Source organism: Sminthopsis crassicaudata, chromosome X (genome assembly GCF_048593235.1).
Source record: "Sminthopsis crassicaudata isolate SCR6 chromosome X, ASM4859323v1, whole genome shotgun sequence".
NCBI lineage: Eukaryota > Metazoa > Chordata > Mammalia > Dasyuromorphia > Dasyuridae > Sminthopsis > Sminthopsis crassicaudata.
This window is the reverse complement of record NC_133623.1, coordinates 41455385-41527473: the sequence shown is the minus strand read 5'-3', so window position 1 is coordinate 41527473 and position 72089 is coordinate 41455385.

Here is a 72089-nt window from a genome sequence, read left to right as displayed (position 1 = left end):
TATTTTTTAACTGGCTCTGTTTGCTTTGCATTAGTTCATGCAAATATTTCCACATTTGCCTGCATTTATTTTTTTTTACAGTACAGTAATATCTTGTAACATTAATGTATCACAATTTGTCAAGTCAGTCCCCAATAGATGAACACTCACAGCCAATTTTTTGCTACCACAAAAAGTGCTACTATAAATGTGGTCTGCTAAACGTTATAGTCCCCCTGAGAGTCATTAGATGAAGTGACATTTATCCTGAAATCCAAAGTATTGTGCTTCTAGATTGCAAATAGTTGAGGTGTGATTGATAGCTAGAATTCTAGCTCAGTACCTCTCATGTAGATAGTTGTTGGAAGAAGCAAACGCTCAGGGGAAGCTCTCCCCTGCTCCTTCATCCATCCCACAATAGTAGAAATTTAAGTCTCCCTTGGAAACTTGTCGGTCAGATAGCTATCCATACCACCCTCAAGCCAAATCATTTTTATATTGGATAGCACACCATATAGATTTTCCATTGATTTTTGGCAGCATCCTTTTAGGAAGCAGTACTGTGAGAGTATAGTACCTCATGTAGAGAGATGGATTGTAAGAAGAGAAGGACTGGAGAGGAAAGTGCAAGGAATTAGAAATGTCATCCTGAGCCTCCCTTCCTCATACCCCCGAGGGCAGCAGGGCTGGAGGGCCAAGGCAAAGCCCAGAGTTTCTGAGTTGGAAGGGATCTCGGAGGCCATCGAGCCCAACTCCTACCTGAACAGCAGGAGTGCTCTCTGGGCTGTCACCAGTCTTGTCAAGCTGCATGGAATTCATGGGGTGGTGATCACTTAGAAGGGTAAGAATAGTGCTGGTGATAACACTTGTATCAGGGGAAAGAAAAGCTATAAGGTTTGAAGTGAAATTATACATAATTGAAAATCAATGCCATCAACATCTGAAACTCTTGTAAGTGGCCAGAAGAGCCCTTTACAATCTCTGCATACTTTCTCTCTACCTCCTCATCTAATTAGACCTGAACTTCTTAAGTGGGAGCTTTCAAGGTAAATAATAAAATCTGCAGGATCATAGTCTGGGTGTCCAGGTTGGTGCTTCATGCTTGTAAGTCCTGCCTCTGAAGAGACTGAGGCTGGGGGCCTTTCTTGAATTTGGGGGCTCTGAGTCACGTAAGGCTAAAGTCTAACCGATATGCACTCCATCTGGTGGGCTCCAGATTGGGGGTGGGTTACCAGCATGCTTAAGTTAGGCAAACTGTCCCATGTTGTAAATGGATCAGGTTAGAACTCCTATGCTGACTAGCAGTGGGATTTGGACAGTGAATGGTCCATGCACGTCCAGTCTAAGCAGGATGGGGGGGGGGGCCCTGTCTCATCAATAAACACAAAATAATCATAGATCTAGGAGGTACGTCAGAGGATGACACGGTCCAATCCCTTCATTTTCTAGAGGAGGGAACTGAGACTTAGAGAAGGGAAAGGATATGACCAGGGTTCTAAATCACGTTCGCAACAGTGCTTGGTGCCCTAATTTGCGGTCTAGTGCTCTTTTCACTGTGCCATATCTGTTCCTAAATGTCCAAAATATTTGTGCAACACACAAGTGATCAATCAGCCTCCTGTTTCCCAAGAACAATTATCCAACAGCAGAAAGTAAAATTGAGATGAATGCATTTTATGAATTTTATGCACTGTTAAACAAGTGCTATTCACCAAGCAATTAATTTTGATTCTTTTCAAATAAGAACAGTCCAAAAAGATGGCATGTTAGGAGTGGAAAAAAAATCTTAAAGATCATCTGTTTGAATTAGTTTATTATTTCAAAAGGGGAAGGACCAAGAGAGGGGAAATATCTCATTTAATGTCATATGACTAGTCACTCTGGGGTCCCAGATCTCCAAAGCAGAAGTCTGCTATTCTGGGGGGAAGAGGGGGGATGACAAGAATAGGATCTGCTTCCACCAGGGAAAGTGGATGATCCAGGTCTGACTGGCTGGTTAGTGTTTTCTCAGTTCTACAATTCCAGTAAACATTTCTTCAATGCCAAATCCTGGGATTAGTAAATTTAAGAAGAAGCCATCCTCCTTGAGTTAAAGAGCTTACATGGGGAGGGGATTGGTGGAAAGAAATGAGTGTAATACAAGATAGAGGGGGAAGGGAGCAAAGGAGGAATCCAGGGAAAGTGTTCCAGGATGATTTGAATAGAATTAGAATGCTTGCAGCTCTTGAGGATCAGGATAGGCGGCTTTTGTGGAGGTGACACACCTGGCATGATTTTTGAGAAGTGGGATGCAGAGTGAGTCTCTAGTCCAGAACCTGCTCAAATGTATGTGGATGGCAGATTTGCTTGTCTGCTTCTGACACCAGCAACTGGTCCAGTTTGAGTCTAACAAAGTGCATGAAGAGTCCTAGAAATTATATTGAATGTGGACAGGTGAATTTAAGCTAGATTGTGCAAGGCCTTGAATTCATGGCTAAGAAGTTTCTGTTTTAGTTTACATCCAATTAGGGAGCTCATGAAAGTTTTTTGGAGCAGGAAAGTAGTATGATCAGACCTCTGTCTTTAAAAAGATTACTTTGGCAGCTGTGCAGAAGATAGATGGGAAAGGGGAGACAGATTAGTTAGAAGACTCAGTGGCCCAGATGAGAAGCGATGAGAGGCTGAGTTAGGATAGTTGATGTTATTTAATCATTTCAGTAATGTCAGATTCTCTTGTGACCCCATTTTGGAGTTTTTAGCTATGTGTGATTAGAGTAAAAGTCAGATAGGAAAGAGAGAGTGGACGTAGAATATATAGAGTAAGGCAACAGATTGGATTTGGGGGAGGATTAGATCAAGGGAAGAATCAAAACTGACTCTAAGCTTTCAAGTCTGGATCACTGGACACATGACGGTGTCATCAACAGAATAGGGAAGTGAGAAAGGTCATAGGGTCCATTTGAGACATGGTGAGTTTAAAAGGCTGTGGGGCCATCTTGTGTGTGTGTATGTGTGTGTATATATATATATATATATATATATATATATATATATATATATATATATATATATATATATATATATATATATATATATATATATATATATATATATATATATGTGTGTGTGTGTGTGTGTGTGTGTATGTGTGTGTATATATACACATATATGTATATATATACACACATATATAACTTATATATACACACACTTAATTGGAAATGAAGTTTCTAGGACGGATCTCAGAGAATGGACAGCTGGAAGGGGGGGGGGGGGAAGATGTGTCTGCCTATGTGGCATTCTACTATGCTTGAAGGAAACAGCTTAACACCTATCTGGGACCAGTTCTGCATTACCAAAAGTCACTTAGACTAAGACTGATGAACTGTGAATTGCCCAGTGTGTGAGGAGGCTGAGACACTTTGAGATCTAGCTCCTAGGAATACCTCTATCAAAGGGGAAAGAGCCTGAAAGTGAGTAGTAGAGGAAAAGGAAGTAATTAAGCTCCTTGAATGTAAGCCGATAAATCAATAGGGAAGACATTTAATAGCAGAAGAGAATATGATATCCAGATTAAGCAAAAGAGTTGAAGCATCTATGAATAAATATTGCAAGACAAAGGGAAACGAATCAATATCTGATAGGATGTGGATTCCTTAGAGAGCATGGATCCCACAGCAGGGGTGTTTTTGAATAGTTTAAAAGTTAAATAGAAATGGTAAAAGTAGAATTTAAGGCCTGCACAATAGAAATAATTGGTAGAATAGAAAAAGCTTTGAATCACCCAAAGAAACAAAAGGCATTGGGAATGTAAATGTGAAGGTCAGTCTGAGAAAAGAGAAGCCAAAAGCAATAACACTCAAAGAAGGTATGTCCATATAAGTAAAACAGAAATTTTCAAAGATCCCATACACAAAAAAACAACTTAAAGAAACCTAGAAAAACATACCTTGAATATTATAATCCAGAAATAATGCAAGAAAAGTGCCCAAGACGTTTGAATGCAGAAAGGAAAGCGCCAGTTCAAAGAATCTACAGATAGCATCCAGAAAATAATGAAGCAAGGCAAACAAAAACAACAAAAACCTGTGCCCCCAAACTCCAATATACACAATGGTTAAACTCAACAATTTTTACTGAAAACAAATCCTGCGAGTGACCAGGAGAAAGATTATCTAAAGGAAAGGAAATTGAATTAGTACAAGATAGTTTTGTACCCACCAGGAACTATAGGAGGGAGTGGAATTTTGTGTTTACAAAGAGCAAAGAATCTCAGGATGAGGTCCAAGATGACTTAGCAAATCTGAGTTTAACCATAAATAAAAAGGTGGATATAAAAAAGTCATCTGAAGGATCTTTAGAAAGAAAAGCAGACCTGAAAAAATGATTTGCTCCTTAGAGAGAACAGAAATAGGAGAGTAATCAAATATACAACCAAGTACAACAATTAAAAATGAGACTGCTAAGAACTTTCTTTTAAATTGTGCAGAATGAGCCAAAGGTGAAAGTTAAAAGTAAAATAGATTGTTGGTGAGAAGCCAGCCAGAAATATTAGAAAATAAACTTCAAAACACCCTACCTACAGGTGAATCAACATTTTTTTATGTTGCTAAATTGAAGAATTAGAGGCTGAAGAGAGGAAGAAGTTAGAGGGGAATATCTGAAGCCCTTATCAAGTGAAAGGCTAACAATGTAAGAAAAATAAATCTTATAATCTCCCAGGATGAAGAGAGACTATAGGAGAATGGAGGAGAGATTGTAGAAGATGGAGAGAAATTGTGAAATCCTGTTTTTAGTAATTCTGTGGGAGAAGAGAGAAATTCTATGGGGAAAATGGGCATATTATAATGGATTTAATTGCAGGAATTTGGTATTTAGAGAGACCACTTATTCTATTGCAGAAGAAGGGGAATCAGGTCTTAGAGGCAAGTGGCATCCAAAAGAGTGAGTGAACATGAACCCAGGGAGATGATTTTGAGATAAGCAGAAAAAGTGATCAAGAAGAAGTCAAAGGTCAATAAAGAGCTGCACAATTAGGGAAATAAAAAAGTTTCCACCTTGGGGCAATAGCCTCTCTATCACCTTTAGGAATTAGTGTTTCTAAGAAAGAAAATGGAATAAACCAAAAGAGGCTAGGGTGCAATATCAAGAAGACAATAGTATAGAAGCTATTTAGAAGATAGAATATAAAATAGACCCCTCCTCAGAAGCTTTAATTCCATAAGGAGTATGGAGACTAAAAAAGGACTAAAGTTTAAGGATCATGAATCCAAGAATAAAAATTTAGACTAGATGAGGGAAGGGATAGAAATCATTTTTAGAAAAAGATGCAGAAAATGATAATTGCAAAACTAAAGAGCAAAATGATTTGAAGGGGAGGAAAGTAAAGAGAATTCTATCTTGAGTACTTAACTTCGAGGGGAAAAAGGAAAAGAATAAAAAAAAACACTAGATAAAACAAGCAAGCAAAAGAACTGATAAAACTCCAACACTAGGAAAAGGGATGACAAATTGGAGAGGAGTTCTTGAGGGAGGAGGGAGGAATCTGGTGGGAATATATTAAAATATGTTAAATAACTGAAAAGGCATTTCACTGTGTTTGCAGAGGAAGAGGGAAAATTCTAATTTCAAAAACTCCCACATTTAAGAGACATGGAAGATAATATAAACCTAAGTCATAACTTTAAATGTATTAAACAATTCAATAAAATGAAAAAGGGAGTTGTAGCTTGCATAAGAAGGCAAACCCTCACATTTCGCTGGCTACAAGAATCACAATTATAAACACAGACATGCACAGAATGAAAATGAGAGGCTGGAATTTTTTTTACTATGCATCAAGTAGAACCATAAAACAAGGAGTTGGAATCATGTTATCAGACAAACTAAAAACACAATAAGAGATAAACAAGAAAACTATGTTTTGCTGAAATGAGACATAAACAACAAACCAATATCAATATTAAACTTATGTGCTCTAAATATCTTGGCATTTAAATCAATAAGAGAAACATTACTGAATGACAAAAAGACAGTGACACAGTAGTGACAGGAAATTTCAATATCTGTATCTTAGTTTTGGCTAAATCTAATGGAAGAAACAAGGAAAATGTGGAACTAAACAAATTTCTGGAAAAACTAGAGATAAAATAACATAGTATATTGTAAGTAGGATTGTATGAGTATATATATATATATATATATATGTATATATATTTTCAGCACTATGTGCAACTTTTTATTAAAAAAACTGGCCATATATTTGTGTATAGAGAGATTGCAAATAAATTGTAAAAAGACAAAAATTATAAACATATACTTTATGGAACAAAATGCAATAAAAGAGTAATCAGTTCAGGGATCACAGGCAAAAGACACAGAAGTAAAGGTTGTAAACTTAACATTAAAACATTAAAATCCTGTCAAGAACAATTCATACAAACAATAAATTATGTCTAAGAAAATAATAATGATGAAATCACATGATAAAGTTTTGGGCATGGAGCTAAACTGTTCCTCAGAGAGAAAAATCATGTCCCTACAAACACACATTAACAAAACAGAAAAAGAGAGGATTAATTAACTGAACAAGCATTAAAAAATTGCAAAGCCAAATAAACCTTAAATGAGCATAAAAGAGTATATATTAAAATTTGAGGAGAAATACATGTTAGAAGTTAAAATATTATAGAAATGGAAAACAAAACCAATTGAAAGATAGTTCTTTGAAAATGCTTACAAAATTGATTAATCTTTAGCCAATCTGATAAAAAAGTAAAAAAAGATCAAATAAACACAGTAACATGAACAAGGTGAAAATCACAACAAAACCAGAAGAAATTAAAAAAAATGTGTATTCTGTACAGTTTATATGCTAACAAAACTAAGAACACAAAAAGAAATAGAAGAATACCTTCAAAAAGAAATAGAGGAATACATTCAAAATACCTTCATAACAGAAGATCTTAACCCAATCCCAGAAAAAAGAAATAGAATTAGTTGTCAAGAAAGTACCAAGGTGGGTGGTGGTGGTGGTGGTGGTGGAAATCTGGTCCTGATGACTTGATGGGAGAATCCTATCAAACATTTCAATATCAAGTAGCTTATATGTTATACAACTTATTTTAAATATTCAGAAAGAAATCACCTTGCCAGATTCCTTTTATGAGACAAATATACTCCAAAATACATACCAATTTCTCTATCAAAGTAGAGAAGGATAAAACACAAAAGGGAACTGTAGAGTAATATTGTTAATGAATATCAACTAAAAATTTTAAAATAAAATGCTGTCAGACTGTAGTGATTTATCCAAGAAATCATCCATTATGCTCAAATTGGATTTATATGAGGGAAGCAGGAATGATTCAACTTGAGGAAAACAATCAACATAATTATATTAAAAACAAAAACAACTTGATTATCTCAATAGATATGGGAAAGCGTTTGATAATATACAATACTTATTTATTCTAAAAACCCTATGAAGTATATACATAGAAGAACATTTTTTAAACTAGAAAGTATTTATCTAAAACAAAAAGCTAGCCAAATGCAATTGTGATACACTAACTTCTTTTCCAATAAATATGGGAATAAATAAAGGATGACCACATTCCATATTATTTGATATAGCTTTGGAAATGCCATTTGTAGCAATAAAACAAAAAAAAATTAAAGGCACAGAGATAAGTGAGGAAGAGATACAATTGTCCTTATTTGCTAATGATATGGTAGTTTACTTGGAAAATTCTAGGAAATCAGCAAATAAACTCATTTATCCAATGATGTCAGCATACTTACAGCTTAGAAAATAAGCCCTCCATCAAGTGCATTTCTACATAATAATAACAAAATCCAAGAGGCATTATTAGAAAGGAAAATGCATAAATTATCTGAGGCTTAATCTATCAAAATATACAAAAGACTGTAGAAATTCAATTTCAGTTTTCTTTTTAATGAAATAAAGAACAACTGAGTAACTGGAGGAATATTCAGTGTCCACTACAGAATAAATCCTAATGCTGTTACAGTTAATTTACACCTTTAATGCTGTACCAATATGTTACCAAGGAAATACTTTATAGAAATTTATAAAATAATAACTGATTTGGAGAAAAAAAACAAAATATGTAGACTACCAGGGAAAATAATGAAAAGAGATAGAGATAAAGGGAAAACAGCATTTCTGGACCTCAAATTGTATTAAGCAATAGTCATCAAAACCGTATAGTACTGGTTAAAATATAAAGAAATGGATCAATGAAACAGACTAGGGTAAGGGATATTGACATACAATGAAACTTGATAAACCAGGAAGCATGAACTTTAAAAAAACAAAAACAAAAACCTCCCCATTCAATAAAAACTGATGGGAAAACTAGAAAGCCGTGTGGCAGAGATTAGATTTAGAGCAATGCATTATAGTCCTCAGTACATTCTAAATAGATGTGAACTTAATATTAAAGATCATACAACAAACATATTAGCAGAGAAGTTGATGATATATTGCTTTCAGCTATGGGATGTGTTCTTAACCAAACAAAGGAAAGAGGCAATTACAAAAGATAAATAGAAACCGAAAAGCTTCTACACAGACAAAATTAACACACATCGGATAAGAAGGGAAGTGGTCAAAAGGCAAGAAATTCTTTGTGTCAGACTCTCTGATAAAGGTTTGGCATCCAAGATATATAAATAATTAACAGCTGTCTATCTGTCTGTCTGTCTATCTATCCTACCTATTTATCATTCCTTAATAGATAAGTGGCCAAAGGATATAGACAAACAGTTCTCAAAAGATTTCAAACTATTAACCATATGAAAGCTCCAAATCATTAATAATAAGAAAAATGCAAATAAAAATAACCCTGAGATTTCACCTCACACTCTGCAAATTGACAAAAATGACAGTGTTGGAGGGATTGTGAAAAAATAAGTGTAGTAATTCATTGTTTATAGAGTTGCAACTGTTTTAGAGAAGAATTTAGCAAATCAAGTGACTAAAACCTTTATAGTCTTTGATTCAGAGATTTGATAACTAGACTTAATATACAAAGAAGGTTATTGACAAGAAAGTTCTCTTATAAACCCAAATATTTAGAGCAGCACTTTTTGTTACAGCAAAGCATTATAAACAAAGTTGATGCTTATGGATTGGGAAATGGCTAAATGAATTACAGTATATGAACATAATAGAATATTATTGTTTCATAAGAACTAACAAATGTGAAGACTACAAGGAAAAATGGAAAGGCTTCCATCATCTGAGGCAGAATGAAGAGCAAAGAAAACAACATACACAGTGATTACTATCATGAAAACAGAATAGACGCATGAACAATCAAACATGCATGTTACAAAAACATGAAGAAAAGACATTTCTCAAGAGAAAAGACACCCTCACCCCAACTCTTTGCAGATGTACAATATTTCTGGACCTCCTACATTGCACATATTTGCAGAGTTTTACAACGTATTGATCAGTTATATTGAGTTTTTTTCCTCTCTTTTTTCATTTACAAAATATATTTTTTGTCATGTAGAATGACTGTCTAGGAGGAGTGGGGAGAGGGACCATCGGGGAAACTATGGCGATCTCTTGAAGATGAAGATACCACTAAAAACTTTAAAAAGCACAACATCAATGTTGCAGGCCTTTGTTTAGTGTAACCCCAGGAGCTGAATCTGCCCACTCCCTCTGTAGTCACAGGGCAGCATTGCCAGCCTCACCCTGGTCTCTTAACATTATCAGTACTTCTCCGCATCCTCTGTTATGAAGTCCCAGGAGGGCAAGTTTATGAATCAGGACCACTCCATTGGTGATTAGCATCAGATCTTCTGATTGTTTTTTTAGAGCCTAGAGCCTAATTAAGAATACACAGCTACAATTCCTCTTCTTTGCAGACATGCAACTGTTCCCCCCTAAGTCAGTATTGTCCTCCCTTTCTTTCTTTCTTTCTTTCCTCTGATTCCCCCTTAAAAGCTAATGGTCTGAGGGAGGTTGGAAGTGAAGGTGAGCTAGGGAGGCAGAAACTGTCCAAGTGTTCTGATCTCTCCCCACCAATCTGGTCATTTTCATGATTCAAGTTTTAGGTGGCTATTTCTATGTTTTCTCCACGTTCATTGGAGGTCTTCTTAATTCTCATGACAAAACTATCTAATGACTGAATTTTGTCCATTCTCTACTTGAGTTTCCATTTTCTTCATGCTTTTCAGTCTGGAGCTTCTTTATTTCCTTCTCTTGCTTCAATTCTTTTTACTGTCGTTCTCAGCTACATGGCACTCCCTCTTGGCCATTACAGTCACTTGTTCCTCTTGAGGACTTTCCTTAACATGCCATCCTTCATCTTTATCTCACACATCTTAGCCCCAGGGGTCCAAATTCTTCATATCATGAGAGAGAAAGCTGAGGTACAGAGGGAAAATGACGTGCTCATGATTGTAAGGTTAGTGAATGGCCTTATCAAATTGTTTCTGGGTGCCTTGAAAAATTATAACCCTTTGGTCCTTCTTTTGGATGAGGGCTGCCCAAATGACCTAAGGTGTAGTTTCTCCAAGCCTCTTCTTGAAGCCAGCAGGTTAAGTTGCCCTGAAACTCATTTTGGGCATTGAACTTATTTGTGCTCTTCATTGACACTGGACTTAGACCTTCTTGTTCCAGGAGAATCATAAAGTTGCATTTGGCCAGCCCTACTTCTTTCTCCCCACTACTTCCAGCCTTTTCTGGGGAAGGTTCATTGTTTTGATCTTCCATTAGAGTAGGCTCTGAGTAACCAGCTCATGAGAAATTCTCTAGTCAGTGGCTCTAACAGTTAGTGGCTCAACTAGGACTCAGTTCTTCTGGCTCTCAATGTTTTTTTGGTCTAAAACATATTAAACTCTGAAGGAGAAGTATTTTCTCATTGATACAGATTTAGCATTATTTAAAAATACTTTATTGATAACTCTTATTTTTATTTCTTTTTACTGACTCTTTCCTCCCTCACAACTAGGAACCTTATTTATATTAAGCGTAGTAATAAAAAAGTCAATATATTTGCCATGTATAGGAATGTATTCCTCACTCCACATCTCTAATCTATCCCCTCTCTGCCTGGAGGTAGGAAGCATGCTTCTCCATCAGTTTTCCAGTCATTATATTGATAAAAGTTTCAAAGTCTCTCTCTGTCTCTCTCTGTCTCTGTCTCTCTCTGTCTCTCTCTCTCTCTCTGTCTCTCTCTCTCTCTCTCTCTCTCTGTCTCTCTCTCTCTCTCTCTCTCTCTCTCTCTCTCTCTCTCCTCCTCCTCCTCCTCTCTCCCTCTCCCCCCTTATTTCTTAATATTGTTTTTTGGTTATTAGTCTTTTAAGGGCATATAGGTTGCATAGTGGAAAGAGAGCTGTAAAGTAGAATCAGTATAAAGAACCTCAGAAGAACAGCCTCAATTGCTGTGTGATTCTAAGCAAGTCACTTAATCTCTACCTCAGTTTCCTCAGCTGTCAAAAGGAGATTATAATAGTACATACCTCTCAGGGTTGTTTTAAAGATAAAATAATATATCTGCAAAGCACTTAGGATAGTGCCTGATATATAGTAAGTACTTAATAGATGCTTCTTTCTTTCCTTCCTGGTTCTTCTGACTTTGCTATATATCAGTTCATGTAAATCTTCCCAAGTTTATCTGAATTTTTCTTATGCATCATTTCTTATGGCGTAAATGCTATTTCCCAAATGGTACAGTGCATATTCATATACAACAATTTGTTCCTGATCATTTCTCAATCCATGGGTTCTCATTTTGGTTCTAGGTTTGTTTGTTATTGGCTTCTGAAACCCACAAAGCATTAGTAGAAATGTCTTTATAAATATGAAACTTTGTGGTCTATCTTTGACCTCCTTAAAGCATATGTTTAGTTTTGATATTATTGGTCAGGGACTGTTTTTTTGTTTTTTGACAATTCCAAGTTGTTTCATTAATGGTTGGATCCGATTCATGGCTTCACTTGCAGCATATTAGTGTGCTTGTTCCCACAGTCCCTCCATAACTTACCATTGCTTTTGAAACCTTTGCTTGTTGGATAGCTATGAGGTTATACTTCAGGTTGTTTTCATTTTTATTTTTCTTATTATTACCTATTAGGAGCCTTCTTTCACATGGTATTGATGGCTCACATTTCTTTTTTTTTTTTTTTTTTTTGAAAACTCAATCTTAAGCCATTTAGACATTAACCCGGTATTTATCACATACTTGATTTATCCTGGATCAGGGAAGAAAGGCGTAAGAGAAACTTACATTGTAATGGAGGAGACAGTATATAAGTAACTACATACAAGAGGGGCGGGCAGAGGAGAGATTGAAGATAGCCCGAGAGGGGAAGACAATGGCAACTGACAGAAGTGGCATGAGGGAGGAGACTAGGAAGGGCGTCCCATAGAGGTAGGACTTGAGCTAGGTAACCTTTGAGGAAGCCAGGTAAGCCGAGAGAAAACACTCCAGGAGTGGGAGACAACAAGGGCAGAGTGACACAGAGATAGAGTGTCATCTTCAAGGGACTGCAAATCAGCCAATCTTGTTGAGTTACAGTGTATATGTGTAGGGGAATAGAGTGAACATTGTTAATTGGTTTTATGAAGGCACCATGTTGGTGCAACAGTCTTGCAGGGGATAATTTGTTCCACTGGAAAAGTGCTATGTATAGATTGAACTGTTCCTCCCTGTTCTGCCTCTGATAGGACCTTTCATGAGCTAAGACTAAGGATCTTATAGCGTTTTGAAGAAAGACTCCCTGACTGGAGAGCAAAGATAGCTGGCAAGCTGAAATTCTTTGTGTAGGGAGATATAAGAAACATCCCTCGGCAAACCTATGTAGGAAGCTAAGGACACAAGATTGTTCAGCTCAGGGGCCACAGGTGAAAAGCAGGGTGTAGATTAGAAATAAGGACTGTGGCATTTAACAAATGAATCTAAGCAGAATGAATAAGAGAATAGATTTAGAGCCTGGCTACTGGGGAGACAGCAACAGCTTTCCTTAGATATATTCCTGCTTTTATGCCTTCCCCTCCAGCTCCTCAAAATTTGTTGCAGCTGGACAGCTCCTGTTTCCACCCCCATTTCTCTCCATGGAAATGCTCACCTCTAAGTGCCTGTGGACCGAGATGTTCTGAACAGATGATTGTCTGAATGCTGTTACAGGGCCTTTGTGACATTCTGGTGAGCTTTAATTATAGAGCATTAATGATGCTATTGTGCGAAGACATTGCTTAGGCCACCTTATGTGGGGTGTGCCTGTATAATCATGTTAATTTGGGGTATTTACCAATCAATTTGTTCTTTCATGCCTCTCTTAAAGAGCAGCTGACATCATGGTGCTCATGGCCTCTTTGAAGTCTGGAGGGTCCTTCTGGTGACATAAATGCCCAGGATTTGTTCCTTCAGAGGGGGAGGACAAGTATCTCTGAGGCCCCATTTTTACCTCCTCTTGTACAAAGAGAGATTTCACACTCATATTTTTCAATATATTTTAAAATGGATTCTCCCACTGCAAGGCTTTTTGAAAGTCATTTTGCTATGGATGTCACATGGGGGTGGTAATCGCAAGGCCCAAGAGAATAGGAAGAGTCAATTCTGGTTGGATATCACCCACTATTTCTGCAGCCATCTGTCTGTCTCTGGAAGATACTGGAAGTCTCTGGTATATCATCCATGTAATTTAGATCCAAATATCAGTGACCTGGAGCGAGAGCTAATGAGCAGCTTGTGCGGCAAAGAGCTCACCACGAGAGCATTTCATGCAGCATTTCATCATGTATTTCACCAGGGGGAAACAATTAAAGAGGCCAAATGAAAATGTAATTAAAGTAAGGGGCGTCCTTCGAATTAGAACCGAATGGAAACACCCCAAAGACCTCTGCTCTTGGCTTTCTTGTAGTCTTTTCTCTACTGTACTGTACTGACCTCCCTCTCTCCAGACATGTGGTAGCTATAAGATACTTGTAGACTGTTGTTCATTCATCCTTGCTCTCTGACTCTCTGTCTGTCTCTATATGTCTCTGTCTGTCTCTCTCTGAAATGAAGATCTTAACCTTCTAAGGACAGGTCCTTCAGTTAGTGAGACAATGCCCAGGAGTGCTCATCATCACTAGGCAAGCTGTTGTTTCATCATATACTTGGGACCTTAGGTTTTTTAACCAGTTCGAGAGAATGGAAACTATTTTGTGATCATAACTCTCAGACTTTGTTCCCAGTGAACTTTGAAAGATGCAAGCTTCCTCTTTTCTTGAAGTATGTTCTCTTAGCTTTAGAGAGAAAAACTACCCAGCAGCACTCTGAATGCAGTGACAAGTACGAAACATTCCCTTCCTTCCCCCTGAGTGGCTCTTTGTACCTCTGAACAAGTGGCCCCCACTGTTTTCCTTTTGGATTGGATCTGGGATTTCACTGGAGCTGAGAATTTCTATTAGGGAGCTTCTTTCTACAGACTACTTGTTCTACCTTCTATAGTCTTAGTGAGCTGCCTGAGTTATTGAAAGTTAAGTAACTTGTCCACTGTCACATACTTATCGCTTGCCAGAGGAGGTATTTGAATCCAGGTCTTGCCGACTCTGACTCATTCCACTATGTCACATGGCCAACCACTTAGTCCTAAATGAGGTCAGCAGAATGTGGCCTTCCTCTCAGACAAATATAATGCTAATCCTAAAGGGGACGAGGACTTTGGCCTTGGTTCTAAGCCTGGCATCAGTTTGTAAGATCCCTTTAACTTTAAAAAGACTTTCTCCTAGGACGTGGAGTCAACTGAATATGCCTGAAGTTTTAAGGATAAAGGCCCTCATTTAGACTTCAGCCATGGATGAGACAACTTTTCAGTTCCATGGAGCTCTCCAGGGTACTGGCCTGCATCTGTCTGAACCTCTCTCAGATCTAATGGATTAGAACCTTCTTTCTTGGGCCACTTTTGAATATTATGCTATTGACTTTGATTATCCTTGATGCTCCTTACCTGTTCCCCAACCCAAGTCTGTCCTCCTCCTGACTAATCTCTGGGCCAGCCACACAATTGGACAAGTTCCAAACCCACTCCCCCTTATGCTTGCTACCTGCCCAAGTGAGCCTCTGATAATGAAGTGCGAGACGTTTCCATTTTTTAATCATGGCATCTATATGATTTACTATTATGATTATTATTCCAGAGGGCATACCTCTGGGTATTTCTGCAATGCACCTTGCCCTATTGATTGGAGAGCTGAGTTAGGATATTTTATTTTATAATCTACTAAGTAAATAATTCCAAATGAACACATTTTTAAGAACTTATTGGTAACTTCATGAAGGCTAAACAATTCTTGACGTCAAGGAAGAAATCGTGGAGTACACACACAGATTTTGCAAAGGAATATGTTTAAGAGTCAAGGACAGAGGGATAGGAAAGCTTAGAAGCAGGGGACCTATGATGTTTTAAGATTGTGCAATGAGGGTAATTTAATAGAAAGAGCAGAGGTGACCTGGGTTCAAAATCTAGCTCTGCCATTTATTATCTCTGAGACTTTGAGAAAGTGACTTGACTTGTCCGAACATCAGTTTCTTCATCCGTAAAATGGGGATAAACCATACCCTTACCTCTACTTCAACTTTTCAACTTTGGAAAAGAAATCTTTTCCCTTAGTTGAACATTAATTTTAATTCAGTCTTATGTCTGAGGTAGTTAGCGTTTTTATTATTTCATTTTTTATGATCTTTTGAAAGCCTCCTTTCCTGGAATTAGTCAAATTCAGTCATAATTGATTCTAGTAGAGAGTGGACAAAATCAGGGTAAAGGCAAACATAAAAGCTGGGGTGGATCACCCCAGGTCTACCAGGCATTTTTTATTTTAGCATCTTTGTAGTCAAGATACTGAGTATCTTTACTACTTTGGAATATAAGATAGGAGACAGAGATCTGGGTGGGCTAAATGTCTCTCCAAGTGCCTTAAAACTCTAGATTCTGACATGGCTGTGAACCCTGACTGCTGCTTGCTACCTGGTAGAACTTGGACAAGTCCCACCATCTTTATGAGCTTGAAGTCTGCCTGAAAAAAATGAAAGATTTGGACTTCACAAACCTCTAAGGGTCCCTTTGATCTCAAATTATATAAAAATCAAAATTTCCCGGTGACCCAGAGACATGAGGAGATAGTTCGGACAGTTAGGAAGCAACTCTTGTAAAATAAAACTCCTCTGGAAAAGGTACAGCATTTTACCATTTTTACAATAGACCAAAATTCTTGTCTCATTGTATGATTTAAAGCCTCAAGTGCCTGAAAAAAACTCACAACATTTTTTAGCAGCAGCAGCCAGAGCCTTTCAAGAGCCAGTTCTGTGACTAGATAGAAGCAAAAGTGTCAGAACCAGTCTGTACGTTGCTAAGCAGAGCCACACAGACCTCTTTGTGCATCCGAAGCAAGATTGTCACCAAGAAAGACAATGAGGTTCCTACCACTAGTGGAAATATGTAATTAACAAGATGCTGCATGCCAGTCTTAGGCGAGAGCCTCTGGCTTGGGCTCTTGCCCCCTATCGAGTGGCAGGCTTGTCACTGTCTCCTGGCATGCTGTGGGGGTGGCATGAGATGAGTGGAGAGGAGCCCATCCTCTTCTCTCTCAAGGAAACAGGAGATCATTGAGATGATGGGGAAGAAGTTGTTTCTCTCCTGGATTGCAGTTCTGGTGAATTCCACCAAGTAACTTTTTGCCACACTATTACCTGAAAGCAATAACCTTCCTTGGTTCCATGGGCTGTGGTTCCATTCTTGATTTGGTCCCTGGTGGGCTAGGGGTGTGGGCTTGCAGCGAAGTCGGTTGGTGACTGAGCATGGCGGGAGGAATCCCTCTTTCTATGGCTTAGAGGAGGAGTGGGGAAGAGCTGGCTCTCTCCTCTTGTTTAGAAACATTTCCAGGGCTTTATTTTCATTGGAATTCCAACAAGATGTTGGTCACAGAGAGGATTTCTTTTCCTTCCACACCCCTATCGCAAAAGGCAGCTTTGTGGGACCGGGCTGTGTCTCACGGAGCCTGGTATGTGCTCTGCCTCCTTGTTCTATGCACGTCCCCACTTCCCTGATTGCCTCCGCCAGAATACTTAGGTATTATTCCTCCTGTCCTGATATTGTAGGCTATGGTCTGTGACTTCTCTGCCTGTGGGTCCTTTGCCTATGGGTCCTCTGGGGATCCTCTGTCTATGGTTCCCTGATATTGTGCATCTAGCCGGTGCTTAGTAATTGTCTGAATTTAATTGGGGACTCATAGGATCCTGGACCTAAAGCTGGAAGGAACCTCAGAGGAGGAAACTGAGGTTCACAGTGAGGGAAGAATCTGCCCCATATATGTCACACAGCTAGTAAGCATCAGAGATGGGATTTGAGCTTAGATTCTCCTGGCCCAGTGCTCTTTCCACTATATCAGGCAGCCACTCCCTGAATTAATTGAGTTCATTCTGTGTGTTCTTTTATTTGCTCCTGAATAGAGGTAATAAGTATGAAAATGGATAAAAAGAGGCTCTAATGTGTTGCATTACTCCACTGGCACCTGCACATGCTGGGCCTTATTCCGCACTTTATGAATAGGAGGACACATGAGAATTGGGCCCTTTGGCCCCTGAGGGTTAGACTCTTTAAAAGCTTACTGTACTGTTGGGGTAGTGGCGAATTAGGAGGGAGCAGTGGTGGACTGCTGCCCCAGAGACCACCTGGGGGCCAGCCATCATGGAAATTTGCCCAGTCTGCTTTCTCTAAAGGTGTAGAACCAAATTTCCCTGGGTGAGAACAAGGGGTCATCGCCAGCCTGCTGCATTCCCTCCTGGGGCTCTCTATCCTTTTTCCTCTTTAGCCACATAGGGCTTTCTGTAACAGAGCAAATAAGCTCGGGTGGGCCGATCCCTGCACAGCCAGCTACTCGGAACAAGTTCGCAAGTCTCCTCCCACTCTGGTTCCTGTGGGGACCCACTTAACTATGGGCACAGATGGCAGAAATTAAAGAGCAGCTCTGCTAAGGGACCGAGGTGCAAAGCAACCCACTAAAGTATTCCAGAACACCACTGGGAGCAGTTAATTATCTGGGTGCTGTTTTTCAGGGCAGGATGGGGCCCAATGCTCCTCCATTCCTAGCCACAGGCTCCAGTTGGCAATTCTCTTAGACCACTTATCAGTACAGATGCCCCTGTGGAGCACCTACCCTTGTCATCTTATCATATAATGATTTTAAAATATACAATGGGTCATCAAAGCATAATTGGCTCTTTTCTTCACTTCCCAACGTAGGGTAGAGGGCCATTCCATTATGTGATACTTTTCTCGGCTTTTTAGACAATATCCTATGTACAGCAGGTACAGTCCTGCTGGGGAATCAGAAAGCATTATGTACCCACTTCAACACATTTCTCTTTCTTTAGAGAAGGCTTAGTCAAAAGAACAATGACTCTCCCTCTTCCCTTCGCTGGTTTCCCTTGGGCACCCTCCCAGCACAGGCAAAGTCCCACCCTGACGCCCACCAGTGCCCAAACCAGCGTATCTTTTGCTCTCTTCCTCCTCTGGACCCTTCCCCACACCCATCTATTAGGCAGTGAGCCCTCATGTCAAAGAAGAAGAAACCGAGAGATAGTGAAGTGACTTTGCCAATAACTCTCAGGAACATAAGAGGCAGGATTTGACCTGGATTTTCTGCCTCTCAAACCAGAGCTCTTTTTTCTAATGCACTTTTGGGGGCTGGCTCAGCTATTTACTTTTGTTGTTGTTGAGTCATTTTCAACTCTTGATGCCACCTTTAGATTTTCTTGGCAAAGGTACTGCCGTTGTTCCCCCTTCCCCTGTTACTTTCCATCTTTTCTCTGTCCCCTTCTCCCCTCCCCTCCCATCTCTCTGTCTTTCTATCTCTCCTTGTCCTCCCGCCTTCTGTCCTTTCCCTCTCCCCCCCTCCCTCCCTCCTTCCCCCCTCTCTCATTTCCATCTCATCTTACAGATGAGGAAACTGAGGCATACTGGGTTAAGTGACTTCCCCAAATTTGCACACAACTAGTAAGTGTCTGAGCTGTTGGGTTAGTTACTTTTCCTCTATGGGCCTGAGGTATTCCCCCTCTCTAAAATGACCAGGTGGTTTGAAATGAGTTCTGAGCTCCCTTCTGGATCTGAAAGCTCTGGGAAACTATGAGAGCACCCCCAGAAAAATAGCAATGCTGGCTTGTCTGCTCATTGGGGCTGAGGTTGAGTGGCCCTTGTTGTCCCTAGACTTGCAGTCCCAAGGTAACATGGCTTCCTTCTGCTCACTGCTTGGGACTGCCTGGCTCACGTCTAACCTTTCCTCTTGCTTTGCCACTGGAGCAGTGCTGGGACTGTCTGCCAAAAGTGCCACGATCTGTCCCGTGTAGCACGGTGAGATTGAGATGAGCCAACATGGCTTCTCTTGCTTGACTCAGATTTTATCTCCATAGGTCATCATAGCTGCATGTTCTTCCTGGTGTGCTGAGGCTCCAGAGAGGAAACTCTTCCTTTGAAAGGCATGGAGGCCTTGTGAGGGCTAGAATCAGAGGCCTGGAGAGCCATAAGATTCCCCTGCAATCATTTTGTTTTGTAGAGGAGGAAACTGAGGCTCAGAGAGGCTCTCCCAATTCACATGGCTGGTAAGTAGCAGAGCTGGACCTAGACATTGACACATAGGCTGGGACTTTCTTCAGGTGCTAGATAGATCATAGATTTAAAGCTGGTGATCGAATCCTCGTGGATGAGGAAACTGAGGCAGAGTTAAGTGACTTGCCCAGGATCACACTGCTAGTGACTATTTGAAGCAAGAATTGAACCTGTGTTCTCCTAGCTGTGACAACAGAGATCTTTCTCCTACAAATTGCTGCCTCCCGGAAAGCTCACATCCCCATCTCACAAATCAATACGAGATAAGAAGTGGCTTCGATGAAGGCAGGGTTGAGAAACTGATGGGAGTTGGGGGAGCGTGAGCAGGAGAATCAGGAAAGATTTCCTGTTTCAGATGATGCCTGAAGTGGACCTGGAAAGATGAAGATATCAATGGAAAGAGGTGGAGGAGAGAGAAGATGCATTCCTGGCATGAGGTGCAGGCTGCATAGGAAATAAGAGGATCTCTTAGGGGGATTTTTCTGCCTAGGATCCTAGTGAAAGGCTAGAAGGGACCCCAGAAATCACCAAGTCCAGTCATTTCAAAAGACCAGGATGGAAAAGAAGGCCCAGGAAGCTGGGGATTTGCCCAAGTGGTAAACAACAAAGGTAGGATGAAAGGGTGAAAAGGGAGTTCCATATTATGGAGGGCTTGAATGAAGGCATTAAAACTGCACTCAGGGGGCAAGTGGGAGCCACTGACAATTTTTGAGCAAAGGAGTGAAATGATCAGATATACATATGGATAAGGTTATTCTGATATTTGAAGAAGTTGCTATGTGAATTGGGGCCAGTCCTTTCCCCCTCTCTGCATCTCAGTTTCCCCTTCTGTAAAACAGTGGTCTTTCAAGAAACCTTCTGATGCATCCATTCCCTGTTGCGCTGCCGTTTGTTAGCCTGGGTGGAGATTTTTGTATGATCTGAATCTGGATGCCTGCCTCTCTGTCTCTCTGTCCATCCGTCTAGATCTCTGAATACATCCTTCCCTGTAGATCCAGACGTATGGACAAAGGACAAATAAATCTCCGCGTAGATACATATTGTATGTTTGCATTCATCCTTTGTTATGGCCAGGCACTCGGTTGGATGTCACTATCAAATATTTATCCCCTTGGCAAATCTAAAGCTCACATACCAGATGATATTGTAACAATTAATATTATATGAACATCACGAAAATCGGCAAGAGGGAGAAGGCTGCTTGTTAAGCTAGTAATGATTCCCATTCTCCGAGGGCTCGCACGGCCCTTCCTTTCTGCTGCCTGATTGCAGGGTTTTGTGTAATGTACAATATTCACAAACTGCTATGCAGAGCTCATCATGCCAATCAGGGATGCAAATGAGGGAGCTCTGACTGTGTGAGCTGAATTCTCTGCTTGGCTTGGAGGAAAGAAACATGGGGAGAACAAGAATCCATTGTGGTCTGCCTTAAAAAGGAATCTGCTTTGCCATCAGAATAAAGTTGGAAGAGGTAGCTTTCGATGTTTACTTTTCCTTTCTTTGGGCAAGGGAAGGGGAGGGCAGGGCGGAGCATCTTTGGAAGACTATCTGGCTCGTGTTCAAAATGGTCAAAGAGAGGGGGTGAAAATCACATCGTTCAAAGACCTACATGTGTGAGGCTATCCTGCTCCAAAGTGAGTGTGACCTTTGGCCTTACCGGCAATGCGTTCGACTGTGAATTTGGATTATTAGGTGGCCTCTGAGGTCCCATGCAGTTGTGTCTCTCTGATCCTGTCTCTTCACCTTGCTGGGTCTCTGTTTTCTTATCTATAAAATTCCAGGGTTGCACTAGCTGGCCCTTAAATTCCCTTCCGGCCTCAGATCTATCAGCCTAAGAAGTCTTTTTGCTTTTCCAATTCTCTCTCTTCTCCTCTGTAAAATGAGGGGATTGAACTGCTTTTGAGGTGGGTCCCTTTCAGTTGGACACCCGTGATCTGATGAACCTAGGATACAGTTGATCTGAAGATGGTCGCGAAATGAGTGCAATAGAAAAGGAGCTCAGGGCTGCCATGGGGGCACTTCCTTTACAATCTCAGGAAAGTCTCTTCTCTGGGATTTCAGTAGCCTTATCTGTGCCGTAGGAGTGTGGAGTTGGCTAAATGTACATCTCTCAAAGGATCCCTCTGGGATCTCTTCCAGTTCTGCAATTCTAGGACTCGGTAACCAATAAATACTTGTTAAGCATCAGATGTGGGCAGAGCCCTATGTTCTGTGCAGGGGAAACACAGTTTAGCTAAATCAGACTTTTGCTCTCAAAGAGCTGACAGTCTGATGGAAGAATCTTCTACCTGATTAGATCACTGTCATCCAGAGGAAGGGTTCCACGGAGATAGAAACCAAAGGATGATGCTAGATTTGTAACTGGAGGTCATTAGAAGTTATTGGTCTTTCTCAGTTTTCAGTGAGCCCCAGAAAAATTATGGGCTTATGAGTGGTATGTAGCAGGAATAGGATTTAAACACATGTCTTTGGAAGTCTCTCTCCTTTCCCCAGTACTCTACAGTGTCTCAGCCCTATTTTGTGGGAGGGAGATCAGAAAGTCTGGAGATGAATGGGAAGAGACAGATGAAACTGTGATTTGATGGGAATAGAAGGAAGGGTTAAAATGAGGCTTTTTCCAGTTAAAATTAACTAGCGTTTTTAGGAGTGGAGACCCTGAGAATGTTTGTAGGCAGTTGAGAGTGAGCTAGTGGGAGGGAGAGATTGCAGATGAATGAGAGAGAAGGAAAGACTGATGGGAGCAGAGGTCCATCCTAGGGAAGAGAGACAGAGATGGGATTAAGAGCACGGACTGTTCTAACAGCTATAATGAATTTCATTTTTGAATTGTCAACTTTTCAAAATTAGAATCCACTTAAATATGCTGAACTATGAACTGAGCCAGCCATAATGAGTGTTTTCTTTGAGGATTCAGAAGGCACTTCACAAACTTCAAGGACATCATAATGAATACCAATGATGATTAGAGGGGAGCTGAAGGAGATTGGACTGCGTTGATAATGGCCCTTTGACATGGACCTGGAGTTTTGAATAACTCACTGATGACATGTTTATGTATCATTAGTCCCTTTCTTATGAAAAGGTGCGTGTGGAATGTGCAACAGCACAGCCTCCTGCACAGTGTGGTAAGGCTGCTGGGACTGCTGCATTTAGTGAGCCTGCTGCTGATTCCCAAGGTTGTTTTATCCCTTTGACCAAAATCTCCTTCCCCATCTTTGTGTATTCTTTGTCTAACATTTAGAAACTTTTTAGAAAAAGAGATTTCATTCCACAAAAATCCTTCTCTCATACCTCATTGTGGCCTGAAAGTTCCAAAATGGGGATCTTAACCCAGAAGGTACCTTGGGAGTTGAGTCCAGTCCCTTGGATGAATGAGGAAACTTGTAACATGCTGTTGTCTCACAGCTCATTTTGCAGATGAGGAAACTGAGGCAAACAGGGTGAAGTGACTTGCCCAGGCCACACAGCTAGTAAGTGTCTGAGGCTGCATTTGAACTCAGGTCTTCCTGACTCCAGGCCCAGTGTTCTATCTGTTGTACCACTTAACTGCCCCATTTGAGAATTTACATAATGCTTTCATGGATCCAAAGTTGTTTGCTATCATGGATACCCATTTAAATTTCAGTACTATCTCATAATATCATCTGACCATGAACCATGGAACACTAAGGATTGCAGATGGCTAACTCAAAGGATAATGGAAAAATCCATGGTCATTGTAACCTAAACCTAATGTTAATAATGAGGATAATGATGATGATTATGCAAGCTAAGAATTATATACTACCTATTTTGTTCCAGTTATGTGATAAACAGTTTAGAGTTATATATTTCTTTGTAACAGTCCTGAGAGGTAGGTATTATCATCCCCATTTTGCAGATGAGGAAACTGAGGAAGCCAGAAATAAGTGATTTACCCAGTAAGTGTTCGAAGCTCAATTGACCTTAAGTCTTCCTGAGCATTCTATCCACCACACCACTTCACCACCCCCAAGATCATTTGAACCTGAAAAGTATCATGAAATGCATAGTCCTAAAAGTCAAAGAAGACCTGAGAGGTCAGAGATTAGCAGGGCAAGGTGTTTTAGGGGAATGGTTGGATTGCATGCTCTGTCATCAGTCAAGATAGCTAAACCCAGGGCTAGAATTCCAGGGACAGATGAGTTAATTCTTCCAAAGACTAGGAGCATATTTGGTGGGGATCTGGTCCAGAGGATGCTATTTGAGATGAGGCAATCCCTAGAGCAGCAGCAGGACAGATGACAAGATGGAGTAGGGGAGCGGCCCTAATGTTGTTCCAATAAGCAAGAAATGTTAAAAGATGTAGAGAGAAACCCCTGAAAAAATGAACATGTTCAGTGGAAAGAGTACTGGACTTGGAGTCATAGGAATGACTGGAATCCACAGGTTTTTCAACTTAGTCCTTTTGTGACCTTAGTTAAGACCACTTAACCTTCCTTGGTATCAATCAGTCCCTCATTCCTAAAATGAAGAGTTTGGACTAGTGGACTCTAAGTTCCCTTCCAACTCTGTTTGGGATTACATAATTTTGTGATCTCTAGGGAGGGATTATGAAAAGACAGAATCAACCAGGATGAAAAGACCAGGAGAGAAAGGCACAATTGATTCTGGTGGAGTCATTGGCCACTTTGATGAGGTCTTGCATTCATCCGGGTATCGGTGTCATTGAGCAGTCCTCAGTTATCTTGTTGGCTAGAATCTTGTTTTCCATTTTGCTTGATTTAGGTTCCTGGATATAGGTTTTGATGGAGTGTCTTTGATTAGAACCTAAGCTCCCCGAAGACAAGGCTTGATTTTTCTGTTTTTGTTTATTTGTTTTGTTATGTTTTCTTTTCGTCTTTGTATCTCCAGCACCTAAGACAGTAGCTGGTAACCTAAGTGTTTAAGGAATGCTTGTTAATCTGGCCTATCTCGAGAACTTTTGTTTATGTGTTTGGGGGAGTCTTCATTTTCAAGCCTTCATACCTATTTTTCTTCCTGCAGATCTGGATTCTTCAGTCAATATAATCTCAGGGCAGAATTTTCTCCAGCTTGCCTTAAAATTTAATTCTTAACAGGGTTCCAGACACAAACAAGTCAAACTTGGCACCTTTGATGCTGTGATCACTTGGAGCAGCTGAGACGATAGTTCTTTGCGATTGTTCTGGCAAAATGTTGTGTATAATAATATTTTACATCCTGAATAATGCCTTGGTCCACAGGTCAAATTGAAGCAGTAGTGTTGGCGGCCAGGAAGATGGTGACAATATTATCAGGTGCTAACCCTGCTTCCTTAAAGTGTGCTGCACCATTATCTAGCTGTATAATAGTTTTGTCTTTTTTTTCTAATCTGTTCACTCACTGCAAGTACAAAAACAGAATGAAACCATTAGGAAAAATCCTTCTCTCAAAACATAATTTACTTTTTACCCTGTAAGCAATAGAGTAAATGAGTGACACCTTCCAAAAGTTTCTGAGCTGTTGAAATTTCCAGTCTCCTAAGGACTTATTTGATGGATTCCTGCAGTATTAACATGGATAAGGACAATTCATCAGTTCCTTATCCAATATAACACCATTTAAAATGCCAGGCAAGTTCCATCCAAATGAACCCATTTCATCAGGTCTGTAATGTTCTACTCCATTGACATCTTCCTTCAAGGCTTTAGAACATGGTGGAATCATTGATTTAAAACCTAGAAGGGACTTTTTATAAGACATCTACTTAATTTCCATAATTTTTAAAATGTAGAAAGAGTAATTATAATCATAATAGCTAATATTTATTTAGTGTCTACTATGTGCCAGGCATCATGCTAAAGAACTTTATAATTATTATTTCATTTGATCCTTGCAAACACCCTGAGAGATAGGTTCTATTATTATCCCCAATTTAGAGATGGTGAAACTGAGGCAGAGAGATTAACTGACTTTCTGAAGGTCACACATAGGTATCATGTATCATGCCTTGCTTTGAACTCGGGTCCTCTGACTTCCACCTGCAGTGTTTTTTCTTCTATTCCCCACTTTCTCTCAAAGGCTCTTGAAGCACATCTAGTAAGTCCTTCCAAAATCATTCTGTCTTTCAGGATATGTATCTGGTGCTAGATTATATATTTGCTCTACAGGAACCATTTTTATTGAATTTGGAAAAGCTTATCACTAGGTTGGCCACAGGGTAATACTTTTTAATCACAGAAACTCTAAACAATTCCATCTATAAAGAGATAGAGGAATTGAAATTTGTCACTGGAAACCGTATACATACCATTGTAATCATTGGTCCTTAAAATATATTGGGATACTCTAAGTTTGTCCACCGGCAGTTTGGATTTCATTCACAGGCTAATTGTACACTATTAGTCCATTCTTTTTGTACAGCAAAACAACTGGCTAGATATGTATACATATATTGTATTTAATTTATACTGTAACATATTTAACATGTATTAGTCAACCTGCCATCTCGGGGTGGGGGGGAGGAGGAGGAGAAAAATTGGAACAAATGGTTTGGCAATTGTCAATGTTGTAAAATTACCCATACATACATATATATATATATACATATATATATATATATATATATATATATATATATACATATGGATAAATATAATATAATGGAATTATAGCACTATTCAATGGTGATTGCTTCTCTCTGCCCTTCCCCACCTTCTTGGAGCTGCATTGAACAATCCAATATGGATCCCAGAGAATACATTACCAGTCTCACTCAGGGATTTACTGTTAACTCTGAGGAGCTTGGTTTCAATTTCACACTGTCATTCGAGAACCGCAATCAGTGTGCTGCTCATCAATTATCAGCTAGACACAATTAGCTTTTAGCAAAGGATAGTTACTAAGGTGGATATAGCAAGATTTCTTGGTATAAAACACCTCTTCCAAATTATAGGTTAAATGTCCCCATATACACATGCAGCATTTCTGGGGAGAGTGGGCTCCAACTTAAAATATGAATGAAGCACATATGTAGAGAACATGTGTGGCAAGGGGGCAACCTAGGTTCTGGTTACTGAAAATCCTTTTCTTCCATTGTATCATCTTTGTTAAGTTTCCTTTTATCTATACTGGATTTCAAGAATTGATGCCCTTATAGGGTCCATTGTTGACACTTTCAGTCATTAGGGTCACAATCACTTGGAGCTGCTGCTGTATACATTTGACTGATTTTCTTTCCACATCTATCTGCAGGTGTTTTTCTCTGTCATTGGCCACTACTGTGCCAGAAGCTGCTGATTGTACCTCTGGGTGAATTCTACAACTGACTTTGGTTACTAGTGAGACCTCTGATGAGACCTCAAGAACACAAAGAAATTCCCTCTTAGAGGCTTGTGTGAAGCTCTTTCGTCATTAGACTGCTTATTGGAATCCACAACTCTGAATTGGCCTCCTGATTCATATAAATAGGCCCAGAGGTACGGCTAATGCTTTCATCTCATCAAACGATATGTCTTTTACATGTTGACCAAAGTACTCTAATTCTTTCAGATTGGGATTAAGGTTTTGTTCATAACTAGTTTATACTTTTGAATCACTGAGTCAATCCAACTGTCTGGGCCTTCTATGACTACACTAAGTGGAGTGAGAGAAACTCATTTTCAAAAACTGGTATTATGGGCCACACCCATTAGCACCATAGCCCTGTGTAATAGAATGTTGGTGTCGTGGTTGAGCAGAGGTAATATGGAAAAGTGGCATGAATTAGGGCATTTCAGGAGGAAGGACAGACAAGTTCTGGTTACTGATGGATTTTATTAAACCGACTGCCTTTAAAGTGTCTGTTTGGGTTGTTTGAACAGCAAGACTTGGGATTATGGGAGCCCCTGGGATTTGGGAAAGGTTTTCTTTCATTGACTGGAGGTCTCCAGGGAAGTTTTACTTCCAGAGGTCTGTTGCTGACTATCAGAGAGGTAGCCAATGAAGAGTGTCTTGTTTATTGTGTTTTCATTGGCCATCTTGTCTCCTGTGTTTTCCCTTGCACGTTAGTTTTCCTGTAATGGAATGATGATGAAGTCTATTAGGGAGGTGATGTGATATGGGGTGAATGATGCTGGAATCTGTAAGGGAGGTGGCCATTTGCTACTTGTGTGAACTTAGTCAAGTCACTTCACTTCCTTGGCCCTCACTTTCCTTGTGTATGTCAAATGAGGGTGGTGGATTAGATGGCCTCAGAGCTTCCTTACAGCTCTACATCTAGAATCATCTGATTCAGTGAAAAAGCCTTTTAGACACAACTCAGGCTACATCCCCCATTAGAACAGTTGTGGGAGGATCTATCCCGTTGGGTTTTTGAGCCAAGATGTAACAAAGTTAAGCAATTAGATTCCTTTAAAAACCACATTTTGTCATAGCTTTATTTAAAAAACAACAACACAAAAAACTCTTGTGCTTTCTAATGCTGTTGTAAATTTCTTGAAATGTTAAAGTCATCTGTCAGGGCTGTGACAGAATGCCACCCTTTCCTTCCTCCCCCAGGGAGGTGAATTGTGTAGGTTAACCCCAGTCTGGCAGGAGGGGGAACTGGGTGAAGTGCCTGTGTTAAAATGTAAATGTGAGCCTTTAGTCATTTAAAACTGCTGTGGAAGTCCCTGTGTTACCTTTAAAATGCTAATTTAGGTTATGAAGCTTTGTATGAGCTATAGTAAAGTGAGCAGATAATGGCCAAGCTTGAGGATGAAGGAAACATTCAGTTAAGTCAGATCGCCTTGATACTTGGGATACCAGGGAGGTGGGGAAAGCTGAGAGAGAAGAGAGACTGAAATCAAGAACTGCTGGGATGAGCTATGATGAGGAAGTACAAGTGGGACTCTAGCCTCTGACCAACAGGCAAGGAACAAGGATTTGGCAAGTCAATCTTTCAACATTTATTAAATGCTTACTATGTATAGGACAGCTAGGTGGTGCTGCAGTAGAGTGCTGGGCCTGGATTCAGGAAGACTCTGAGTTCAAATCCAACCTCAGATATTTACTATCTGTGTGACTCTAGGCTAGTCACTTTACCCCTTGTACCTCAGCTTCCTCATCAGTCAAATGAGCTGGAAAAGGAAATGCTCAACCACTCCAGTGTCTTTTGTCAAGAAAAACCCTCATGGGCTCACAGTATTGAACGCCACTGAAAAACAACTGAACGGCCTCAACCACCACAGCAACCATGTGTCAGGCACTATGCTAAGTACTAGGGATACAGAAAGAGGCAAAAGACAGTCTTAGACTTCACAGAGTTTGCCCTTCCACCTACCCTGGGAACCCTCTAGAATCTCTTCTATCCCTGCCTCTTCTCCCCCTTCCCATCCCTCACCCCATTATCTACTTTGGAGCCTGTCTCTTCATCAGTGATTGGAGGGTGAGTAAATTCAACTTTGCAGGTCTGAGAATTCAGGCCCAGCCTTCACTCTAATATTTTGTCATTAGAGGCAGCTGGATAGTACAGTGCCTAGAGAATTGAACATGGAGTTAAGAAGGCCTGGATTCAAGTTTGGCCTCAGACACTTAAGCTAACTATGCAACTCTCAGCTTCTTCATCTATAAAATGGGGAAGATAATAATAGCATCTGCCACCCAGGGTGGTTGTGAGGATAAAATGAGAGAATATTTGTAAAACTCTAAGCACAGTGCTTGGCCTATTGGCGCTTAATAAATGTTTGTTCCCTCACCTTTCATATGGGGAGGGACTCGGGCCTGTACTGTCAACACAATAGTAGGGAAAGTTAGAGTCACACTACAAAATTCAGAGGCAGCAATCAAGCAAAGAGAACCACAAAGATTAAGGGTCAGGATCTCAGGCTAAGGGCTGAAATTGAAGGACCAGAATCTAGAAGGAACAGACAGCAACCAGAGAACAAAGTGGGAAATTAACTTTACCGAGTGGGTTATGCTGCTATTCATGGAAGGGGACAATACTTAACCATTTTCAGAGTTCTGTCACATGTATTATCCCATGTGATCCTTATAGCAGCACTGTGAGGTAGGAAGAGAGGAATTATTATCTCTGTTTGACAGATGAGACACAGAAGGGAAGTGATTCAACTGTCATAAGGATACAGCTTCTTTTGTAAAAGCATCTCAATTTATGTCTTTTTGTAAAAGAAGTTTTATTGATGCTTTTTTTGACATCACAGTCATTCCTGATCTGCCTCTTTCCCCTAGAACTGTCCCTTGTAACAAAGCAAAGCAGTTACACAAAGTCAGGCATCACAGCAACTTCAACCAGCTGTGTAGTCAATTGACATTTCACCCTATGGTACCCCACCTCTCTGTCTCCCTGAGGAGGGAAGAATGGTTCATCACTTGTGGGTCCTTGTGTTTAATCTGCCAAGTTCTTTATAAAATATTATTTTTATATGACAAAAAGAGAAACCGAGGCATAGTAAAAATGAATAATACATTTAATTAGGCAGCACATTCCATCTTTACTTTCCCATGAAGTCACTCTCTGACCTCATTGATCACTTTCCATCTGTGGGTCTCTGCTTTTCCATCTGTACAATGAGGGTATTAAATGAGATGTACCCTGAGGTCCCTCTTTGTTTTTATGACCTTAAAGTCCATGAAAATTTGTGATGTCACAACTGTGACTCTTCCCAGGGACCATGGATTGCTTTTTTTTTTTAAATCTTTTTAAAAAAAACTTTCACTTTTTCCAGTGCTTCTCATCTGTGCAGCTTCTTATCTCCACTCCAGCATGGAATCACCAAGTGTGACTTTGTCTATAATTTAAAGAGGAACCATTTAATTTGAATGCTCACGACACATGGAGACAACTTTACTAGTTTGTCTCTATTATTCAGGACCATCCCATCCTCCAGGGTTTCTTAATACTCCTGTGAAAAGCATGAATTCTATCTTCTAGGCTGAGAAAGACAGCATTTCCAGAGAGAACGTTAACTGTCCTGTTGCCTTTAGAGAAACAGTGACTCCAGAGACCCAGTGGTATCAATTAAGGCAACGTGGCTTCCTTCATATAATTTGGAAAGTAGGACTTTTTTGTTCTGTGAGACATCCAGAAAGGCATCCGTATCTTTGGAACCCCATTTGAGGAAGTCATTGATATAGGAATAATGGTTCAGAATGGAAATAATCAAGCACCTCCTGTTCTACTGTTTGTTGAATTCTGCCTCCTATTCTAATTATATTTTTATCTAAAGGGGTAGTTGTTAAGCAAGCCATTTAATTGCTTGGTGTCTCAGTTTCCCCATTTCTCCAATGAGGGAGTTGAACTTAATAGCTTTTAAGATTCTATCCAGTTGTGATGGGATCCATCATAGGTGAGATCAAAGTCCCCTATGATGGAGCTCCTCCTTAACAGAGACTTCTCTTCATAATCCAACTCTCAGTAATGCTGGAGTGGGATTCATTCAGCACTGGGGAGGAGCAAACAGTGTGCTCCAGAAGATAAGAGAGCTGGCCTTGGAGTCAGAAGACTCAGTTGCTTCTGTGATCCTCAGTAAGTTGCATTTATTATCCTCTCGGTCCTCGGAGCTTCTCTGCTGCTGTGAGCTGCCGAGAAGGTTTTTTTCTTAGAGGCGGTGTAGGTGGAGATTGGGAATCATGTCTACAGGTGGGCCAATGTTCCAATTAAGGCAGCATGGCAATCTAGAAAGGCCTCGTGCAAAAGATGGTATTTGAGACTAACTGAAAAGGAAAGTCAGCATTCTAAGAGGCAGGGATGAGGAGAGAGAGCTTTCTAGACATGACAGAGCAGTCATTGCAAAGATGGGGAGATGGGAAATCATATGCAGGAGAATAGCCAGCCCCCATTCTGGAAAGGAAGGTGTATGCAGGTGAACTCTGTGAAATAAGTCTGGAAAATGAGTCCATTTTGGGATGACAAAGAAAGACCCTCCCTTCCTGCCTACTGGATCCCAACAACACTTTTGGCCTTGTGTATGATGGCCTAGCTTTCTCTTTCCAGTGTCCTCCCTGACTTCAAATGGATTTAGGTCAAGTTCTCAAATTTCAGAATCTGATTTTCATAGATCTAAGCATCAGGATTCAAATGAGCAATTTTGCTTTTCAAGTCCTTTATAAACCTGTGAAAGATCTGCTTTGAAAAAAATGACTTTTGGTCGGCAAGTTGAAACTGTGCAGTAGTGGGGGGATTCATCAGCTTTAAACTACATGGGACTCCTCGAGAAATCTCTTATGAGCTCCGGTGTGTTCTTGGTTTGGTGAGAACCAGTGGGAGCATGAGTTCATCGATCTTGATCAGGAAACTCCTTTTACCAGTTCTGGTCAGCGTCTGCTCTTCAACTTACAATCTTCTAGGGTTGCCTGGGGAACTGAGAGATTGTGACTTGCCGAGGGTCACACGTATATGTATTAGAGCTAAGCTTCAAACTCAGGGCTTCTTGGCTTTGAAGTTGGCTCTCACTTTGGAACATAATGCTATCGTCTGGCACATAGGCAGCATTTTATGCATTCTGATTGATTGAGGGCCACACGATCTATAGGAGATCCCACTTCTGTTTGGACTCTTCACGGGACATCCTTCAGGACAGCAAGAATAGATTTGATGAATATTTGTGTCAAGCTTTTTTGGAGGAGGAGACCCTGTTATCTGCATTTCTTGTGTTCAATAAGCAAGGAATCCATTGAACAAAGTCATCTATTTGTTTGCATGTGTCACTGGCAGATTATTGCTGCTGGAAGTTGGCAATGAGTAGACTTAGCAGCAATATAAGGGTTTTGCAATGTCTCCAAATGTAATCCAGCCTGAGTAGTCTTTCTACTCAGTTATTTTACAACTCATTGGAATTATTCTTTAGATAATGGTCGACTCAAAAACCATAAGCTTAGTACACTAAGAGAGACTTTAGAAAGCATATAGTCAACTCCATTTTACAGTTGGAGAAATTGTGGCCCACAGAGGGAAGTAACTTGACGGAGGTGGCTTGGCTGTTTTGTACCAGAGACAAAAGCAAACCCCAAGGTGCCTTTCGCTATTTTATTTTGCATCATTTTTCACACTTCTTTTTAGGTCTCTGAAGTCTTCGGATTTTGCTCTCGACAGCCCTTGCTCAAATGCCCATCAGAATCCAGACGGTTTTCCTCAGCCCTCTTCTTCTTGAGGTTCTCTCTGGCGTTTGACGCTGGTGAACCTTCCTTTCTCCTGAGCTCCCTCCTTCCCACCCTCTCTGATGGTCAGTTTTCATGGAGTAGGAGGAGAGAACCTGGATTCTAGGGGAGTAAGGTGATATAGGTAACAGAAATAGAATGAGTTTTTCCAAGTGTCACTTATAGTTTGTGTATCACATTTTAAAATTATTTAAATCATGGGTGAAATTGAAATTGTCGGCTTTCTGACAGCTTTCTGAAGCTTTGCGTATTGTTCCCAGGTGGCCTAATGTTCACAAATGTATTTTCCTGTTATTTCCAGTTCCAACTACCCGAGCTAATCTGTTTAATTAAAAAAGAAATTATCTCTTCTGGTTTTCTTTAAATGACTGCATACATTTTTTCTGTCTCATTACACTTTACTTTGTATTTTTCTTTGCTGGTCAATTGTCAGAGCTCTAACTAGGATGGGATGAATGGACTTTGTCTCAAGGTGTTGGTTGGTATAACTTTTGTATAAGGTGGAGGATTGCTTCCTTCCTGAGAGGGCATATTTCCTGTGAAGACCGCTATCCCTTCCCAGTGAAGTCCTCTAATGGCTTGTGTTGCTGTGCTGTAAACTCTTTGTCTCGCAATTCCCCCATCGGTCACAAGGGACTTTTAGTCATGGCCCTGTGGGTAGTCTGTCTTTCCCTACAAATTTCATGGAGGTGAGGACCATATTCTCTGTGGTGATAATGGGGAAAGTTACTCCTCACTCTCCTTTGCATGATTAAGAATTTCTTGTTGTAGCCTGGAGTACTGTGTCTCATAATATGGAGTAACTAGCGCAGGGAATGACCGAGTCAGGAGCCAAAAGAATCCATCCAGATAGGAGGGAGTCTTGGACAGAAGCTGGTAAGATGAAATTCAATAGGGATCAATGTAGATCTTGAACTTGGCTATAAGGAGTCACCTTCACAAGGATTGGATGAGGAAAGAAGAATGATTATTTAGCCATTGTTCTGAAAAAGATGTGGGATGGGTGTGGAGGGTTGGGGGGTGTTAGTTCATTGCAAGTTCCTTTGAGTCAGCTCAGCAGCGTGGATTCGGCAGCCAAGAAATCTGCTGCCACTTTGGGCTGCATTCAGAGGAATACCTTCCAGGAATAGGGAATCCTGCCTTCATCTAACAAGTAGAGTATTGTGCCCGATTCTGGGCACCACAGTTTAAGAAGGACATTGACAAGCTGAAGAGTCAGAAGGGGGCCATCGTGATGCTGAAGGGCCTTGACTCCACGGGATGAGAGGACAAGTAAAGGAAATGAGGTTTAACCTAAAGAAGAGAAGACTCCTAGGGGACAGGGAAGCTGCCTCCAAGCGTTTGGAGCACAGTTATGTGGAACAGGGATTACTCTGTGCTGACCAACCCCAGAGGGCAGAACCAGGAGAATGTTGCAAAGAGACCAATTCTGCCTCAATATACAAATTTACCAATGCTGAGAACTATCCTAAAGTGGAATGGATTGCTCAGGAAGTGGTGAGTTTCCCTTCCTTGTGGGTCTTTATCTGATGACTATGATCACCTGGTGGTCCTGTTATAGTGGGGGTTCCTCCCATGGATGGACTGGATTCATTGGCCACTGAGAAGATTCCTAAATTGCAGAACAATTGGCAATAGCGTTCGAGTAGCCTCTCATGTCATTATTTCCCACTAATTCGTTCATTCATTTCTCCCCCAGCTTTTATCCAGCTGGAAAAGCAGTCTGGGTAAGTGAGGTGCAGTTCTGACCCATACTTAAAACCTTCATTTACTCTCTGTGGCCTCTAAGATAAAACAGAAACACTTTCACCTAGAGCTGAATACGCTGGGCCCCAACCAGCCTCCGTTCTGTCTTTGTGGATTTATCCTACTGAAGTCTCCTTTAGGTATTCTGAATTTAAGGCAGACTGAATTACTCACTCAGTCACCTTTACAGACTCTGTTCCCTGTTCCTGTAATGTGCTTATTCCCTCTCCCTATTTTCTTTCAAGGCTCAGCTCTTCCATGTGCTCTCATGCCTTTGCTCTTGATTCTTGTCCCCATCTAGGATTCCTTTTATGTGTTATCTTCTCAATAGAATGGAAGCTTTTCCCGGGTAAGGGCCACTTTCTTATTTTTGCTTCTGTTTGTATTCCCAGCCTTCAGTACTATGTCTGGTACACAGAAAGCACTTAATAAGTGCTTTGTTTATCTTTAGAGGGAGTAGTTTTAGTTAAGATAAGACTGGAAACAGACTGCAAAGGATTGAGGAATGATTAAAAGAACAAGGAGCTGGTGGCGGCCAGTGTAGACAAGTTTTTCAAGGAGTTTGTCAGAGATGATAGAGTCAAGTTTTTGTTTGTTTTTTAAAGTATGGGGATATTTGAAGTCAATAGGCAAGAAACTAGTAGATAGGGAGAGATGGTAGGCTAGAGAGAGAGGGAAGGTTTCTGAGGGGACATTCTGGGGGAGAAGATTGGAGGGGGGTAAAGGGCATATCAAAAAGATTTATCTTGGCAAGAAGGGCTTACCTCATTGTCACACATTAGATCAGAAAAGGAGAGCGTATGGTATGATATCAAAGGATTTTGAGGTGAAGAGAAGGGGCGAAGAGGGAGCTTGTGGTAAAAGATTTCACATTTTTCGACAAATGCGTAAATCAAGCTCACTTGTCCATAGTTTGCAGATTGCTATGTTCCATTTTTAAAAAAAAATCAGGACATTTGCCTTTCTCCAGTCCTATCATTACCCCAGTCTTGATGACCTTTCACAGAGTATTGCTAGAGAATTAGCAATCATATCTGTAAAATCTTTAAGTATCCTGGGAAGGGCCAAGTGATTTGATGGGCACCTAGTGATGTCTTGCCATTTCCTTACTGCTCTTGGGTGTCAACCCCTTATTAACCACTTTTCTACTGTCCTTTCTAGTCCAAAGGTTGATTTCCTTGTCAGCAAGTGATAAGAAGCGAGCAGCTTTATCTTCTTTCTGTTGTCCACTGTCATAGATCCATCCATGGTGGCAGCAATGTTATCATTTTTGGGATCTTCCCTTTTCCCCAGTATAACTAAAATATCCCCCATGTTGTTGTCTTTAACATTGCTCACAAGTCTTGGCTTAATTCGAAGCTTTAGTGCTCCCGACAGTGTTCTTATAGGAACATGAAATGTTTTTGAATTCATTCTTGGTTATTTGATCTCGTTTCCATCTTCTGTACACGTACTTTTTGGGTGTGGTTTATTTCTGGGATTTGTTTTTGGATATGAACAATTGGCAGGGCTTTAGAGACAGAATTTAATTAGTTTCACCTGATGGCTTATGGGTTTTAGTTTTAAAAATATTTTTTTCCTATGGAAGGTATTCTTTAGTTTTTAAATTAAATTTGGTTCTTTTTTCAGTCGACAAAAAATCCACCTTTTCTCCCTGCAATTCCCTCACCCTTGCCCCAGGTGAAAAAAAGAGAAAACTCCTTGTTACAAATATAGATAGATCTATATCTATATATTGATCTATATCTATATCCATCTATCTATCTATCTATCTATCTATCTATCTATCTATCTATCTATCTATATTGAGAGAGAGAGAGAGAGAGAGAGAGAGAGAGAGAGAGAGAGAGAGAGAGAGAGAGAGAGAGAGAGGAGAGAGAGTGAGAGTGTCAAGCCAAACAAATTTCTGCATTGGCCATGTCCCAAAACTGGAAATCATCCTGTGCTCTGATTCCTTTGCTTCTCTCTCTGGAGATGGGTAGCATGTTTCTTTATGAGTCCTCTGAAATATTAGGTAGTCATTAATTATGTTGACAAAAGTTCTTAAGTCTTTTCCAAGTGTTTGACTTTAAGATATTGTTATAATTGTGTCTACGTTTTTCACTATTTCTATTGCACACACTGATTATGTGAGATACTTTCCTCCTACTGTTTCCCTGTCTACCCAGTGTATTCCTCTTCCTCTTACCCTTCATTTTCTTTCTTCTTTTAACATCTTTGAAACATAACAAAACAACTTGCATTCCCTCTGTCTAATTCGACTCCATGATCTGCTGATTATGACAAGGTTCAGAGGGAACAATTGTATCATTTCCTCATTTTTGTGTTATGTGTAAACTCTTCATGAACCCCTTTGGAGTTTGCTTGGAAAAGGTACTGGAGTGTTTTGCCATTTCACTCTCCAGCTCATTTTACAGATGAGGAACCCGAGGCAAACAGGATTAACTTTCCCAGGGTTCCTCGGTTAGTAGGTGTCTAAGGCCATAGTTGAACTCAAGAAAATGAGGTTTCTTGATTTCAAGTTCAGGACTTTATTCTTTGTGTCCTCTCTCTGGTCATTCCCCATATTAGAATGTTAACAATTTATCCTTTATTATTCACTATTTATCTTTTTTTATATTTTACTTGATTCTTATGTTTGGACTTCAAGGTTTCTTTGCAGCATTGGTATTTTCACCAGGAGTACTTGGTAGTCTTCTGTTTCATTAAAGATCCATTCCCTGCTTCAAAGGATTATATTGTGCTTTGCTGCATAAATTATTCTTGGTGGTAAGCCTATACTTTTGCCTTCTTAATGTCGTATTTGAAGCTCTCCACTTCTCTATAATGATGTCTGCTAAACGATGTGTGATTCTGATTGTGGTTTCTTAGTATTATTTTTCTTTATGGCTGCTTAGAATCTTTTTTTCTTTGGCCTGTAGATTTTGGATTTTGGCTATAATCTTCCTGAGAGTTCATTTGGGAATTTTTTTTTCAGAAGATGTTTAGTGAATTTTTTTGTATTTCTACATTGCTCTCTCCTTCTTAGAGGGGGGCAATTTCTTTTATGATTTCTCAAAATGTGATGTTTAGACTTTTTTTGGTCCTGGTTTCTAGGCAGTTTAGCAATTCTTAAGTTATGTATCCTTCATTCATTTTAATCAGTTATTTTTTAGGAGATATATCACCTTTTCTTTTTATTATTTAAAAACTTTGTTTTAATATTTCTTGTTGTTTAATGGACTCATTTGTTTTTAGTTGTTCCATTCGTATTTTCAGGGACTTGGTTGCTTGAGCAAGGGTTTATATCTCTTGTGCCAAGCTATTAATTTCCTTTCTAATTATTTCTTCTATAGCTGTCATTTCCCTTCCCCTAATGTTTCCTCTAGTGTTCTTATTTGTAGTGTGTGCATAACTATATTAAATATTAAATTCTTGTTTCATCTCTTTCTGGAATTTCTAGTTGAATTTATTCCCAGGCTTTGTTTTTCTTTGAGGATTTGCTTATGAATATTTTGTCATCATTTGCTCCTTTTAGACTTGTATCTTATGTGTTTCTGTCACCATAGTAGCTCTTTCTAGTGAGATTCTTTTTTTCTTTGCCTGTTCTTCCATCCTAATTCCTGACTTTAGACTCTGTGTTAGCTCCAGACTTTATGTACATCTGAAGGGAAAGTCTAGGTTGGTCTTGTTGCTGCTTGCTCTGCAGGGATGTTGAACGTTGTTATTTCAGGCTTTTGGGGACAGTTCTGGCTGGCTACCTGCAAGGTTTCAGTGTTTCTTAAAGTGATAGGATCCAGGGCAAAATCTGATTGCTACTGTCTTGGTCTGAGCTCTGCAAGTTTCTGAACTAGACTTGGGTCTGAGTAAAGGCCTCCTTATTTGCAGTTCCAATAGATTGCTACTCATTAAATGAGGTAATATTTGTAAAGCACTTATCACAAAGCAGGGCACATAGTAACCACTTTATAAATGGTTATTTCCTTTTTTTCCTGCTGCTTGCTAGAATCAGCCCCTATTAGCCAGCTGAAAAGCTGGTCTACAATGATAGAACTTTAGGCTTTCTTCAGTTCCGGGATCCTTGCCCTAGTTATCTCTTTGCAAGCTTCAGACTGGGCTAAAAAGCTAGAACTGAAATTTCATTCTGCTTTCGGATTCAGAACCACACAGCTGCTATTCACTTCTAAAATTTCTTCTTGTTCTCACCAGATCATTCCTTACCCTGAAATACTAGACTTATGTGCAGATCCCCTTTTCAGTCTAGTCTGGAACTGTGATCTAGAACTGGTAGTAAGTGATAAAGCTCCCATTTGTCACCCATCCTTCACCTGATACATACCTGGACTCTTCTGAGATGAATTTGAGATCTATTCATGCCTTGGCATAAGTTTGTTTGCAATAGAATGCTTGGTGGGGTCTGTTAGACCCAGTCTCTGGTGTCCCCCAATCTCTCTCTCGCTATGCTGCCTTGAGCTAGAAAACCAATTGTGTCTTATTTTTTCCCTTGAATTTTCTGGTCAGAATTTGATAGAATATGTGTTGTGCATCTGTTTGTTGAAGTTGGGGTTGGGGGGGGGGGAACAGAACAAAGAGAAGCTCATTGTCCATATCCTTCCACTTGTTTGAATTTCTTAGTTCTTCTTCTCCTTGCTTCACTTTTGATATCTTCCCTTGTTTTTTCTGGGTTACTTCCTATTCATCATTCTTTACAATGTACTAATCTTCCATAGCATTCATGTACCATAATTTGTTTAGCCATTCCCCATTGGATAGACTCCACTTGTTTCCAGATTTTTTTTAACTAATATAAAACATTCACTATAAATTGGGTGTATATGAGACTTTTCTTTGTGTTTTTGACTGCATTGGAGTAAATGCCTTGTGTTGAAATCTCTGATTTGTGTGAATTGGTCCAAAATTGTAAACAATATATAGAAACCACCAACAGTGTACTAGTGTGCCTATCTTTCCACAACCTTTCCAACATTGGTTAGTCCCATTTATGGCTAAAATATTTTTGTTAAATCTAGATCCTATCCTAGTGGAAAGGAAGCTTCTTGAGACAGGGACTCTGGTCTTCTCACTGTCTGAAAATAGGACCTCGTACATAGGAGGCACTTAATAAATTTGCATTGACATTAACAACAGCATCACGTGATGATCAACTATGATAGACTTAGCTCTTCTCAGCAATACAGTGATCTAAGACAGTTCCACAAGGTAAATGCCATCCACATCCAGAAAAAGGAGTATGGAGTCTGAATCAGATTGAAGCATACTATTTTCACTTTAAAAGTTTTTTGTTTTTTGTTTTTTCTTTCTCGTGTTTTTTTTCTTTTGGTTCCTTTTTCACAGCTTGACTAACATGGAAATGTACATGTATGACCTATATCAGATTGTTGGTTATTTCGATGAGGGGGAATTAAAGAGAGGGAGGGAGAAAAATTTGGAGCTCAAAATCTTACAAAAGTCAGTATCAAAAACCTATTGTTACGTGTAATTATCAGAAATAAAATCCTACTAAGTGCAAAAAAATCCTGTCAATTTGAGTTCAATAAGTACCTCCTCTGTGAATTACATTGTTCAAAGGTGGCAAAAGGAGAAATTAGGAGAAGACATGGTCACTGACCTCAAGGAACTTGAAGCATCCTTGTAAAGATAGATGTATACACAGAAAAAAATATCATACAAATTAGAATATTGTAAATACACACTTTGGTCTTTTGGGAAACGGTTTAGATTAGGGCTCAGGAGACTGGGTTTTAATAAATTTTTTACATTGGCTGTTTATGTGACCCCATTTCTCCTCTCTTGGTTTTATCATTTACAAAATGAAGGGCTTAGAGAGGATGACTTCTAAAGTTCCCTTTAGTTCTCTAAAATCCTCTTAGTCTCTGAACATAAATGTCATGAGATCATATGAAAGGGATGTCATTTGTAGATGGAGAGAACAAGGAATGTATCTTAGAAGAGTTGATACTGGAAACTTGAAAAATGGATAGGAAGTTAATAGCCGGAGGTGACTATTGGTGGAAGCACAGCCCAGGTGTAGGGGATAGAGGTGGGCACACACAAGTTAGCATCAAGGGAAGGACAGTGATCCATTTTGGCTGGAGCAGAGAGCACATAAGGGAGAAGAGTGAGAGATGGTGGGAAATGCTTTGCAGTCAATGGGCTCTAATTTGTTCCAACAGCTCCTGATGAAGACTTCTTGTTGTGTTGAGCCCGCATGTGGACATTTTCAAGCATGAACTGATTCTTGCCAATCCCCATAATTAAAAGGGATTTTACTGAATTAGATGAGACTTTTTTTTAAATTCAGAGAGCCCCATCTATGCTTCACTCTCAACATTGCCTTTACTGCCAGATCATTGTCGACAATTCTGTGATTTTCTTAAAAGGCCCCTAAAATACAAACAAGGTGATAAATTCACTTTCTGGTTCTAAAATGTGCTTTTCCCCATTCCAGTCTGTTGCTGTGGAGATAGATACAATATAGGAGTCTTGGCAGTATGACAAGCAATTAAAATACCAAGATGTTTAGCTGTGTATGAGTATTTTCACACAGTGAGACCTCGGAGCTTAGCCTGCGACTGACATTGTTAGTTATTGAATCAATTACAGGAGACAAGGTTGACAGGTGTAATTATATATTTCTATGGTGATTATGTATGGCCTGTCATAGAGACCAACCAGCCAGTTCCTCTGCACTCATTTAAAACAGTCACTTGTCGGGCAGAGTAATGAAGTTGGAGTGCCACTTTGGAGTGAAGGGAGTAGAAAACAAAGTGCCAGGCCACTGGAGAAGAGAGTGGGTTTGGCATTGGATGGATGAGCAGTAGCCACATTCATTATGTTGCACTCATCCATCAATCGGATAAGTCATTTGATGTCCTGAGTTTGAGTCGTACCTCTGCCATTTGGCCAAGAGGCCTTTGATAAATCATTCCACCTCTCTGACCCTCAGTTTGGTCCTCTGTAAAATGGGAATCATCACTCTTGCATGAGTACCAGCATAGGATTATCATTATGAATAGAAACTTCTCTGAATGGAAGGCAGGATGGTCTCGGGAAAGAGCACTGAATGCAGCATCAATCCATCAATCCTAGGGCTTTTATTGAGCACCTACTAAATGTCAGGTACCATGTTAAGCCTTTGAGACAAAAAGATGAAAAATGAAACAACCCTGCCCTCTTCGGAGCTTGTGTTCTTTTGGAAGCAAACATATGCACGTGTAAGTTAAATTCAGAATACCTACAAAGTAAATTGAAAGTTATTTTGCTGAGATGGGGGGCACTAGCAGCTAAGGGGAGATTGGGGGTGTCCATGAAGGCTTCATGTAGAAGGCGATGCTTGAACTGTGTTTTGAAGGAAACGGAGTTCTTTGTTTAAACAAATTATTATTTTTTATTATAGCTTTTGATTTACAAGATAAATGCATGTGTAATTTTTCAGCATTGACCCTTGCAAAAAACTTCTCTTCCAATGTTTCCCCTCCTTCCCCCCAACACATGTTAAATATGTTAAAGTATATGTTAAATACAACATATATATATATACACACACACACACACATATATATATATATACACACACACACACATACACACACACACACATACATATACATACAGAAACAGAGTTCTAAGACAGATAATCTTAGGGCACGGGTGTAAGTCCTGAAACTGCTATTTATAAGGTATGACTTTTGTTGTTCAGTTGTTTGAGTTTTTGTGGGCAAAAATCCTGACTCCAGGCCTTGTAGTATATCTACTGTAGTGCCACCTAGGTGCCTTTAAGTTATGGCTTGAGGTCAGTTATTTCTTGGTTTCTTCCTCTGTAAAATCAGAGTGGTTATATTTATACTCGACTTCATATAGTTTCTGTGAGGGGAACAGGTCTGAACCTTTGAGGCCACAGAAATGTCTGTTCTGACAGTGTGCGAAGCCAGGATATAGTCAGCCTCAAAGGCTAAGATCTGGAGATTGGATTTGATCTTCTTATCCGTTTTCAGCACTGGTGGGTTTTGAGAAGAAAATGGCATGACAAAAACAGCAATTTGTAGAGTGGACTGAGGAGGAAAAAAGGTGGAGGAAGAAAAAAAGAGTGATCAAGAGATTGAGGTGACTGGAAGTCATGCATACTCTAGGAGCGTCAGTTGAAGGAACTGAGTTTGTCTAGTCTAGAGAAAAAAAAAAAAAGGACAACTGAGTCGCAGAATGTTGGTGATCGAAGGAACCTTAAGGCTCTTCTAGCCCAACCTTCTCATGTTAGACTTGAAGAACTGAGACCCTTTTAGGTTGAGTGTCTGCCTGATTTGAATCCCCTCACGATGTCTATTGCATCCTGCTGCAATGCTGAATTTATGTTGAGAACTTTATATAGTAGGTTTTTAATAAATGTTAAATTAACTTTAATTGAGCTCCATAGAAAACTTGAGTTGCTTGTTGCCCCTAAGGTTGTTTCCGGGACACAATTCTTCCTAGGACTTTAGGATCCTAGATCTGGTAGTAGAAGAGGCTGCATAGACCATCTAGTCCAATCCCCTCATTTTCCAAGTGAGGGAACTGAGGCCTAGAGAGGGGAGGCAACTTCCCCAAGCTCAAGCCTAGGTCTTTGGCTTAATGTCCAGGGCTCATTCCACTGTGCCGTGCTGCTGCTACCAGGTGGGGAGCAAACGACAACTGATTTTGAATCCCTTCCCCACAGAGGGAGGGATGAGAACCGTTTTGCCTAGCTGTAGAAGGCAGACCTCGAAGCAATGTGTGCAATCTGCAGAGAGGCACATTTCAGCATAATATAAGGAAAACACTTGTGAACAATTAGAGGGGTTCCCAAGTGGTATGGGCTGCCATGGTTGTGCTCACTGTTCACTGTCACTGGAGGTCTTCAAGCACAGCCCGAAGGACCATTTGGCTGCCCTGGTGTAGAGGGGTTAGTCTGGATGACCTCTGGGATCCTTTTGCAACCCTGAGATTTTATGGTTCTGGTCCCTGTGAAAGGTAATGAGGGCCTGAATTAGCCCTCTCATCTCATCAGTTGAATAAACAAGGCACTAATTTGAGAACCAAGGTGCCAACACACATACAATCTACTAATTTGCTGATCATTGTTGGTGTTGGCCAATTGATGGTGTCATGTGTATGTGGGGACTTAGATAAACATATGGCTCTGGCAGGGTCGGCGCTATAAGGGAACAGCTAATAGTGGAGGCATTTTCAAGGGGATTTTCCATCAAAGTCCTTTGGCATTTTTGTCCCAGGTTTACTAGGCGGCTATTTATTTGTCTTGGGCTTGAGGTTACCCATATCTCTCAGAGCTTTGTAATGTCCTCCAGGCTTTCTGGCATGGCCTTTTCATGAGTCATAGTTCTCACTCCCATCACTCTGGATAGAGATTCCTGTTTGTCTGCCTTCTCATAGCTTGTGGATGATTTCTCCAAGGCCATGCTTTATGGCCACCATGTGTTTTGAAATCCCTCCAGTTTAAGGGTCATGGCCATGAGCATTGTGTCAAGGATTTAGAAGCCTAAGGGGGTGCTCTCCCTGTGTCTTTGAGACATAGCCTCTTTCTACAGAACACCAGTACATCAAGTCGGGAGCCCATCAGTAACGCCTAATGACCGGCCAGTCATCTGAATTCTCCTTCTCCCTTGGCAAGTTTGCCAACGTGGATGCCCGGCCAGTGTCTCAATCTCTGTCTCTGCTGCCTGATGCTTGCAGGTGTGACCTCCGAGCCAGATGACCATCTCCACTTGGCTCTTACACAGGTGGTGAACTCATGGAGCATTATCACAGGAGCCAAAGTTGTCTAGGGTTTGATGTGTCTTTGCTGCCTTAGATCGAAGTTCAGTTTGCCTGGTATTAAAACAGCTGGTGATTTGGGAATGAATGACAAAAAAGACATTGTACGATGGATCTTTATCAAGAATGAGTAAGTCACGGTCCTTGTCCTCCACATACTCCCATCAGTCCTCAGGTGGAGAGTGTCTTACCTATGTGACCTTATCTCTCGTGGGCCTTTGTTTCCTCATCTGTAAAATGGGGGAGCTGGGCTTAGAGAGCTTCTAAGGGCCTTTCCAGCTCTAAGTCTTTGGATTCTGTGACCCCATACCATTTTGGTCAAAACTCATGCCATGTAAGTCCTCTGACTTACACAAATTCTTGGCCTTTTGTGCCTGGCTTTATATAGTTGTTGAAAAGTTTTCCTTGAAAGAACACGCATGAAGGAACATCCTAATGGAGTCCAGCTGCAGCATGGGGTTTTATGGACACTTCGCTAGAAACCACATTAAATAGCAACACCAGTTCACACATCAGTTCTACCATGTTGAATTCTAGCCCAGGCATAGGGGGAGTCCATGCAATGTTGACTTTACCCCATCATTGTTTCATAAAATATCACTGGGTTGGACCCCGTCATTAGTAGACATATTGCAGAAAACTCTCCAGTTGCTTTTAAAACCGTCTCAGTTTTCTTCAGTCTTTGGAGTTGAACCAAGCACGTGAGGGGCAGGGATTGCAGGGAAAACACTCAAATAAACTCTCAGTACATTTGGAGCAGTTGGTCTATTTCTCCTCACAGCCTGTTGTAGCTCTGTGACCACCCCAGTGTGTGCATATATATGTGTGTTTGTGTTGGGCTTTTCACCCCAACTGTCACATATCCTCATGTCTCTCTGGCTTATAGGTATTTTGTTCAGTCAGTCATCAAGCATTTATCAAATACTCATTTTGTGCTGGCAACCGTGCTAAACACGGGGGGTACAAAGAAGGGCAATGGCATGACCCCACCCTCTAGGAGTTCACAGTCTCTTGGGAGACACGACATGTAAACAGCAACGTACGTATAAGATATATACAGCATGAACAGGGGATAAATGCGGGAGCATCAAAAGGGATCTGAAAGGACATCCTGCAGCAACCAGGAGGCCCAGGGGGAAGGTGTTCCACCATCTTTGCCTCCATGGCTGCTAAGCTCAGAGAAGGTGCAAATGGCCTGATGTTGATTGCCTGGATCCATGTAAGAAAGGAAAAGAGAGCCAGACCAGATGTTCATCTCTGGCAAAGTGAGGGAGCGCCTCACCGCCAGAGGAAGATTTTGGCTTGAGCTTTCGAAGGACCTTTTAGAGGGTAATTTAAGTTAGCGGCTTGTTCTATATATGTTCTATGTGTTTCTTACTAGTCTTTAGATAGTTTCCAAACTCGAATCTGGCATTCATGGTAATCCTGCATGAAAATGCCATAAATGCTATTTACAAGAAGAAAATTCCATCACAGTAGAGTCACCTTGGAAACAGTATTGTCTATAAAGTCCTTGGGACCCATTGATCTCCCACTGCCTTATTCTCCCTTATTTCACTGCCTCCGAGCTCCAACCCGATTCCTTTGCAAATTCTCACCACTCCTTGTCCAAGTAAGCAGAGTTCCAAATTCCTGCCATCTCTACGCTGACCCATGAAGTAACCTTCCTTGGCCTTTCTTATCTGTTTAACAGTCTCAGCCTGTCTCTTTTGAGGTTTTCTGATAATCGATCTCTCATCTATTTCTGTACTAGTTATTTTTGTACTGTTCAGATGAAGGAAACCATACTACTAAGAGAGGCATTATGGCATAATGGCAAGAATCAGAAACACTGCGTTTGCATCCTGTCTCCAACAGTGTGGTGAGTCGCTGAAGCCAAGTCTCAGTTTCCCCAAATGTAAAACTGAGGATAACATTTTATTCTTAATCCCAAAACATTGTTGTGAGAAAAGAACTTGGCAACCTTTAATGTGCTCTAGCAATGGAAGATAGTATGGTCCTTGGCAGTCCTGTCTGCTTGGTAAAGGCAGTGTGTCCTGCAAATCATGTTTGCCTACTGAGCCATATCTCAGTACTTCTGTGGATCCGTTGTTAGTGGAGTTACCAGCTTTGCTAGGACACAATTCAGCCCTTCTCTGTCATGTGATGAGGGATTCCCAAAGCAATAGGGACAGATATGGGGATTAGATTTGGAATTTCACTGGTATAGGGAACTCCCAAATGGGAAAGCTCCCCCTACCATGACATTTTCTCCAGTTTCTATTATGGAAGCACAACACAGAGGGTAAGTGACTTGTTCAGGGTCACGTGGCTATTATTTGTTAGAGGTAGGCTTTGAAACCAGCTCTTTATTTATTATGTGCCACTATCTCTCATGAATCATGAAACTTATACAGCTCTGCCAGCCCATTACCATCTCATCAAAAGTTGCAGTCGTTCCCAAGTTTTGGATGGAGCTTCATTTCTCCAGCCGGGAGCAGATCCATAGGTATTTGATCTGATTTAATCCAACAGCCTTTTATGACTGCTCTGTAATCACCTACTCTGTGCTAGGCTCACGGGAGGGGGGAGAGTTACAAAGATAATTCAAACAAACACCTCTCTCTGCCCTTATGAAGGACATTCACTCTACCTAAGATGGTCAATTCCTACAACATGGGAAGGGAGGGAGATCTAACAACTAGAGGGATTGGGAGAGAGAGTCTAATAGGAGGTGGTATCTGAGCTGAGTCTTGAAGGAAGCTAAGGAGGTCTGAATGAGAAAAGGCCGAAATCTGGCCCTACTCATTTTTCCATGTATTGCTCAAAGCCTTTTGCACATTCCGAGCCACTTGTCATGAAATCTTTTTTTCTATCCCTGTTGCCAGTCTTCCCTTCTCGGGGCTAAACGTGCCCAGTTCCTTTAAACGGGCCTGGTCATCCTGCTTGATGGGCATTTCTGGGCTTTCTTGGGATCTTCCATGTCCTTCATAAACTGTGGTGTCCAGAATTGGCTGTGTATTACATATATAGTAGAACCAAGTTAGAGGACAGGCGAACTCTTAGCTTCATTATTCTGGATAACATGTCCCTGTTAATGCAGCTGACAATCAAATTCACTTTCTTTTGGCAGTCACATCACTGTTACTTCATAGGGAACTTGTGGTATATCCTTGAAGTATCTGTCCTTTCTTCTTCCATCTTGAGCTTGTGGATTTGTAGAATCCAAGTGTAGGTGCAATTAATCCTTTGATTTAGTCTGTCATTGTAGCCTGTCAAGTTCTTTCTGGATCCTGATTGTCATTCAATCTGCTACCTAGCACTCCCAGCCTCATATCATCTGTCATTTTGGTAACTATGCCATTTATTCCTTCTAAGTCATTGCTTAAAAGCACAGGGCTACTTCCCCTGGGATGTTCCAGGAGAGACCTTCTTCCAAGATAACATTCACTCATTCACTGATAATCACTCCTTGGGTCTGATCATTCAATCAGTTCCGAATCGATAGAAACAATGGTGTTGCCAGTTAATGGATTATTCTCTGAAAACTCAAGGTTAGACTTGATCTCTCCTGACCTTTCCTGTTTAAACATGTTTGATTGAACCTTTGCCAAATTGGATTCCTCCCATGTTATCACCTACCTTTTAGATATGGATAACTCCCTGGGCTTCAATCTCCTCTCTTTCTTCCTTCCTTTTCTTCCTTTCCTTTCCTTCCTTTCCTTCCTTTCTTTCTTTTGATATAGATCTACAAATAGATCTATATATAATGCAAGGATCTCTTAAAGTTCCTTTTTGTTCTAAGAACCTGGGTTTCTAGGAGTATGCTTCAATAGGCTGGTAAGAGTGAGGGACTTTCCCTGGGTGACTTAGCATCCAAAGGACAGAGAAAGGACTGATGCCAATGGCTGCTGAAGTTCTAGGTCACAACACTTAGCCTTTCCTGGCCTGGCTCAGAGGCTGCTGAGGGAATAATGGGCAAAGACTGTAGTTTGGTCTAGAGTGACTTGGCTTAACTACTCCTGTAACTGATTCCTCAAAGGAACTAGATGATTGATGAACCAATGTCTGTTCTAGCATGTGGAGAGTTCAGGTCTCCCGGTTCCTCCCCGTGGGGAGTCTTAGGAATCCTGAGACATCTTGCAACTTTACCATGTAAGTTTTAGAAATAGCTATGGTATTAGGTCATGTGCTCTGTAGGAATGGGATCGTTGCTCTTCTTTCGTGATCATATATTTGGATGCTTTGATGACTTCTGATGGCACTGTAAGGTATCCCTTCAGTGATGCAGATCACAGCCCAGCTATGCCTCCTGGGTAACTAGTCCAAATCTTCTCATGAATCCTGCAAAAGCAGTCTCCACCATAGACTGGAGGTGTTCCTTTTGATCTCTTGACATTTTGTGGCCATCAGTGCAGGATGTATGCTGTCTCTTCTGCTTACCTATATCTATGACCCTATTGGCTCCTTCATTAGGATGTAGGCTCTTTGAAGGTAGAGATTGGTTTGTTTTTGTCTTTGCACCTCCCATCATGTGGCTCGGTGCCTGGCACATAATAAATACTTGCAATTGATACGAAGTGGCTGGTCCTGCATCTCTTCGTCATTTTGGGTGCATGGCATTCATTGACACAAGGCTGTAAGCAGTTCATACCCATCGTGCATCTCTCTCTACCACCCTATGAGTGATCTCCAGCTTTGATTTTTTGGCGTCTGTCATGTTCAGGGATTCACAACCACAGAGCACCCCCAGAAGAATCCTGGTTTTCAGAAGGGAGGCCTGGGATCACTAGAGGCACCAGTCTCCCCCAAGTGATTCATCCAGTTCTCTTATTTATGAGCGTATGGAAAGAGTAAAGTACTGCACTCACATCGTTACCCCTTGAAATGAAGTAATTGTAAGGAATCTTGTCCTCAGTTCAAAAAGAGCCCCATCTAGCTATCTTGACCCTAGCATGCTTAGTCTATAGGTCTATTCAAATTGCGGTTTTATTCTGTTTGTAGGTTGTATTTGGACTCAAAGGATGGCATTTCACTTTCAAAAGAACAAGTAACTTAGGAAATAAGATCCATCAGTAAAAGCAGATTTCTGAGACTTTCCAAAGAAGGGGAGGGTGGGGGGTGAGGGGTGGGGAGGGAAGTCTGGAGAGTTAGGACTAGGGGAGGATTGGAAAAATGTTAGAGCACAAAAACCTTTTGGGGGGCACATGTAAAGGCCATCTTTGTTGTGGCCGGTTGATCTAGACACTCTCATTCCATAAGCCTCATTTACTAAGGTAACTTTCCTCCCCCCTCCACACCTCTGTTTTAATAACTGCTACCAAATGGCTTCAATTTTTAATTCTTTTCTCTCAGTTTTATGGCCAAGAGCTTTATACTAGACGTGTGACTGCCCCCTCCCCAGATACACTGGGCAGGCCCTCTGGGAGGAAGAGCCGCAGATTTTCATCATCTGGCCCTTTAAGAACTCTCTTGGTAGCCCTAAAATACATAAAAGTCCAAATGGTGGACAGGAAATTTAACAAGGGCTCTTGCTGCACAGTTAGAGTTGTTTGGATTTTGTTCAATTCATTTTCCTTTTACTGTTGATTCAAACTCTTGGCTTTGCAGGCACGTCAGACAGTGGGGTGGGAGAAAGCTGTGTTGGTTCAAACTTGGGTCTGCTCTCACTATGTCAAAGAATTGTTTTTGTCTTGACATTGCATTTTGCTCCGATTTTCAGTATGATCCTTGGTGTTTCCTTCTAATTTGGGCCATATGGCTCAACTCATGGCATTCCTAATGCTTTCCAAAGCCAGGTTGGAGCAGAGCATTACATGGCCCACAGATCCACACCCCTCATCACCTAGCGCTTTTAATTGGTCTCAATAATAAACTCTCAGCATCTTGGCTTGTTGGCATACTAGCTCCAACCCATAGTTGCAAATGAGCTTGGCCATTGGCTTGGGTTCTGTGATTAGGCTGGGATCTTAATTGTTTTTACAATTTCCACCTGAGCGGTCAGGAAATGAACTGCTGGCCGTCTCGCTGTGGCGGCCAGTTGCAAAGGGCCTAACGATGGTATTTCCTCAGTGACGGCTTCCTTGCCGGCCCCCGTGTAGAATGGTTTAAGCTGTTGCCGCTCTGGAGTCATGCACCTCACAGCTGGAGGAATGCCACACCTTTGGAATACCTTTCCTGGCTGCCTTTGGAGGGGGGAAGGGTTAAAGGAGGGGTGTAGAGTGATCTTTAACTTGTCTGGCAGAAAAGGTTGAAATGAGCACAATGGATCTCTAAGGCGCTGCTCGGGTTATGGGAGGATCGATTGGAAATGACCACAGAGATCAACTAGTTTTCAACCCACTTATTTGACTCATGGGGAAACTGAGGCTCAGAAAGAGGAAAGTATTTTCCCATGACAGTCCCATAGCGAGTAAGAGTTAGAGGTAATGTAATCAATCCTAAGCCTCCAGATTCTGCTCACATCCAGTATTCTTTCTATTTTTCCTGTTGTCTTTATTCAGTAAGAAGTGAGCATCCAGTGGTATCAAACAAAGCTATCATGGACCTGTGGTCAATTGGGGTGTTGGTGGACAAGCTAAAGGTCCAGTTATTTAGCTAGAGATGGAAACAGTAAATATGGGGTCAATTTAGCTTTGGAAGGGACCTTAGCAGCCATCTAATGCAACCTTCTCATTTTACAAGTAAGGAAACTAAGGTCCAGGAAGATGACACAACTTGCTCAAAGTCAGACATAGGATCTTAGATCCAGAACTGGTAGGGATGTCAGAGGCCATTTGGTTCAGTCCCTTCCTTTTTCTGAGGAGGAAACCGGAGCCAAGGGAGGGGAAAGAGGCTTGTCCAAGAGCATACATGTGCTCATCTATCTACAGCTAGAAGGAACCTCAGAGGCTATCTGATCTAATCCCCTCATTTTATGGGGGAAGAAAATAAGGCCCAGAGAGGTGAAATCATTTGCCTGAAGATTCCCTGGTAGGAAGCGGTAAAGTCATCATTTGAACAATCAATATTTCCCCATTTTGGTGTTTGGTAGATATGTTTTGGCATCTCATCCAGTGACAGTAGAAATGAATTAACAAATAAATTCACAGGAAGAAAAGAGATTTCCTTTTTGCATTGTTGGGAGTGATGCGGCAACATTGCCATGGGATCATAAGCTCTGGAGTGAGAAGCACTGATGATAATCATTATTTATGAAGCTCCTACTGTGCGCTAGACATATGAAAATGAAATAGGCCCTGCCCTCGAGAAACTTGAATTTGGGGGAGAGATGCATGCAATAGAATCCAGATAAATACATTCAAAGTTTATCCAAAGGAAATATAAATTTTGTAAGGCTAAAGCAGTACCAAGTGAGGCAAGGACTCATGTAAGAAGTAGCATCTGAGTGGAGCCTTGAAGGCAATCCAGATATCTCAGAAGGCTGAAGGGAGGAAGGAGAGCCTTCCAGGATGTACAAAGACGTGGAAGTTGGAGACAGGATGTTGCTTATGGGGGTCGATAAGTAGGCTAGTTTGAGTGAAACGTGATATATGTGAAGGGAGAGTGACAGAGATATGTAAAAAGATGGCTGGAATCCGATTAGAAGAGGATTTAAATTCCAAAGAAAGGCACTTGCATTTTATCATCTTGTAGGCAAGAAATAGTTTAAGCATGGGAATGATATGAAGACCCTGGAGATGATATAGTCCAACCCTCTCATTTTACAGAAGAGGAAACTGAGGCACCGAAAGTGAAAGGCAGTTGTTGTAGCACAGAGGTGGGAAGTAGTACAGAGGTGGGAAGTAGCAGAGGAATGCAAGGTGAGGTGGAGGGAAATTAGTCTCTGAGGAAAAAGCATTTTTCATCTCCAGAGGTTAGCAATCTGGGGCTAAGGCACACGCCTTTCTTTGTCAGTCGTTATTTTGTCTCTCCCTTGGGATCAGGCTATGAGTGGCTCCTTCTGATTGCCATCAATGTGTCTATCCTTTTTTTTTTTTTTTTCTTTCTTCATTTTTTTTTTAATTTTTTATTTTATTTTATAATTATAACATTTTTTGACAGTACATATGCATGGGTAATTTTTTACAACATTATCCCTTGCACTTACTTCTATTCAGATTTTTTCCCTTCCTCCCCCAACCCCCTCCCCCAGATGGCAAGCAGTCTTATATATGTTAAATATATTACAGTATAATTTAGATACAATATATGTGTGTAGAACCGAATTTTTTGTTGCACAGGAAGAATTGGATTCAGAAGGTAAAAAGAACAGTTTACATTCATTTCCCAGTGTTCCTTTTCTGGATGTAGCTGGTTCTGTCCATCATTAATCAATTGGAATTGGATTAGCTCTTCTCTATGTTGAAGAAATCCACTTCCATCAGCATACATCCTCGTACAGTATCATTGTTGAAGTGTATAATGATCTTCTGGTTCTGCTCGTTTCACTCAGCATCAGTTGATGTAAGTCTCTCCAAGCCTCTCTGTATTTCTCCTGTTGGTCATTTCTTATAGAACAATAATATTCCATAACATTCATATACCATAGTTTACCCAACCATTCTCCAATTGATGGACATCCATTCATCTTCCAGCTTCTAGCCACTATGAAAAGGGCTGCCACAAACATTTTGGCACATACAGGACCCTTTCCCTTCTCTAGTAGTTCCTTGGGGTATAAGCCCAGTAGTAGTATGGCTGGGTCAAAGGGTATGCACATTTTGATAACTTTTTGGGCATAATTCCAGATTGCTCTCCAGAATGGTTGGATTCTTTCACAACTCCACCAACAATGCATCAGTGTCCCAGTTTTCCCACAGCCCCTCCAACATTCATCGTTATTTGTTCCTGTCATCTTAGCCAATCTGACAGGTGTGTAATGATACCTCAGAGTTGTCTTAATTTGCATTTCTCTGATCAATAGTGATTTGGAACACTCTTTCATATGAGTGGAAATAGTTTTAATTTCATCATCTGAAAATTGTCTGTTCATATCCTTTGACCATTTATCAATTGGAGAATGGCTTGATTTCTTATAAATTAAAGTCAATTCTCTGTATATTTTGGAGATGAGGCCTTTATCAGAACCTTTAACTGTAAAAATTTTTTCCCAATTTTTTACTTCCCTTCTAATCTTGTTTGCATTAGTTTTGTTTGTGCAGAAACTTTTTAATTTGGTGTAATCAAAATGTTCTATTTTGTGATCAATAATGGTCTCTAGTTCTCCCTTGGACACAAACTCCTTCCTCCTCCACAAGTCTGAGAGGTAAACCATCCCATGTTCCTCCAATTTATTTATGATTTCGTTCTTTATGCCTAAATCTTGGACCCATTTTGATCTAATCTTAGTATGTGGTGTTAAATGTGGGTCCATGCCTAGTTTCTGCCATACTAATTTCCAGTTTTCCCAGCAGTTTTTGTCAAATAATGAATTCTTATCCCAAAATTTGGGATCTTTGGGTTTGTCAAAGATTAGATTGCTATTTTTATTCACTATCTTGTCCTGTGAATCTAACCTATGCCACTGATCAACTAGTCTATTTCTTAGCCAATACCAAATGGTTTTGGTGACTGTTGCTTTATAATATAGCTTTAAATCAGGTACACTTAGACCACCTTCCTCTGACTTTTTTTTCATTAGTTCCCTTGCAATTCTCGACCTTTTATTCTTCCATATGAATTTTGTTGTTATTTTTTCTAGGTCATTAAAATAGTTTCTTGGGAGTCTGATTGGTATAGCACTAAATAAATAGATTAGTTTGGGGAGTATTGTCATCTTTATTATATTCGCTCGGCCTATCCAAGAACACTGAATGTCTTTCCAATTATTTAAATCTGACTTTATTTTTGTGGCAAGTGTTTTGTAATTTTGCTCATATAATTCCTGACTCTCCTTTGGTAGATATATTCCCAAATATTTGATACTATCGACTGTTATTTTGAATGGAATTTCTCTTTGTATCTCTTGCTGTTGGATTGTGTTGGTAATGTATAAAAATCCTGAGGATTTATGTGGATTTATTTTGTATCCTGCGACTTTGCTAAAATTCTGAATTATTTCTAATAGCTTTTTAGCAGAGTCTTTGGGGTTCTCTAAGTATACCATCATGTCATCTGCGAAAAGTGACAATTTGATTTCTTCATTTCCTACTCTAATTCCTTGAATCTCTTTCTCGGCTCTTATTGCCAAGGCTAGAGTTTCTAGTACTATATTGAATAGTAATGGTGATAGTGGGCAACCTTGTTTCACTCCTGATCTTACAGGGAAAGGTTCTAGTTTATCACCATTACATATGATGTTTACTGAAGGTTTTAAATATATGCTCCTTATTATTTTAAGGAATAGTCCATTTATTCCTATACTCTCAAGCGTTTTTAGTAGGAATGGATGTTGGATTTTATCAAATGCCTTTTCTGCATCTATTGAGATGATCATATGGTTTTTATTAATTTGATTATTAATATGGTCAATTATACTAATAGTTTTCCTAATATTAAACCAGCCCTGCATTCCTGGTATAAATCCCACTTGGTCATAGTGTATTATCCTGGGGATGATTTTCTGAAGTCTATTTGCTAATATCTTATTTAAGATTTTAGCATCAATATTCATTAAGGAAATTGGTCTATAGTTTTCTTTCTCAGTTTTCGATCTACCTGGTTTAGGTATCAGTACCATGTCTGTGTCATAGAAGGAATTTGGTAGGACTCCTTCAATCCCTATTTTTTCAAATAGTTTACATAGCATTGGAGTTAGTTGTTCTTTAAATGTTTGGTAGAATTCACCTGTAAATCCATCTGGTCCTGGGGACTTTTTCTTAGGAAGTTGGTTAATAGCTTGGTCTATTTCTTTTTCTGAGATGGGACTATTTAGACTATTTACTTCTTCCTCTGTTAATCTGGGCAAGCTATATTTTTGAAGGTATTCTTCCATTTCATTTAAGTTATTGAATTTATCGGCATAAAGTTGAGCAAAGTAGCTCCTAACTATTGTTCTAATTTCCTCTTCATTAGTGGTGAGTTCACCCTTTTCATTTTCAAGACTATCAATTTGCTTTTTCTCTTTCCTTTTTTTAATCAGGTTTACTAAGGGTTTGTCTATTTTGTTGGTTTTTTCATAAAACCAACTCTTAGTTCTATTAATTAATTTAATAGTTTTTTTACTTTCAATTTTATTAATCTCACCTTTTATTTTTTGAATTTCAAGTTTTGTGTTTGTCTGGGGGTTTTTAATTTGTTCCTTTTCTAGCAATTTTAGTTGTAAACCCAATTCGTTGGCCCTCTCTTTCTCTACTTTATGCAAGTAGGCCTGTAGAGATATAAAACTTCCCCTAATTACTGCTTTGGCTGTATCCCACACATTTTGGTATGATGTCTCATTATTGTCATTTTCTTGGGTGAAGTTATTAATTATGTCTATGATTTGCTGTTTTACCCAATCATTCTTTAGTATAAGATTATTTAGTTTCCAATTATTTTTTGGTCTATTTTCCCCTGGCTTTTTATTAAATGTTATTTTGATTGCATTATGGTCTGAAAATGATGCATTTACTATTTCTGCCTTACTGCATTTGATTTTGAGGTTTTTATGCCCTAGTATATGATCAATTTTTGTATAGGTTCCATGAACTGCTGAGAAGAAAGTATATTCCTTTCTGTCTCCATTTAGCTTTCGCCAAAGATCTATCATATCAAACTTTTCTAGTATTCTATTTACCTCTTTGACTTCTTTCTTATTTATTTTGTGGTTTGATTTATCTAATTCTGAGAGTGCAAGGTTGAGATCTCCCACTATTATAGTTTTGCTATCTATTTCCTCTTGAAGCTCTCTTAATTTCTCTTTTAAGAATTTAGATGCTGCACCACTTGGTGCATACATGTTTAATATTGATACTGCTTCACTATTGATGCTTCCCTTTAGCAGGATATAATGCCCTTCCTTATCTCTTTTAATTAGATCAATTTTTGTTTTTGCTAGATCTGAGATGAGGATGGCTACTCCTGCTTTTTTGGTTTTGCCTGAAGCATAATAGATTCTGCTCCACCCTTTTACTTTTAGTTTGAATGTCTCATCCTGTTTCAGGTGTGTTTCCTGTAAACAACATATAGTAGGATTCTGACTTTTAATCCAGTCTGCTAACTGCTTCCTCTTTATGAGGCAGTTTGCCCCATTCACATTTATGGTTAGAAGGACTAATTCTATATTGCTTGCCATCCTATTAACCCCTGCATATGCTTTTCCCCTTTCCTTCCCTTTTACCCTCCTATCCAGTATTAAACTGGTAAACACCACTTGCTTTTCACAGCCCTCCCTTTTTAGGATCCCTCCCCCACCTTAAAGATCCTCCCCTTATTTTATCCCTTTTCCTCGAAATTACTGTATTCCCTTCCCCTTAGCTTATTCCTTCCCTTTCACTTTTCAATGAAGTGGAAGAAGTTTCACCATAAATCGAATATGTCTATTGATACACGCTATGTTCATCTCCCTCCTTTCTTTCTCTCAGATATAATAGGTTACCTTTGCCTCTTCATGAGATGTAGTACCACCACTTTATACTTTTTTATGATATAATCTCCTTTCCACCTCTAGTTTCTAAGACAAATTGTACATATGTTCTTTACATATTTTTTTGACAGAAGTATAGTCCTCAAGATTTCTTTTTACCTTTTTTAGAAGTCTCTTGAGTTCTGTATTTGAAGATCAAACCTTTTATGTAGGTCTGGTTTTTTCATCAAAAATAGATGGAATTCATTTATTTCGTTAAATGTCCATCTTCTTCCCTGGAAAACGATGCTCATTCTTGCTGGGTAAGTTATTCTTGGCTGCATACCAAGTTCCTTAGCCTTTCGGAATATCATGTTCCAGGCCCTGCGTTCTTTTAATGTGGACGCTGCTAGATCCTGTGTTATCCTTATTGTGGATCCTCCATATCTGAATTGTTTTTTTCTAGCAGCTTCCAATATCTTTTCCTTTGTCTGATGGTTCTTGAACTTGGCCACTATATTTCTTGGCGTTTTGATTTTAGGGTCCCTTTCAGTAGGTGATTGATGAATTTTCTCAATGTCTATTTTACCCTCTGTTTCCAAAACGTCTGGGCAGTTCTCTTTGATAATTTCCTCGAAAATGGTGTCCAAGCTCTTTTTTTCCTCCCATTTTTCAGGGAGTCCGATTATTCTCAAATTGTCTCTCCTGGATCTGTTTTCCAGGTCTGTTGTCTTTCTGGTAAGGTACTTGACAGTCTTTTCAATTGTTTCATTTCTCTGGTTTTGCTTGACTCCCTCTTGGTTTCTCCTTGAGTCATTCATTTCTACTTGTTCCAGTCTAATTTTCAATGATGCATTTTCTTCACTCACTTTTTTTATATCTCTTTGTAATTGTCCAATTGAGTTTTTATCTTCTATGGAATTTTTTTCCATTGTATCCATTTTATTTTTTTGAGAGCTGATTTCTTTTTCCAGCTCTCTAATCCTGTTTTCCTTGGAGTTGTTTACCTTTTCCAGCTCACTAATCCTGTTTTCCTTGGAGTTGTTTACCTTTTCCAGCTCAGTAATCTTGTTTCTCAATGATTTGATTTCTTTATCCATTCTGTCTTTGAATGCATGGGATGACTTCTCCAGGCTCTCTTGCCAAGCTTCCCTTTCCTTTTCCCATTTCTCTTCCAGCTCTCTTGTGAGAGCCTTTTTGATTTCCTCTATGAGGTTCTTTTGTATTGAGGAGCAGCTTATATCCCTCCCAGGGGATACATCTGGGGACATTCTGTTCCTAGTCTCTTCAGCATTTGAAGTCTGCTCCCTCTCCACACAGAAGCTGTCAATGGTTAGAGCCCTTTTGAATTTTTTGTTCATTTTGTCAGAGTAGGAATCAAAGAAAACAAACTGACAAGAGAAACAATTGGTCTGTTTTGCGAGGGATAGGGCTGGATGGTATTAATGGGCTTCCTCTACAGACTGGGGGTAGGGCAGCAGAGAGCCACTAACAGAACAGCAATGACTGTACTGAGTCTGCGCTCTGAGGCTCTGAGAATGCACCGAGTCAGTCCAGGTGGGGCTTGGGGGTGGCCGGGCTCTGAGAGATGCTGGCTTTCTGGGGTTTTAATCTTCACCTCCAGTGTTTACACCCTCTCCACCGCTCCTTGCTTGCTGCCAAGACGGAGCATCCACACTGGGGCAAAAGCCCTTTCACAGAAACGGCAGAGATCACACCCCTCCCCCTCCGGTCTGAGCTGTGTGAGCTGCCTGTCTTGCTCTGGCTTTCTGCCCTCAGTCTGCGCCCAGTCTGATTGACCCTCCCCCGAACAAACACAGACCTTTTCTGGCGACTTTCAAGGATGTCTTCTCTTGGTGATAATTTGTGGATTTCTTTCTGGGTCAAGCATTAAGTCAGAGGCTTGTCATGAAGTAAGTTCTGAGAGAAAACGAGGAGCTCAAGCAGCTGTCTGCCTCCACGCCGCCATCTTGCCAATGTGTCTATCCTTATCCCCTCCTCATTTTCTTCTCATCTGGTGTGGACTAGCCACGTGTGTTAGGAAAGTATGTAAACCAAGAGGAAATAGGCTCTCAAGGAAGCCAAAGGCTTCCTTTGAGAAAGTACATGAGCATGAGGGCCTTTTTTTGGAGAGGGAGGTGGCTACTCACTGCCCCTAGAAATGTGTCTTCCGGATAAACGACGTCTTACTGTAGTTTCCATTGACAGAGTCTTCCAAACCCATAGAACACCATTATGTCCCCAGGCAGGAAATGGAGCCTGCCATTAAAGGCCTGGAAATTGGAAACACATTTCAATAGCACCTACATCAGAATGTCAATTCTTATTTATTTCTTGCAAACTTAATTTATCATAATACCCAATTTCCTTCTTTTCCCTGACTCTGTTAACATGTTTGGAGCAGATAGTATGTGTGATGGAAGAGGTGTCTTTAATAATGTAAAAAGGAGAAGGTTTTTGAAGTTTTTTTTTTCTTCCATAATGCTCATCTCTAAGCTGTGTTGTCTGATATCAACAGCAGGAGCAATTCCGACAGGTAAATCTCAAAATTGTAGGAATGAGGGATGCAGAGCTGCCTCCACCCCTTGTTCTATAGAGAAGGAAATGGAGAATTAGGGAAGGGAAGGAATCTTTCTGTCAATCAGTTGAGTAATAAGTAATAGAAGTGAGCTCCTGGAATCAAAATCCAGTGTTCTTCCCAGTAGACCATTGCTGGTAGGTGGGACCTTGGAGAAGAAACCTGAATCCAGAGAAGGGAATCACAAGGGTCATAAATAGGAGAGACCAGATTTGAGGACCCAGGGATGTTCTGGGAAATGTTTAACCACAGACTTTCCTGAAGGGAAATTATACATCCATACACACACACACACACACACACACACACACACACACACACACACAGCATATTTTTCAGTTTAATCTGAATTATGAAGATTTTTTCCATCACTTTCTTAAGTCTAGGCAATCAACAAAACAATAAATTGAGTCCTGATTTATGGCATTTGCCAGTTTTCGAGGTGTAAATGCTCACACTGAGAATTTCATAATTGGCCCTATGAGCTGGCTCCTGCACAGCTCTGATATGCCACCCTGGCTCCAAAACTCTGTCATTTCACACACATGAAAAGAGAATGATAAATGATACAAGTTTGCATGTGGAGCTGCTAAAGAGCCAACCATCCCCCTTTCTTGTTCAACCCCCTCTCTGGTATAATCCATCTAACTGTATGCATTGAGGTGGCTCTTTCTTTTCTTGCCTCAGTCCATTGCTGTTCCTCCAGCTCTGGGACTATATGCTTGTTCCTCTTCTCTCTAAAGGACTGGGCCGAGAAGTTCAGCGTTACTAGGAAATCTCTATTCTGACTTCAGAGACTTGGATAAACTGTCCTCCCGTTACCATCCGCAGAGATGCTTTTGTTTGCATTGTGGTCTTTTTATGTGTGGCTTTTTATGGTCAGATATTGCGTGGTTGTTCTTATTGTTTGCTCATTTTTCCAACTTATTTCTTTACTTGCAACTTGATAGTAAGGTTGGACTCTGCTCGTCTGGGGGTAAGGAGGCACCGTCTTATGCCTTAGGCTTTTTTGTGCTGATGTTTTCAGAGCTAGTCCTGGGGTCTGCTCTCATGGTCTGTGTTCTGGTCTTTATCTAGGAAGGGCCTGTGCTCCTCTGTAGTTGCAAGCACCAGCCCTCCTCATGACCCTGGCTTTGTGATGAGGACCCCTCCTATCCTGTAGCTACAAAAGATAGTACCCCTCTCAGAAATTGCAACCAGGCCCCTGCTCCCTTATGGTGATGGGCCACAAGCACTTTTCTCTGCCCAGCATTGCTTATGGGCAATTGTAACTACATCCGGTGCCAGGAAAGGGTCCCCTATAATTTCTCTCTGACAGGTTGTTTGATTTTCCTGTCTCTTGGCCAAGAGCTTCCAAAGCTGTCACTGTCATCACCACCACAGCCACCTCCAAGGCCTGCGCTCAAGTCCAACACTTCCTCTGATGTCATTGGTATCTCTCCCACCGACCTCCTAACTTGTCAGGCTGGAGAAACATCTCACTTCAACCTTTTGTAGGCTCCAAAATGTGTTCTGAGGATTTATCTTGAAGTCATTTGGAGGGGAATGTTGGGAGAGCTCAGCTGAGCTGCTGCCTCTGATCTGCCATCTTTGTTCTTCCTCCTATAAGAAGCTTTTGGAAGGATATTGTGTTAAGAATTGTTGTGACTGCATTGCTCTAGAAAATGATGTTTTTTAAAAGCTACTTAAGGACAGTTGGCTAGACTGATTCTGAAGTGTCTTTGTATTTTAAAAAATCACACAGTTCCTGTAGAAGTTCCAAGAAATAGATCCGTGTTGAGGGGAAAGTGTTGAATATTGGAGAGAAGGCACAGGTTAGGGTTAAATTCCCATCAAACCATGCTTTGGGTAAATGCAAATCTAACTATTTTACCCCAATCCCATTGAGCCAATTTTAGTGGTACCCTGTCAATTTGATGATCAAATATAAACTCTTGTGCTTAGTATTCAAAAACTTCCCTAAGCTGGTCTCTTCCTACCTTTCCAGTTTTCTTACTCTTCACTGTCTTATGGTATCCCCACTACATTCTCTGTGACTCAGTGACTCTTTGCTCTTTCCTGTTCTTTCTTCTTCTTCTTCTTCTTCTTCTTCTTCTTCTTCATCTTCTTCTTCTTCTTCTTCTTCTTCTTCTTCTTCTTCTTCCTCTTCCTCTTCCTCTTCCTCTTCCTCTTCCTCCTCTTCCTCTTCCTCTTCTTCCTCTTCCTCTTCTTCTTCCTCTTCCTCTTCCTCTTCTTCTTCTTCTTCTTCCTCTTCCTCTTCCTCCTCTTCCTCTTCTTCTTCTTCTTCTTCTTCTTCTTCTTCTTCTTCTTCTTCTTCTTCTTCTTCTTCTTCCTCTTCCTCTTCCTCTTCCTCTTCCTCTTCCTCTTCTTCCTCTTCTTCTTCTTCCACTTCTTCAAGTTCTTCTTCTTCTTCAAGTTCTTCTTCTTCTTTCTTCCTTCTTTCTTCCTTCTTCTTTCTTCTTCTTTCTTCTTCTTCTTCTTCTGTAAGGCAATCAGGGTTAAGTGTCATCAGGGTCACATTGCTAGGAAGTGTCCAAGAGTCTGAGGTTGAATTTGAATTCAGGTCCTCCTGATTCCAGGGTTGGCGCTCTAATCCACTGCTCCATCCAGATGCCCTGCTATTCTTTTCAAATGACATTTCGTCTCCCATCTCTAAGTATTATCACCAGCTATTCCCTGTGTCTAGTACTCTCTCCCTCCTCATCAACTCCTGGCTTCCTTCAAATCCACTCGGCACAGTGCCAGTATGTGCTTCTTGACTTGCATGTAATCTATTCTGATTTACCGCAGTTAAAAAGGACAGAGGATTCATAGCCACGATGCGTTGTCAGTGAACCCATTCTGCTTCCTGGTGCTCACAGCTTTCCCTTTGATCTTCTCACAAACCTTCCATTTAATAGTGAGCTCCAGGATTTTGCTGGGCATTAAAGTCAAATGCGAGGGCTGTTGTAAGGGAAATGATTTGGAAGGCAAAAAGCCTGGGGAAATATAATATGGTTTTATTATGTGCAAAGAGAATTCCAGGGACTGTCTGAAACATCCTATAGTTGTCTAGAATAGATGCCTAAACTAACCCTGGTAACATGATTTGTTTACACACACGCGCGAGCGCACACACACACACACACACACACACACACACACACACACCCCTACATGGTATCTTCTGGATTTTGCTATATTGGGATCCTGTGGCTTTAGGTACTTTTTCTCTGCTCTAGGTTGAAAAGAGAGGCAATGTAGTGTAGTGGATGGAGCTAGAATTGGGACTCTGTAAATCCCAGTGCACCCTTCACTGATGCAGGTTGCCATCCTCTCTGAATTGGTCAAGGAACTTTATTACTTGTGCCAAATAAGTACCCTTCCACAATATTCACTTGTCTGATAATGAGACATTTTGTACGTAGCGAGGCTGGTCACTGGACAGCAGTGAGACCCATTCCTGGAGGCTTATTCAGAACCTTTCTTCTTTGGTGGGACTAATCTGACCTTGGGCTCCACTGATCAAGCCTTTGAGAGCTCAAGCCCACCCCTTTTGCCACAATATAAAGGCACAGATGTCATGTTCGTTGCTCTGCAGGTGACCTAGGACCAGGGAGCCTTGGCATACAATGCAGAATCAGAATGTAAAAATATCTGGGTGGGCTAAAACTGGTTTGAACCAAATGATGCAAAATTTAATAGTCTTCGGATTCAGTGCACAGGATTGAGTAGGCTTCTCTGGATATTAACAGCAGTAGAAAGGGCAATGAAAAGGGAGGATGAAAGAAACAGATAGTAAGCTGAAGGAGTTATTGATTGGTTCCAATAATCAAAGGAATAAAATTTATCAGATTGCTTCTTTAAATTTCCCTTGCATTTATGGACCTATTTATAGTTCATAAAGCACAAAGCTCAAACCGTGCCTATGAGGTAGGTTCACAGCATCAGGCCCATTTTCCAGATGAGGAAACTGAGGCTAATGCTGCATAGAGAGTGAACAGTATAGCCAGCTGTTTGGTTCCAAGCTCAGTGATCTTTCCATTGTACTTCCATTCCTGCTAAAACTTGGCTGTGAAAAACTTTGTGCAACCTTTCTTATGTGCCAGCTTCTGTAGGTGAACATTTTATTGAGTATCTACTGTGTGCCAGCTACTGCGTTACTTATTTCCGAGTACTTGCTTTGTGGACACCAGAAAATCAAGGCAGGTCAAGGGAAGGGAAAAACTGGCATCATGGTTTGGTCATTTCATCTGGGAAGGTTGAAGAGATCCTCGAACCATGTTAATGATATCTACCTGAGTATTCCAGAAGACTCCTTGGTGGGGTTATATACCCTTTCCAGGACTGAAGCTTTGCTTCAATTTCTAAGCATATGAGAAGGGGAGAGAGAACTGCTTGAAGCATGGACAGGATCAAGAAATGATGGATGCTGCTTCGTGGTCGGCAGCTCAGGAAAGGGGAAAAATTAGGAAAAGCTGTCCCAAGAACTCCAGAAGTCTCTTTGTCTGTGACTCAGTATAGGACCCAAGTGTGTGTGGCTGTTACCCTGACTGATGGAGCTTCTATGGATGGGGTAAGTAGCTGCCCCAAAGACAGTGTTTGCTTGGTGACCTTTTTGAGCCACACAAGGTGCCTCTGCCCCCTGCCCCCTGCCTCCTCCCAGCCATGGTTGCATTTCTGTTGCCTAAGATTATTTTTTGTTTATTGATCTGTATCCTGGGGAGAGTGGGAGCCATCACAGGATCACTGGGAGTTGTTCTCTAAGATTGGATCTTGAACTGTTCCAGATTTGGGCCTGTGGACATGCTCCTTCCTCTTTCCGAGATCCAGCTTCCTTTGCTCTAAAGTGTGGCCTACATCCTTCCCAGTCCTAATAATTGATGATTTAATGTCTTCCTTCATAATGGCGAATCCAAGTCATCTAGAAAAAACTAAGAGGGAGACAGCTGGATGGCATGGTGGATTAAAGCCCTGGTCCTAGAGTCAGGAAGACCTGAGTTCAACTATGGCCTCGGATGCTTAACATTTCCAAGCTGTGTGACCTTGGTCAAGTCACTTAACCCCAATTGCCTCACAAACAAACAGACCTAACAGCAAATTCAGTATTCTCTGTTTAAAAAGACATACAAGCATAGAATATATTTTACCTCAAATGGTTAAATTACAAAGATCTTTGGATTTGTAAAGATTAATTCTCAACCATGCGGAAAATTAGGCTCCTCAGAAAAACTCCTCCTATTTCTATGCTGCTTTCAGACTTGATAAAATGTGGACAACATAACCATTTGGTGAGATAGGCAGTTAATAGATTATTCCAATTTTATGGCTGTGGAAACCAAGGCTCGGGAAGTTTGGATGATTTGCTGATGTATGAATAAGAATTTATTAAGGGTTTATTCTGTGGTGAGTGCTGTGCCAAGTGCTACGGAGCCGTTTAGGAAATGGCTAACTGGCGTGCTGAGGCAACGCTTACGGGAGGTTTCACCTGGAAGTTAGATGGAAAGGTCTGATGGTCCCTTGGGTATTGCAGGAAGTCATATGGCAATGCATCTTCTCTCCACTGATAAATCCTTATCTGTTTCTGGTGTCAGATCATTTGTTAGTGCCAAGGATTTTGAATGCAAGTCTTTCCTTTTGCAAGTATTCAGTAGCTATGGCTGCTGAGGAGGTAGGGACTGGAATATCTTCTTGGGTCCCCACAGAGATCTGCTTCCTTGCATAATGGCTGAGAACTAACCTGATTGTCTGGGAGATCCTGCTCTTCCTATGGTTATTGGGCTCACCGACCAATTAATGGCACTTGGTGTTGGCGATACAGGGCTGCTGGGCCATTTTTGAACAAGGCAGCTTCCCCGGCTAGAATAGAAGTAGGGCTGGTACTGTTCTTCTCGGGGCTCTTAGGCTCAACATCCTGGCTTCTTCTGTCAGTGTCTGAGGTGGCCGAGATTTGGCCCGCCTGATGCCTGCCATCGTCTCTCTGAGCTCCCGCCTGCCTTAACTGGGCTGACATGCCACGGTCATGTAACAATTAAGCATCAGCTCTAGTATACGGGTCCAAGTGATTCCAAATAACTGAGGCTTCACGGTCAAGTTGCCAAAAACCCTTATAGATCTCAAGGGAGACGTTCATATTTATCATTAGCCACAGCACTGAATCGCACTTTTCTGAGGTCTATGGAAAGTCGGCAGGATCAAAGTCTGAATTCTTCCTGGCAATATTGGCTACTTGTGGCAAGAGCCCTAACAGAAACGATTCAGAACACTGCCTGGAAATCCTTGATCTCATTCTAGCCTCGAAACCTATGCCATCAGACTTCGTGGAAACAAGGACAATTCCAAAGGTTCTTGCAAACTTTGCTGACATCTTTGTGTTCCTGCCAAATTGTCGAGTTGCCTTTGTTGAATTTTTTTTTTTTTCAAGTTTACTCGGCAACATCAGAGCTTACTGAGATTATTTAACAATTAGGCTGATTTTGTATAATCAGAGTCCTCTCTTTGCTTACTTGATGATCTTTAAATACTAATGGGGCTCTTCATTATGACTGGCAGAGGGCAATTATGGGACTGCTGAATAACCATCATAAACCAAGTGATTGGGCAGAGCCCCTTTTGTGTATGAATGGGGTCCGGGAGCCGTGCACTTTGTGTTCAGATCCTATGTGCTCCCCACACGAATGTCACACAATTGATGGAAGCTGCTGCATTGGACAAAAGTCCCACATCTGCTGGAGCTTTGTGTGTTTTGAACTTGAAGATGGAATGGAGCATGACATGAAGAGGATTCCACATCCCAGATGGTCCAGATATGCTTTCCTTCTTGACCTCATCACAAAGTGGCCCCTGACAGCTTCTTTCATAGCTGGAGTGAAAGCTGCCACCTTATGGAGGGTAACACTTGGACTCACAGTTAATTTTCGGTGGTCTTTGTCTTCCTTCTCTGCAGTCCTGCCTCCATTTGCAGCATCTCAGGACTTCCCGGCTTCCCCATGGCCTCCATCAGATGGGCCAAGTAGCATACGCCAGGTAGATACTAGTACAAGTAACTACACCAAGGCGACAGATGTGAGGCTTGCTTGTTCAGGGATCTCAGTACAGACACCGGGTTTGGAGGAGCCAGAAGTAGGGCCAGATCTCTGCCATCCGCTTTCCTCCTCGGTGAGGTGAGCACCCAGCTGCGTGCTCAGATTTTGGCCAGCTCTAAGCCCTCGTATCAAGAACCTACCTTACATCTTTGTACTTACACTGTGATCCTGTATCTTGAAAACTAAGCATCTATCTCGCAAACAGCCCTAAAAAAGTGTGAGTATTATGAGGGCTGCTCTATAGAAGAGGAAAGTCCAACTGAGGGAGGGAGGGAAGGTTCTGCCCACAATCACACAGCCATTTAGTGCCAGAGCTGAAATTCAAATGCAGGTGTGTGATTCCAAGTCTAGGGAACTTTATATGGTGAAGCATTTTCCCCTCTAACGCTTGGCTAATAGGGGATTTTACATGAATCTTATTTATTTGTTTATTTTTGGTGAGGTAGTTGGGGTTAAGTGACTTGCCCAGGGTCATACAGCTAATGTGTTAAGTGTCTGAGCTTGGATTGGAAGTGGGGTCCTCCTGACTTGAGAAGCAGTGCTCTATCCCCCATTGTGCTCTCTAGCCGCCCCCTATGTTGAAGCACTTCCCCTTTAACTTTTGGCTAATGGGGGATTTTACATGAATTTTATTTATTTGTTTCTGGTGAGGTAGTTAGGGTTTTGTGACTTGTCCAGGATCACACAGCTAGGAAGTGGTAAGTGTCTGAAGTCTGATTTGAACTGGGGTCCTCCTGAGTTCAGGACCACTGCTCTGTCCCCCATTGTGCTATCTAGCCGCCCCCTATGTGGAAGTATTTTCCCCTCTAGCTCTTGGCTAATGGGGGATTTTACACGAATTTTATTTACTGATTTATTTTTTGGGGGGGTGAGATAGTTGGGGTTAAGTGACTTGCCCAAAGTCACACAGCTAAAGTGTTAAGTGTCTGAGGTTGGATTTGAACTGGGGTCCTCCTGACTTCAGGACCAGTGCTCTGTCCCCCATTGTGCTATCTAGCCACCCCCTATGTCGAAGCATTTCCCCTTCTAACTCTTTGCAAATATAGGATTTTATACGAATTTTATTTATTTGTTTTTGGTGAGAGAGTTGGGGTTAAGTGACTTGCCCAGGATCACACAGCTAGGAAGTGGTAAGTGTCTGAAGTCTCATTTGAACTGGGGTCCTCCTGAGTTCAGGACCAGTGCTCTATTCCCCATTGTGCTATCTAGCTGCCCCCTATGTGGAAGCATTTTCCCCTCTAACTCTTGGCTAATGGGGGATTTTACATGAATTTTATTTATTTGTTTGTTTTTGGTGAGAGTTGGAGTTAATTGACTTGCCCAGGGTCACACAGCTTAAAGTGTTAAGTGTCTGAGGTCAGATTTGAACTGGGGCCCTCCTGAGTTCAGCATCAGTTTTCCCCTGCTGTGCTATCTAATTGTCCTCTGAATCTTACTTACTTTTATAGAATAAGAGAAGTCTATCCTTTAGTACCTCCTTCCCTTAGGGGGCTCTTTCAGCCGTGGCCTGTGGGTTTTTTCCAGTGCCAGCCAAAGCAAATGACCGGGCATTTTGAAAAAGTGCAAAGCAGCCCGCACTTCCCCCAGAGTTCCTTCCTCCAACCTAGGCCAACTTTTTGCTAGCCATTCTCATTTGCAAACACATCTGGGGACTCAGGGCAGCCTTACTGTTTCCTGAGCTCTAGGAAGAGCTCTCTGGTCATGAAGCCACTCCTTTGCAAAAAAAGCCTTTGTGTCTCTCTCAAAGCCTTCCCTCGCCAATGTAGACATAGCCTAATATTTTCAATCTTCCAGTTGAATAAATTATATGGTCGGAGTTCTTTCTTCCAGGGTCTGTGGTTATTTTACTTTCTTTGAAATCCGAACTGAAAACATGTCGGCAGATGTTAAGAGTTGCCTTTGTTTCATCTCCTGAAATGTAGCCCGCTTTCGAACTTTAGAGGCTGTAATGTGCCTGTGCCTCTCAGAATAAAAATACACCCGGGAGCTGACTTCCTCCTTTCTTTCTCAATGACAGAAATGCAGAGGATTGTTCATAAAAAATTGTCAGGAGGGGAGTTTTTTTAATAACTTGCAAGGGGAATTTGAATGAAGCACTACCATTTCCAGATGTTCTGGGCTCCTGGAACCCCTAACAGGTGTAACCATCGTACTCTGCTCTCTGAATGGGCGCTAACAATATTTTGGGGGTACTTTGAGAAAATGGAAGTGTGACCCAGGAGTCCCAGAGAAGAGGATTGGGAGTTTAGATCAGGAAGAGACCGGTCTCAAGCAGGGTCTCGGGCCTTCCTGCTGGATGTCACTTACTCTTTGGAGGGGTCTCGTCCCAGACTGTCCTCAGATGGAGGAAGAAACTGCCCTCTAACAGTAGGAGGTAATGGCTTTGCTGAAGTCCCAGAGGTGGGAAGTAGTGGTGCATGTGTGTTTGGTTCTCTTTCATTATTATGGTCAAGGCTCCCACCTATTGCTCTGACTTCCCTTCTGATCTTATCCTACCACACCGATGTGTCTCCCGTGCTCCATGTCTTCCCCTCCCTTTCCACCCCCAAAAGGCGGCGTAGGCTCCCATTCCCCACTAGCAAAAGAAAGCCACAGAGACTCTTAGTAATTTCACACCTGGTCATTTTATTTATGATCTACGCTAGTAAATAACGGCGTAGAAGCCAAGAGTAATGTTGATATTTGGTCTTCTCTGTTGAAAGTCTAGAGCAGTGGGAGTTTCCTTCCTCTTCAGCACTGCATTGGACCACGGTGTTCAAGGGCATTCAGCCACTCCTAAGTCTTTTGGTTACGATCGTACGTCTGGCTAGAGAACCGGTGCAGATGTAATTTGGAAGAAGCCATCTTGGGGTAGGCTGGATTGTTTCTCCGAAGCCCCGGCTTGGTACGATACTGCGGTGTGGCCCGAGAGAAAGGGCAGGATCTCATATGGACTTTAGCTGAGCGAAGACGCCGTGGTGACCTTTTAACCTTGAAGTACTTTAGGGCTCCCTGCCAGAGCTTCTTCCACTGCAGACCCAGGCTGAAAAGTAGCCATTCAAAGATCAATTTGGCCATCATGGTGTTGGCCAAAGACGACTTGTGGGCGTTGATGAGATCCGACTTTCGGGTGTCGATGTTCTTTCGGTAGAAGGCGAATAGGTTGTAGAAAGCTTTGTGAATCCAGAATAACAGGATTGTGATCATGTCGTGTGTAAGCTGTCCAACCACCTGAGGGCTGAGGCTTTGGTTCCACCCGAAGAAGGTAGAGAGGAAACTCAGGGGCCAGAAGCTTACCACACATAGAATATAACCCAGGATCAGGAAAATTGGAACCAGTAAACCCAAAAAGAGTCTCTGAACCAGGATGAAGATGAACGCCCTGCTCTTCCGCAGGGTCCCCAGGATATATAAAACTATCAGGATGACAGAAAGATAATAATATGTCCCATCCTCGATGGCTGCCGAGTTCATGTTCAGTCACTTGGTGGGATGGGAATAAGTGGGTGGGGGATGATTAGACAAAAAAGAAGTTGTTGTTAGGGCCCCACAGATGAGCTTCTGTGGGGCATCACTCCCTGCTTGGGAGACTAGGGAGGAGTGGGGAGGAGAGAGAGAGAGAAGGTCTGAAGCACTGGCCTCTGAATGCCCAAGTGTTTGTTCCCCTTAGAGACAGGACTGGGCACAGCCTCACGGACTCCTGCCCTTTTATAGCCTTGATGGTCTCACAATGGGTGACATCACAAAGCAATGGCGATGATGTCATCCAGGCCCAGGCTTGAAGCTGATCCTGGAGGTCTCTGTGGCAGCTACCAACTGAGCCTTAATTCACCTCTTTAGGTCTCAGCTGATGTGTCTGTTACACAAGAGGAGTTGTACTGGACATCCAGTAAAAGTTCTTCTAGTGCTAAGCCCTACAAGGCCACATCTGAACTTCTCTTCTTCCTCCCCGCGCTTTGTTCCTCTTTTTGACATACCTGTTTTTCATCATTAGTGTAACCGTTCCTTCAGTGTCTCTCGTATATGTGGACTTTGGACCATTCCTGACTCTTTCTTCTTCCTTGCTTGTCATATCCAATAAATAACCGAAGCCTCTATGTTCCATCTCCACAACTCCTTTCCCACCCGTTCCCTTCCATTCACACTTGCTGCTGCTCTCCTGGTGGTACATGTAGTTCGCCATTAGCTAGCGGTCTTTCTGGGTGTCTCATTGATGTATTAATTCACCAATAAAAAGATAAATAGGAAGAAACAAAGATAAATCCAAAACAGTCCCTGCTGTGGGTGTGCTTGCATTCTCTCACCGGTATCTTGCGGTGAAGAAATGTGGACATGTTGAGAGAGTACATGAGTAAGAGAGGCTATGAGTTCAAGTCTCTGAGCTTGAACGAATTGTATTCCAAGGAACTCAATGATTAATTAGTGATTAATGAGCCCGTTGGTCAACTTCATTTATTGCTCACATTGCCTAGCACCCTGCTGTGTGCGTAACATTATGTTGGATTAATCATGAACCTTGGGGTTTGATATGATGGATAGAGCCCTAGACTTAGAATCGGGGAATCTTGGATTCAAATTCCACCCCCGACTCTTACTGGTGGCTGGTCTCTTGGTAGGTTTGTGATAGATTGTGAGTTCCTTGAGGTCAGGGACTGCTTTTTTCCTCTTTTTGTATCCCCAGTACTTAGCACATTGCCTGGCGCACAATAAAAGGCTTATTGATTGATTTTTCCTTTGTGAGCCTCAGTTTGCTCTTCTGTAAAATGGGGGCAGTAGCAATAGCACCTTCATGAGGTCTTTATGAAGGTTTAGTTGATTTGATCGCTTCCTTCATTTGTTTGATTTATCATCAGATGCGATAATGATATATAAATACTTTGCAAATCAAAGTGTTAAATATAAGCTCTTTATTTTTATGCCTGGTAAGGAAAAAGGGAAAAGGACCAAAGCTGACACAGGTGGACATCAGGAGATGGGTGCTGAACCTAGGGACCCAGTTTTAGCTGAGAAAACTTTTACGAGACGGGGTGTAACTTAAGGAAGCAAGAACAACAGAAAGAAAAGAGGTGTCAGGAGCCCGTGGGTGATCATCATAGGATATAGATTTAAAGTCAGAAGGAACCATATAGGGAACTGAGCCTGGTGGGAAGAGTGGGCATGGGGGGGGGAATGACCCATTCAGGATCACATGCAGAGTAAATGGCAGACAAGACACTTAAATCCATTTCTTACGATGCCGTGGCCCACATTATTTCCCCATCACTAGACTTCTGGTTTCTTGGGAATTCTTTTTCCAAAAAGAGATTATTCTTTTCAAGCAAGTTTTTCAGGTTTGAGTATGGAAACTTTGCTCATGGACTACCCTTTCCAGGTATGGTGATGCTTTTAGGCAGTTTAAATGCAGGTGTCTCTAGCAGGTAGAGGTAGCTAGGTGGTGCCGTGGGTAACGTTCTGGGCTTGGAGTCAGGTGGGCCTGAGTCCAAATGTTGCCTCAGAAATTTCCTAGCTATGTGACCCTGGCAAGTCACATCTTCTAACTGCCTCAATCTCCTCATGTGTAAAATGGGAATAATAATAACATCTATCTTATGAGGTTACAAAGATCAAATGAAATGCTCTTCATACAGCAATTTCCAAACCTTAAAGTTCGACATAAATGCTCTTATTGTTATTGTGGTTATTATTATACAGCCCTCATGCCACACTAAATAGGCTTACTGTGACCACCCGTAGAGCTGACTTCCTTGGAGGAAAGATAAACAAAACTCTGGAGAGAGGAATACACGATGTTCAAAATAGCCTCAAATGT